Source organism: Nyctereutes procyonoides, unplaced genomic scaffold (genome assembly GCF_905146905.1).
Source record: "Nyctereutes procyonoides isolate TBG_1078 unplaced genomic scaffold, NYPRO_anot_genome, whole genome shotgun sequence".
NCBI classification, from domain to species: Eukaryota; Metazoa; Chordata; class Mammalia; order Carnivora; family Canidae; genus Nyctereutes; species Nyctereutes procyonoides.
This window is the reverse complement of record NW_026575121.1, coordinates 58,198,181-58,269,828: the sequence shown is the minus strand read 5'-3', so window position 1 is coordinate 58,269,828 and position 71,648 is coordinate 58,198,181. Positions and strand designations below refer to the sequence as shown.

The 71,648-nt window shown below is 47.2% G+C and overlaps 1 protein-coding gene across 4 annotated transcripts; it reads left to right on the top strand.

Annotated features, from left to right (window-relative positions):
* The first annotated feature begins 30,968 nt into the window (after positions 1 to 30,968).
* Positions 30,969 to 60,233, top strand: IRS2 (insulin receptor substrate 2). 4 transcript variants are annotated; one of them, XM_055335928.1, is made up of 2 exons: positions 30,969 to 35,114; positions 59,437 to 60,233. In XM_055335928.1, exons 1-2 carry the CDS (start codon positions 30,998 to 31,000, stop codon positions 59,439 to 59,441), a joined length of 4,122 nt encoding a protein of 1,373 aa, XP_055191903.1. In that variant the 5' UTR covers positions 30,969 to 30,997; the 3' UTR covers positions 59,442 to 60,233. The 4 variants fall into 4 exon arrangements, with proteins under 4 accessions (XP_055191903.1, XP_055191901.1, XP_055191902.1 ...); XM_055335926.1 differs by lacking the exon at positions 59,437 to 60,233 and adding an exon at positions 57,629 to 59,421; XM_055335927.1 differs by lacking the exon at positions 59,437 to 60,233 and adding an exon at positions 37,291 to 39,135.
* Positions 60,234 to 71,648: the final 11,415 nt, after the last annotated feature.

Sequence of the window (71,648 nt, the reverse complement as noted above, 5' to 3'; positions counted from 1 at the left end):
TGTTCAATCAGATTCAGTTTTGACTCCTTTGGAAAGACCACAGGTAGCATCATGCTCTATCATCAGGTGGCCCTTCCTGTCTGTTTTTTTGCTCCTTTTCAACAAAAACAGCTTCTGGTGCCCAGTTCCTTGATCCATAGAGTTTTGGGGAATTGGAAAATACTTATCTTCTTCCATCATTAGTTTTTCATCTATCAGCTGGAATAAATCTCTGAGAAGGCCTCTCCCCTCATCTCACCTGTAGGTGTGTAGAGTTGACCAGGATAAGCACAAGAAGTGCTTGACTCTTTCCTTTTATTTACTGAGGTTCCAGGATAATGGGTGCATTAATCATCCTCCTCAAAGAGGGACCTATTTGGCTTTTAAAAATACCATTATAATCACAAAAAGGTATGTCTACTTGATATATGTCAATCTTTACCATTTCTACTCATTGAGACTCAAACTGTACCCTTCTGGCCGGTGGGAAATTTGTTGAGCTAGCTTCCTTAGTTCTTTTGAAATAAGTCTAAGTAGTCTTTTACTGCTTCTAAATTTTCTGGCATTACAAAATGTTTTAAGCTAATTGCATTAGTTTCCTAAGGCTTCTACAACAAAGTGCCATAAACGGATGGTCCAGAGCAACAGACATTTATTCTCTGAGTTCTGGAGTCCAGAAGTCTAAAGTCAGGGGTCGGCAGAGCTCCGCTCTCTCTGGGAGACTCTACAGGACCATCTGTTGCATGCTGTTTTCTTAGCTTCTGGCATGGCTGACAATCACTCCAACCTCTGCATCACTGTCCTGTGGTGTCTCCCTGTGTCTTCACATCACCTGCCTTCTGTGAATGTCTGTCTGCGTCTCTTCTCTTCTGTAGGGACATATATCATGTTGCATTAGCCCACCTCTATATATCTTATTCTATAGTATATTGCACTACCTAGGTTGTGGTATAGAAGGAAGATACGTGTCTCCATCCATCTGCTCTCACCCTCCCATGTGGCATGTGGTGATTCCCACATGCCACATGGTATGCTAACTCCCTTGAATGTCCAGGTAGCACAAGCATGAGTGTTGAGAAGACACTTCCTTGTGTCTTCAGTATCAGGAAAGCCCATGGAGAAAGCAAGAGATAAGTGGTATGTGTTTGAGTTATGGTACTGTCAGCCTGAGACAAGCTACAGCCTCACTGAGCTGTCAGCCACCACCATGGCTGGAGATGAGGCTGGGAGGCTGGGAGGCATTGCAAAAACACTCCAAAAACAGGCCTGAGATGGCCTCCATATCAATTCAGAAGTAGCTGCTATGGAACCAGGAGGGCAGCTCTGCCATCTTCACAAATCTTCACAAATCTTTCACCTCCAAGTCCAAAGAGGTTCTACTGGGTACAAATGTCAGGGAGTACATGCCCATTCCCTGGAAGGGCATGTCCTGAAAGTGGCATCTGTCACATTCCATCAGCTGGAACTCAGTGACTCACATGCAGATTGGAAAGTCCTTAGGGTGCTCAGCCAGCTGGTCCTGAGCTTCCCCCAGCCTCCACGTAGGGAGGAAGGATAGAGCATGGTTATTGGTGGACAGCGGTGTCGGGACCTGTGGTGGAGGCAAGGTGGGGAGGAGCCATGGTTGCAAACAGGCTCTCGGAGGACCTGAGGAGGACCAGTGACAGTGGAGGTGGAGGAGTGCTGGCTGCCGGCTTAAGGGAGTGTGGTGTTTCAACCCTGATGGAAACTTCTTCTCATTTGCTAATGTGGGTTCAACATAGAGGAGTTGGTAGTCTTTCTTTTCAATACTCAGACCTATCTTCTGCCCAGAGAAGCCCCCTCCCTCTTGGCCAGTACTCCTGTGGAGCTGCTCCAGGACCTGTAGTAACGCTCTCCTGTTTCAGCAAATGGTCAGAGGCCAAGTATATGGCAACTGCTCCCAAACTTTACAGACAAAGAACAAGAGCTTGAAGACAGCTCTACCTGGTCAATTTTTCAAATAAATTTGCAGCCAGGTACTTCCAAGAACCCACTTATCTTCATCAAACTGGCAGGCACCACACCAAACCCAGCACTCAGCTCCAGGGCACATTCGATGATATACTGAGGGTCATTCAATCTCATGTTTACAATCAGATTCGAGACACAGGACAGGCTTCCCCAGCGCGCCTCTCACCAGGAGCCCAGTGGAAGCAGCCAAGCAACAAGCAACCTCCTGTGGATTGGAGGGGCACACTACGGTCTGGGGTCCCCTGGGGATTCTGGGTGTCTCTCGGCTGGCAGAAGAGTATATAGGTCATTCTCTGAAACCAGGAGCCCTCTTCCAACCAAACCAGTTCTTCAAGAATTTTAGGGTTCAAAGTAGCCTCAGGCTGGCCAGTAAGCAGGCCTTCCCAGGAGTCTCCCAGTGAGGTCTTCCTCATTCAGAGCTTCTCCACCGGGAGGGGGCACAGGTGCAAACCCAGGATGCTAACCTGAGTTCCTGGCACACAATAAAGGCTTAGTTAAGGTAGCCATTCCTATTCTGTCTGTTTCCTATCCAATTTATTATAAGATTCCTCAGGGCAGAACCCATGTGGCATGCTTCGTTGCCTCCCTGCTCCTGGCTGGTGGCACAATGCGTTGTACATGGTGGCCCCACAAGGTCCTTTTTGCTTAGCTAGTAACGGGAATGTAGAGAAGCATATCACTGGCAATATTGCTAGTCAGCTGGCCTCACATGTCCGAACCTACCCTGTGACTGCACGCATCACAGCATCAGGAGGGTGCCATGTGACGGAAAGTTACCTCTCTGTGGCTTAGTGTGAGTTCTACATATGCAGGATATAGGACAATCCCTAGTGTACCTTCTATTTTCCTTACTCAGTCTTATGTCCCTGAGGGAAGGGGCACATTTCTCTCTGGGTTCTTGGTAGCCAGTGCTCCTGCGTGTAGGAGAAATTGAACAAATGCTCAGTGACTTGAACAGAGCTCGTTGTCAGAGATGAGCTTCTCTGCACCTACTGATCCCGTAGCATCTTAGGAACACTAGTTATTGGGGCTGCGGTCGACGGGGGTGCTCACTGGTGTCTGGCTCCTCTTTCCTTCTGCACACAGAAGTCTGTGCTTCCCAGACACGCAGAGGTTGGCGGGGCCGGGTACCACGTGCCAGAACACAGGCAGCGAGCGGGAGTGGTGTGGGAAGTACTTGCGGGTGCCAGCCTTCCGGTACTTCTGCTGGCAGGGAGCAGCGGACCACGTTTTACTCGGCAGAGCCCCTGCCAGCCTCTCCACACAGGATTCTCCAGAGCTGAGGCCACACCAGCCTGCGAGGACACTCACTAGGAAACACAGCCTTGCTGTGGCATTCAGTCATCATGACTTAGTCACAACCATAGTGTCACCTGGCCCAGTCTGACTGCTACACCTGGAATGGAACATGCATGTTTGTTCAAGTGTATGCACACACACATGTGCACACACACATACACAAATGCACACGTGTGTCTCACACACATATATGCACAAATATAAGTGCACATATGTACGCACACATGTCTACACATAAACACATATAAGCACACATATATTCACATGCACACACATATATACATGCACAAATACAAGTGCACACGTGTATGCACACACATGTACATACATGCATATATACACATGCATGCATGCACACACATACACACAGATATACACACATACAATTTATAGACAAGGCAATTAAAATTGAGAAGTGACCTTGATTACCCAAGATGAGTAAGGACCCAGATTCTCTCCATCCCCATCCAGGGAGCTCTCTGCCTCCCTACCCTGGGGCTGCCTCCATCAGGTGGGCCTCTTTGCATAGCTCCCCTCAATGTGTGGTGCTCTCTCCTGTCTGAGATTTGCACAACTTGCTCCTTCTGCCCGGAGTGCGGTTCCTCACTCGCCTCGCTTACGTGCATTCAGGCTCTGACATATTTGTCCACTTCTCTACATAGATAGAACATTTAGCCCCCTAGATCCTGGTGAGGGGCTCCTCCAATGCTCCCCCTCAGCTATCCATAGCCCTCTCCTCAAACAGAGGAGCCCACACTAATGTGTATTTATGCATTAACTTCTCTATAATTTCAAATGAGGCAGAGGCTTCGCCTGCCTCCTCTGGCCTCCTCCATGGCAGATGTCCCATGGATGTTTGCAGAATGAATATATGACATATTATAGCTACCATTTAGTAAGTGCTTATCAGGGGCCAACTTCTGTGCCTGCCTCTTCTCATAAAGGACTCCAGATTTTAAGACGTGTGGGGTAGATAGTATCATTCATATTTCAAGATCAGGAGAACTCTTCAAGTCTAGAGTGATTTAAGATCAAAGATTTAAGATTTAAAATTTAAAAACATCTTTAATCCAGAGAGACTACAAATTTACCTGAAGTCCCCCAGTCAAGGAGTAGTGGAGATGGGACAAAGAACTTGGTCTCAGGCCACCAGCTACCACTGCCTAGCAAGAATGCAGGGAGCTGGCAGAGACGCCACTGGGGAGGCACCTGGACGGCCCACAGTCCAACTGAGGTTCCCCAAACATTGCCACGGATATGAAGAAGGCACGGACTCAGATCCTATTTCTCCGTGAGGCCCTTCTGGCCCACCACAAAGGACACGGGCCTTTCTCTTTGTGGGTACTCATAACTTCCCTTCCCCGACTCACGGTTGTGCCATGTTATTTCCTGTGCGGGCTCAGTGCACGCCCATTTCTGAAGCACAGAGCACAGTGGCCTCCTTGGCCCTGTGACTTGGGTGCCGGGACACTGGCGGGGACTGCGTGCTGGGGGCGCAGGGCCAGGTGCGCAGCGGGCAGCCAGGTGGGCCTCCCAGCTTTCTCTCAGGACAGCCTGACATTGCAGCTAAATGCTTCCATCAGAAAAACACAAGCAAACGATTTGTTTGCCATCTTCAGACCACAGAATGCACCTTGGGACCAAGTAAGGGATCCCCGAAGAGAAAGAAGTGGACACCAGAAAAGAGCTGATGCCCTTGGACTCATTGAATTTCAGATAAGGAGGAGCAGCAGGTGCCCCCCTCTTCCTTTGAGGGAACAGCCGGTCAGGGCCATCTCAGGACGCTAGCACCCATGGCTGTCACCCTTGCCATCCCGCGCGAGACATGCAGGCCACAGCTGCCCGCGGTGCCCCCAGTTCCCTGCTGGAATCCCAGGGAATCCGTGCGCACTGCACTCAACAACATACTGTCACCTGGAGGGCGCCAGGCATGCCTGCCGCCATGGCTTCTGAATGACCTTGTGAGGTCAGACACAGGATTCCGAAGATTCCAACTGTCGTGTGTTCTATTCAACACATATGTGTGCACTGCTAAGCAGCCAGAGGCACCTTCCCAGGGTGGATGCTTCCACTACCCACCCACCCAGCCGTCAGCTCCTGGGCTGTGGTCCACCTTGGAGGCAGTGGTCCCCTAGCCCACAGCTTGGGGGTCCACACCCATGGGGTGGGAGGAGCGGGGCCCCCTTCACGCCCATGTGCTGGCACCTTCCAGCACTTAGTTAGGGGTTCCCCATCGGTTCTACATACCAGGATGCAGTAAAGGGCCGGGGAGTCAGTACTCTGGGCTTTGTGGACGGTATGGTTTCTGCCATAGCCATGGACAGGTGGGCAGGAGCCAGGAGTTGAACTTAGTTTATCTGAATTCAAAGCCCTGAGCTTTTTGACTCTCATTACCACCCCCCAAAAGTGATTGGTTACACTTATATGCTGATACATGCCAGACCTTGTTTCCACGCTCTTCACAACTAGCACGTGTGATCCTCACGTATCAAGAATGTAACTTACTTACCTTTACCCCTGAGAGAGGAGTCCCTTTTACCTCCATCTTAGAAATGGAGAAACAGAAGCACAGAGAGTACTAGTGACTTGTCTAGGGTCACACAGCGGTCTGCGGTGGTGCTGGGATATGAACCCAGGCAGGCGTCCTAACCGCTATGCTAAAACGCAGGTGAACCAAATGTCTGTGATCAGGATATTGTATGATTCAGTGTTATGTTGGATGAAAAGGACCCAAGTGGCCACAGAGCTTATAGGAAAGTCCGTGATGAATGGAGTTGTCCAAGCAGTAGTCCTGAGTGAGGGGGCAGGTGGGGGGGGGGCGGAAGGGCCAGTTGGGGGAGCAGTGTTCTGGGGGCAACAGGGGACAGCCCCAGGCTCCACGGAATGGAGTTATTTGCTCCTTATCCAGACACCTTCTGCCTCCCCATAACCAAAATTTATCGAGCACTTACAATGTGACTTACCTCGTTAAGCCCTTTCACTGTCCTAAAAGACGAATTAATCTGCTTTACTACATAGATAATCAGAGAATATGAAAACTCAGCATGGCTTTAAGAACCATCTAGAGAGTTCCAGCTGCCCTCCTGAAGGAAAGACTGGCTCGGTACCTCGAGGGAAGCCTGACTTATGGCCTCACATGCAGCACTGTTGTTTTCTGGGAGGCTTCTCGGGTAGACCCTTCCTCGTTCAGGTGGCAGAGAATCCAATTCAAAGTGGCTCAGACCAGTAAAGGAGAGTTTACTGACCACATACTGAAAGGTCCAGAGTCACTCCTCAAAGCAAAGTCCACCGTCCCCATGGGCCGGGCACAGACACTGATGTCCCAGCTTGGGTGTGTCCACCCTACACAAAGCTCCTAGGCTGGTGCCTCATCCTTCATCTCTGCCCCAGATGCTCTAAAAGCTGGAGGCAGTTAGTGCAGACTCTCTAAAGTGAGTGGTTCTTTTATCCCTCATCTGAACTCTCTGTGATTCCTGCCCCTGCCACCCAAACCTGCAGACCTGGCCCAGCACTTCGGGAGGGTCTCTCCATCAAGAGACAGCCCCTTGGGGTGAAGAAGTCTATTCCTGAGACCTACACTATTTCCCTTTTATTAAAGATTTTATTCATTTATTTGAGAAAGAGAGAAAGAGGGAGGGAGAGAGGGAGAGAGAGTGAGCATGAGCAGAGGAGGGGCAGAGGGAGAGGGAGATGCGAACTCCCCACTGAGCAGGGAGCCTGATGGGATTTGATCTTGGGACTCTGGGATCATGATTTGAGCTAAAGGCAGTTGCTTAACCAACTGAGTCACCTAGGCAACCACCACTCTTCTTTGAAAATGTGTTCCAAAGCCCCTGGACTTGGCTGCAGAGGTGGGGCAAGGGGGAGGGGCCAAGGCGCCTGTGCACAGGGCTGTCTAGAGCCGCTTGTGTGTTCACGAGACCCTCCAAGTGCAAGACAAAAGCCCCGTTGCGAGACACCGGGAGGCAGACGGCAGGCTGGGCACAGGGAACCACGTCTCCAGCAGGGCTGACATGCAACCTGAGAGGTCTAAGAATTTGAACCTGGACCTGTAGCCCCTTATAAAGGCACATTTGCTAAGAGCAAGGAGACAAAAGTGATTGTAGTTGACCGTTTTTTGGCTTGGTTTATCCATATGGAGTTTGAGGCCCAATCTGTGCTCTTCCATGAATGCAGGTAAACACTTTTTTCTTGTGAAACATGGAGAAAGGATGTGAAGTGCAGAGAGAGCAGGTGTACAAGATGCAGACCTGAATCTTGAGAGAATGAGAGACATTGGTAGAGAAGGAGCAGGGAGGGAAAAGAGGAAGGAGGAAAGAGGCGGCTCATGTGGATGAGGGACTAGGGGAGGCAGAGACAGAGGGGCCGGCGGTACCCCTCACTGCTGGAGGGGCGGTGCTCAACTGTTTCTAATGTCCTTTGAGAAATGCAAAGAAACTTAACAATCACTTTGAATCTCCTTTGGTAATACACTGTTTTGTCTGAAGGCTAGTCCAATGTTTTTCAAGCTGTGGATTGCTGCCCATTCATATGTATGGACAGAAAATAAGTGCTGTTTCCAATAAACAAGATAGATTGGCAAAAGCATAGACAATAGCCTGTAGGAAGTATTGCTTCAAAGAAACATTTCTGTCGAGAGTGAGTACATATGTACAGGGTCATGATGTAAAATGTTTTTCTTACTTTGGGCTGTTATCAGAAAGTTTCAGAGTTCCTGTGCTCTCCTGTGTGACATACTCATATTTGTGTTACATGAACATTAAGTGAAATAAGATGCGTAGAATTCTAGCGTAATGCCTGGCATACAGGGGCATTCATCACTCTCATGCCAACCTATACGGTGTGCGAACGCTATCCTGGAGGTTAATTCTCAAGGCCAAGACAAGCAGAGATGAGCCTGGAATCCAGATGTCTGTTCTCAGCCCCAGAGCTTTGCTGAAGTTCTATACCCCTTATTAGAGAGGTCTGACCAGCTAAGAAGCTGTCAGTACTTGTCCGTACTTCCTTTGTGATTTTAAAGGTTTGCCTCAATACCTAACACACAGAAAAAAAGAAATGTTAACTCTAAATGATTCCATCTAGGAAGACTTTTCACTTTTTTATTGAGGTATAAAGTACAAACATGGTAAGCATATAGCTTGATGAATCTCTGCTTTTATAGACTGCTGTGCAAACACCACCCAGATCAATCAAATCTCCCAGAAGGATCTCGGATGCCCCTTCCAGTTAATGCGCTTTATTACCAGAGATCAGACTTGCCCATTTGTAGCTTTATACACATGGGATCGTACAGTATGAACTTTTTCACTCAACATTTTGTTGATGGGTTTCATTTTGCTATGACCTTATGCAGTGGTTCCTTCTGTCTCATTGTTGTCTAGTGTTCCATTTTATAAATACAACCTTATTTGTGATCCATTATAACCTTGGTGGATATCTAGTTTGTTTCTAGTCTTTGCTACTATTTATCCGTTCATTGTTATTAAAAGAGCTGCCAGGAGTGTTCTTGTACCTGTGTTTTGGTAGAATTAAGTATCCACTTATATTGGGTATTTACACATGTCTTATAGAATAATTTAATAATTACAACTTTGTATAAAACAGATACAAAATAGTATTTTCAATAGAAAAAGAAAGAAACAACAGAAATCAACAAGGAATAGATAGACCATTAAAAATGTAGTCTTGGGGGGTGCCTGAATGGCTCAGTCATTTCAGTATCTGACTTCAGCTCAGGTCATGATCCCAGGGCCCTGGGATCGAGTCCTGCATCAGGCTTCTTCCTCCCCCACGAGCCTTGCTTGTGTGCACTTGCGTGCTCTCTCTCTGTCAAATAAATAAATAAAATCCTTTAAAAATGTAGTCTTGGGAATGAGTACTTATGTATGGGTAAATGCCAGTTTTTATTTTTATTCACACCATTTACCAAAATGAAAGCATCAAATAAATAAATGAAACCATAATTGAATATAAGAAAACATAAGCAATACTTATGTCTGGGCAAAGAAAGAATTCCTAAAAAATGAACGTTTGTTAAATAAACCACAATGGAAAATAAAGATGTTTGGACACATAGCAATTTTAAACCTCCAAGGATCCAGGCACATCATGAACTAAATTACAACTCATATACTATTTCAGAATAATATTAAGAGGTACATCATAAAGGGTTAATAACCTTAGTATAAATAGGGTTCACATAAAATTTGGTGAGAAAATCGTTAGTGACCCAAGAATTAGCTAAACTGTAGGAATGGATTTATAAAAGATAAGATACATGTGTTTAATGAACATGAAAACATTCCAACCTTAATGGTAATCAAAAAAGAGCAAATGAAAACATGGGCACATCACTTTTCCCACATCACAAGGTACGAAGGAATATTTAGCCATCCTAACACCAAGAGCGGGAGAGAAGGCAGAGAGAGCCCTTCTGCTAAAGTGTTGGGAGGGCTTCTCCAGGAAGCAGCTCAGTACTATTTGTACAAAACTTTGAAACATTTAGTCCCCTTGAACTTGTATTTCAGGATTCCATTGTTTGGGGATAATGCAAAATAGAAACAAAAATGTGTTTGTCTGCAACTAATTGTTTGGAATGCATAACACATTCATCAGAAGATTATCATTGCAAAATATAAGGGGAAAAGTGATACTTGTCAATCAGAAGAAGAGAAAAAAGGACCATCTGATGTCATGGTGCCAAGAAGGAGGATGAGGCAGGCATTAAATGATGCTTTCGTGCAGAGCAGGGGCAACCAGCTCAGTGGCACATCCACTGCGCCCTTGGGACCATCGTGAGCAGCCTCACTGGGCAGGACAGAGCGGGGACAGCAGGTACTCTGCGGGCCCTGTTGTCTGTCCATCACTTCCCGGCAGGAGCAGCGGTCTGGCCCGTGTGGGTGGTGGCTGCAGAGCCTTTAAATCACAGAACCGGAGAAGGACCACTGTGGTGTCCTCAGAAGCCTGGATGATCCCAGGGTGGTGCTGAGGGTGGAGGTGGTCCAGGCAGCAGTGGGCGGTGGTCGTGCCACCTGCACTTGACACAGGGAAGCCTCTTGCTGCTTCCCAGGCTATGAAGCTTGCTGTGGGTTCATCAAGCTGAGTTAGTATGTGGTGCTTGCAGGTCACACCTGTTAGGTGGCCGGAAGGTCTGGACATATAGTAAATACCAACAGATAAGTGAAGGTTCTTAAGAGACAAAAAAATAAAAATAAAAATGTTAGACCAAACACAGCAAAGGGCCAAACGTTGATCTTTGGCTGGTGGGAGAATGGGAAGCCCAGTTTGGGGTAGGTTCTGTTCCTGTGGTCCTGTCTTTAATTTCTTGTTGCGTTGAGCTAGGAAATTTTCCTGGTACCCAGGAGAGAGAGCATGGAAGAATAGGGCTTCCTAACTCGCTGTAAGATTAAAAGGGAACAGCAGGAAACGAGGGCTACTCTGCTTCTCTGCTGACGCCCTTGGCTTGAACCAGGCCATTCGCAGGACTTGCTTACATCACTTGAAGTTGTTAACAGAGTTGAGTCAGCAACAAAAATCTGGCAGACTCTGTAGCCGTTTTGTAGGTTCTCTCAAAGACGTGCGCAGAGGTAGGGATACCATTTGTAGAGTCGTTTCATGTGGGTTACCCTCTTTATCCAGCACATCAGGATTCTCATTTCATCGGCAAGTAACTAATGCCTGGGAATGTCCTCCACACAAGACCAGAGCCACCGCTCTGCCCAAATCCAGGGACCACTATTCAGAAAGTACAATGGCCCTAGGCTGTGTGTGGCTCTCCGTGATGGCCCCCACTCAGCAGAAATCACTGGTAAACAGAGATGCTCAAAACTAGGTTCTTGGCTCATTCCAGGGTATCGCCTCACTTAAATCTGTAAGGGAAGGAAGATTTCTGTTCTACCCTTTATCTTCCCATACTACAAAATATAATTTATGTTGCAAGTTAGTTTCCATTCATATACAAAATACTCAAGAAATAAGTCATCCTTTTAGGGTTCAATATCTTTAAACTGTCAAGTAACTTTGTCCAAATGTATCTTATTTAGTATTGCTAAATGTGACACATTAGTCACATCTCTTGGTGTGATACAGTGGTCACATCAAATGCCATTGAAAGAATATGTACACAAATAGTTATAAGTTATTTTAAGTGTAAAACAAAAAGATAAACCACAAGAAAGTTCTCTAGATTGAGTTAAAAAATTTGAAAGCCTCCGCTTTTCCCTTTGGGGCAAACTTATAGATTTGATATCTTGAAAACTTTCTGCTTTAAAATATCCAGAAGTTTTCAAATAAAAAACATATCACCTTTAAAATTTTTATTTATTTATTCAGGAGAGACAGAGAGAGAGAGAGAGAGAAGCAGAGACATTGGCAGAGCGAGAAACAGGCTCCCTGTGGAGAATTCCATGCAGGACTTGATCCAAGGACCCCAGGATCATGATCTGAGCTGAAGGCAGACACTCAACCACTGAGCCAAACTGGCGCCCTAAATGCACATCTTTTTAAGTTCATAACAAGTTTGCAAGATATTAAGTGAAATCCTCGGGAGACCAAACAAAATGAGGCAGGAATATTGTGGCAAGCCAGTGATGAATAATGGCTCGCTGGAGGCAAATGCCCGTGTGCCCCCCAAGTCCAAAAAGACACAGAAGAAAATAACAAGGGTTCCTGGAAGGCTAGAGTCTGGCTGGACCTTCTCCTGCAGCCAGAAACTCCAAGAGCCATGCTTAGCAAGAGGATGAATACAAGAAACCATCTGCCTTTCAAAGAGACAGAAGGTCACTTAAACATCCAGACACAGAGATTGACAGCAGACAGATAGGCGATGATTCGGACACACACAGACACAAAATCAGATGCTGGGACTCTCAGACACAGAGACCGTATGTCAAAGTCTGTTTTTAGGAGAACCCAAAGTAAAAGAATGACAAGATTAAATTTATTCCAGAAACACAAATTTGGTCTAACATTTGAGAATCAACAAATGCAGTTCACTATTTGTAGAAATTAAACCAGAAAACCCAAAGATCACGGCAGTAGGTGCTGAAAAATATTTGATAAATGTTCACATCCCTTCAGCTTAAAACCATGAGCATATTGAGATTCAAGAGAACTTCTTTAAACTGGGAAAATGGAATCTACCAAATTATTTGAAAAAAAATGATACCAACTGGTAGAATTTAAAATGTTCCCTTTCAAAAATCATTAAGACAAGGTTATCCTTGGGGCACCAGGTGGCTCAGCGGTTGAGCATCTGCCTTCGGCTCAGGTCATGATCCCAGGGTTCCAGGATCGAGTCCCGCATCGGGCTCCCTGTGGGGAGCCTACTTCTGTCTCTATGTCTCTGCCTCTCTCTCTCTCTCTCTCTCTCTCTCTCTGTCTCTCATGAATAAATAAATAAAACCTTTAAAAGAAAACAAAAGACAAGGTTGTGTTTACACCACATACCTGGTTCTAAAGAGTTCAGGAAGGGGAGAAAAAACAAAGGGAATGAGAATTTGAAAGGAAAACACAAAAATTCCATGACTTGTACAGTATTTGCAAAGTATCCCCCCATACTTCTCCAAGTTATTCAGTCTAATAAGGTTTAACACAATTGCTAGATATAACTGATTAAAAATCAATTTGATTTCTATACCAAAGCAGCAAAGAGAAAAATGGATTTTTTTATATATACAGAGGCTATTTACAATAGCAACAAAATACACAAGGTGCTAGGAATAAATCTAACCAAATATGTTTAAGATCTCGGGGAGGGAGCACCTGGGTGGCTCAGTTGGTTGAGTGTCTGCCTTCAGCTCAGGTCATGATCCTGGGGTCCTGGGATCGAGCCCCACATCAGGTTCCCTGCTCAATGGGGAGTCTGCTTCTCCCTCTGCCTCTGCTCGTGTATTCTCTCTCTCTCACTCTCTTTCTCAAATAAACAAACAAACAAACAAACAAATCTTTGTGGGGAAAAGATCTCTAGAGAGAAAATTAAAAACATCTTGAAATCCCCTGAATAGGTTGGGAAACATGCCATATTCATGGATGGAAGAACCAGTATCTTAAAGATGTCCAATCTTCCCAAACTTACCTAAATTTTAACAGACTGGTTCATTAAATTTGTCAAGCTGATTCTGAAACATGTGAGGAGTAGGGTCACGGGTATTCACATGTTTCTGTAGCAGAAGGTGAAGTAAATGTCTCATCAGTGAGATGTGTTAACTGAATAGAATACTCAAGTGGTGTGACACTGACCTGGCAAAGAGAACAGCGGAAAAGAAGCAGCACATTTATCCATGTATCAAGGAGATTTGCTCTATCAGAGAAGTCTCATTCAGACCCAGAGGGGGAAAGTCAAAAATTCAGAACATGCTTCCAGAAGAACAAGAAAAAATGGAAGTGAGCCTCTATCCCATGCCATATGTAAGTGCGTGAAAAAAATGTCAAAATGAAAAAGGAAAAGAAAGAAGGAAGGAAAGAGGAGATATAGGAATAAATGCTTGTGACTTAAAAGTAGGGTAGGAAAAAAATAAATAAAAGTAGGGTAGGGTAGGGATTTTTTTTTTTTTTACAATGAAACAAAGCACAAACCTCAAAAGGAAGTTTGATAAATGTGACTCCATTAAAATTTAGAATTTCTGTTCATTCAAAAGACAACATAAAGAAAAAGAGGAAACAACAACAAATCAGGAAAATGCATTTTTATAAAGGATCCTTTACAGTAGGTAAAGGACTGCTACAAACCAAGGAGCAAGGATCAACCATCCAGGGGAGAAACGAGCAGGAGCTTGATTTACATTTTACAGAGGAAGAGCTGCAAATGGCCAGCGGCTCTCCAAGAGCCCTTCCACCTCCACAGCAACCACAGGACACACACGATGAAGTCATGAGATGCTAGTTTGCACCCCCGCATGCAGGAGAAATGAAAGCCAATGAGACCCTCCTAGTGGAATTCTTAATCTGTATACATAGTTGGAAAAAAAATTTAAATATGCATTACAATTAAGGCAGGGCAGATTTAAGAATAGAAATCCCATTCCTATGTCCAGATCCCTGTGTGTAAGAATATGCACACATGTGCGAATGATTTATCAACAGTGCTTTAATTGCTAAGAATCACTTAGTTGTTAAACTTCCATTGTTTAAAGCAAATAGTTTTAAAACAAAAAAATTTTTTTTAAATTACAAATAGTCAAAATTTCCACTGGCAGAAGTGAAAAGTTATTATACGTGTATTACAGTTACAACAAATGACCTATGGCTTCTCTGGTCAAAGTAGATGACTCCTTAGGACGTATTGCTGAACAGAGACAGGATTATTGGTGGCTGGGGATGAAAAAGGGGGTGTCAGGGGTGACTCTCCGTGGGTACAAGGTTTTCTTTAAGATCATGAAAATGTTCCAGGCTTAGATAGTGGTGATGGTTACACAACTTTGTGATTATGCTAAAAATCCCTGAATTGTACATTTTATGTAGTTTGAATTATATCTCAGTTAAGATAATGTGTAAAAAAAAAAAGCAAGTTGTAGAAGAGTACAATAGTATGATAATGTTTCTATAATGCTTAAATATAAGCATAATGTAGAAATTTATTATTTAGGTTTACACACACATGTGGTAAAATCATAGATAATCAAAGAATAATTAAACACAATTTAGGACGGTGGTAAGCCCAGTTGATGGATTTCAAAATATTGGTAACATTCTCTTTATTAAGTTTGGTGCTGAGTATACCAATTTCAAGCTATTTTTAATTGGCATATATGTTAAATATCCTTTTGTATGTGTGTATTATGTTTCATAATGTAAAAAAAACTTTATTAAGATAAAACAAAATCGCATCAAAAATGTGCAAGAAAAAAAAGTGCAAGAAAAGTTGGAAGAGGAGAAACAGGATCTGTGTGACAAGGAAGAGATAACAAGTGCCTAGCATATTACACAACCCCTCAGGAACTCAGAAAATCAAGACCAAAGTATCCACACAGGAGTGGGTGGTGGCAGAAAAAAAGTAATAGGTCTGCAGGATATTTTGGATGTAAGTCTATGGGCCATGGTCATGGACTGGGGCTGAGAGCGAGCCACAGCAAAAATGCTTGCAGGTCTCCAGTGTGCCTAACTGGACATGTGGCAACCAACTTGCCAAGATAAAGCACAACACGAAATTGTGTTTAGTCACCACAGTTCAATGTTTAACAGTAAGAGATTAGAAGCAACAAAAACAGGCAAGTTTAAGACAGTAGTTGAATGAATCATGGTGCCATTGCACAGAGGAATGGCATGCACAAAAATTCATAGTTCAAGAAACTGACGGCATTTCAAATTTTAAAACAATGTCTGCATAGGCTATGGTTTCCACTTTGCACAATTATATGTACATGATTTGTATAGTTCTATATATGTATACTTTTGTATGTATATTTTTATATACATACACTTAACGATGGCCTAATGTCCTACAATGTTAGCAATAGTCCCTAGGTGGTACAACTGTACTAATTTAAATTTTCTTCTATTCATTTTCCTGGAATCTAAAAATTTTTCTACAATAAGCAATGATTACTTCGATAATCAGAACATATATGTGCCCTTTTACATGGCAACTAGAATCGCTGCCAGGCTCTTCAAGTGTTTGTGAAGACAGCAAAGCGACACAGCGGCTGCAGAGCCGCTCAGGAAGCCGCGCGTGTGCTGCGAGCTACTGTGGGAGATCAGCGGGGATGAGAAATGTATGTTTGTTATGAAATAATTATCGGTGGTTGGGGGTTAAAAGCCTCTGTAGGCAATCCAATTCCAACTTTCACTCAGACACTTTGAATGCCTGATCATAACACCTTTTTTTCAAAGTGCATCCCAGGGTGATGCAAAGTGAGTGCTCCACACAGCACCTTCCAGAACAAAACCATCTTCAGACAGAAGGTGTCTCAATGTTTCAGAGACAATTTCTTTTCACCTGGTGGGATTACAGGCACACTGCGGTTCTTCTCTCCTCCTTCACTCTGGAATGTCAGAGTTTGGCACATTCGTCTTGTTTTGCCTTTTTGCCTTCATGTTCTCTATCCCTCTCTTCTGCTCTCCTACTTCTCTGCTTTTGGGAATAAGAACATATTTTGGGATAAATACATGTTGGGGTGTCTTGTACTGTAGGTTCACTTCGTGGGGCTGCTTGAGGCCTCTCTGCAGATGTGAAATGCTTCAATCACGGCAGATTTTATCAAGTAAAATTCACAGAACACAGAATAATGATGTTAAAATATGCAATTTGGTGACATTTCATACTACCTCATGGTAGATTTTTTTTTAGAGAATATCTTGAGGCTCAATTGTTTTAGAGCAGTTTTAGGATTACAAAAACGCTGAACGGAAGGTGTGGACATCTGCCCCCACCGCCTACCCCAACGCCACAATGCACAGCCTTCCCCAGTGTTACCATCACTCACCTAGATTGGCACAAGTTTTACCAAGGATGCATCTAGGAGAGTAGACTTCAAAATATGATAAGTATGTTTGCATAGATTTCTCTTGAACTCTAAAACATATACATGCTTTCACTCACTGGACTGTAAACAAAAACTTAAAAACAATATACATACTTCATCGTGATAGGTTTCTGGAATTGAGAATTAGAATAAACAGATCCTAGATGACCATAATAGCACATGGGAAGTAGACTAAATATTTTATATATTAATCCTCTTTCCTGTAAAATTACATTTTTCCCCCTAGAAACCTTCAACTTTTTGTCATTGGCTTTACTCATTTTTTTCCTTCTAGCAATGTTTAGAAAATAGGTCATTACTTTTCTAGAACTAAATATGGAAATAATTTACTAGATATCTACTAATATATACTTCATAGGTATAATCCACTTCATAGGTATTCTTCCAGAATGCACAATATGGCACAAGAAATAGTTTTTAGTTACAAACCTTGTTGGACACCCCCCACAGAGGACTCAGATTTCCCTACCTCACCAAGTCCCTTCACTAGGCGGCGCTAGGATGGATTCTTCCAGAAACCTTGAGGCCGGTGAATTCCTCTATGGCTCAGAGCTCTGTAACTCATGGTCATGTTCACAACGTTGGTTTCTTGGGTCTTGTTTCCCCTCCACACGCTACCGTCTCCCCGCACCCAATACCCACGGCTTCCCTTCCTTCCTGGTCATTTGTTGTACCCTCTGGAATTCCTAAATTTCTGTACCTAAAGAAACCAGCCTCTGTCTATCCTCTGTCTATCCTCCCTGAACAGAAGGTGATAAGGTTTGTGATCCACAGGTGGTAGGATACAGAACACAAAGTACTCTTAACAAACATTTATTGACTGTGTGATGTGCCGGCCCTTTATTCAAAGGGCTTAATACATCAATTTATTTGAGTTTTTCTATAATTACAGAAACGTCCAATTAGAGGAAACAGCATACAAGTATAATCCAAAAAGGTAGAAGAACAATCCCGACAAGAACGTATTGAGCATCCATCTACTATGTGGTAGGTCCCTTAAGAAAGTGAGTCAAAGGGCAACCCGGGTGGCTCAGCGGTTTAGCGCTGCCTTCAGCCCAGGCCATGATCCAGGAGACCCGGGATCGAGTCCCAAGCTCCCTGCATGGAGCTTGCTTCTCCCTCTGCCTGTGTCTCTGACTCTCTGTCTCTCTCCTCTCTGTGTATTCTAATGAATAAATACATAAAATCTTTAAAAAAGAAAGAAAGAAAGTGAGTAAGTCAAGGGACGTCTAGGTGGCTCAGTGGTTGAGTGTCTGCCTTTGGCTCAGGGCATGATCCCGGGGTCCTGGGATCAAGTCCCATATCAGGCTCCCTGCGGGGAGCCTGCTTCTCCCTCTGCCTGTGTCTCTGCCTCTCTCTCTGTCTCTCTGTCTCTCATGAATAAATAAATAAAATCTTTAAAAAAGAAAAGAAAGAAAGAAAGAAAGAAAGAAAGAAAGAAAGAAAGAAAGAAAGAAAGAAAGAAAGAAAGAAAGTCAACAGTAAAGTGTGAACCAACAAATGCCCAGGGCAGGCTCGAGAGCTGCCATGGAGGGAAGCTCTCTGAGGATGTGTAAGGAAAGCCTGCCAGCCTGTGGTACCAAGGACAGGAGGTGAGATCGGGCATCGGTTTCCATGTCTGTTCCAGAATGACATCAACATTCGTCCCACATGGCTGGTGGCATCTGACAGTCGGCTAATGGGACAGCATCTGGAAATTCCTGACCCGAGCCTTCACGGGGAGCTGCTGGTATAAACAAGTTGCATCCACCCCAGGTATTATGTGAACAAGTTCTAACAGGCTACCAGCCTGAGAATCAAGGAAACAAATTCTACCCTTGTTCCAAAAATGCCAAAGCTGAAGAGAGATAGTATGATGATACTTATGTTGGAGGAGAGTTGGTAATGGGGATTCTATGATTTATGACAAAATGGAACCCTGAGATTGAGAGGGACAATGGAGAACCCCTGCCCAGACAGGACAGAGGTCCCCAACAGCTCCGTGCCAGGGACTCATCCAGAACAGTCAGGGGCACACACAGATCTCTCCCTGCCCCACACTGAGGACCCCCTGGCTGGAGCCTCTCTGGTCACCCATAATAGCTGTCAGCCGTAGGCACCGTGGATGCCAATACAAGCACAACCGAGAGGAGGGGTCTTGGGTGCCCTTGCTTTGTGAGGCTGGGCTGCACTCGGGGAGCACCTCCACAACCTGCCACACGCAAAGGCTCCCGCCCACAGCAAAACCCGTCCTGCCATGAACCTGATCCCATGGGGCTGAGCTAAGTGCTCCACGCCTTTCAACCAGCCTCATGCCCCTCCTTTGTGCCCTAAATGCTTCTAGTACATTCTTAGATGTGTCATCACACTGCAAACCCGAGTCTGTCCTCTGGGAACCCTGTTCCACCCTGCGCACACTGCTGCATTTGCCCCTAGGACCGGCTCCATCTCCATCTCGGCTCACTGGCACCTGTTGACCCCCTGGGCGTCGCCAGCACATGAAGGGAAGTGCTGCGTCCGTGGCACTTCCTCCTCCTCTGGGGCCCTGGCCCATCTTCCCTGCAACTCTGGGCTGCGTCCCCACCAACTCATCTCCACAGTGCTCCCGCCGTGGAGATCAGAGCCACCTCTCCAGGTGACTCCCCATGGTTGCCCATGGCCATGCGGGCGCCACCTTGTCCTCTGCTCAGTTCCCTGACTCCTCACCTGCCTGGTGACTTCCTGCCTCAAAGACTGCCCCTTCCCCTTCCCTGGGCCCTCTGCGGGCTCCTTGCCAATGGCTTCTGAGCACCAGCTGTGCCCTCCTCTCGTGCACCCCCCGGCTCAGTTCTAGCGGTTCTGATCTCCTGTCCACACCCGTCTAACAGTCTGCTGGCATCTTCCCTGGGGCAGGTCCCTGTCACCCTGCAAGATTTTCCAGGAGTCAATTCTGATTCTCCCCATCTTTCCGCCCACCCAAACCATCACCAAGGTCTACCGAGCCACTCGTTAAAGCAAAAATTAATTCTTTTCACACCTTTGACTACTTAATAGACTCTTGTGTTACAAAAGTCATAAAACCCAAAAAAGTAACTGGGTAAACTGGGAATCCTCTCCCTATTTCTCCCCCCGGCAACCTAGGTCTGCACTGTTGCCAGCTCTGTGAGCATGCTTCTAGAACATCTATGCATATACATACACATTTCCTTTTTATAAAAATAGCAGCATTCTATTAAACACACTGTTCTGTGACTTAAGTTCCCACCTTACAGTGTATCCTCAAACATGATTGCAGGTCAGTGTAGCTAGAGCTGCCATGTTCCCGTTCCTGTTGCATAGCATGCTGGTATGCATTCATACTACACTTACCCCTGCTAGGTTTTTTTTTTTTTTTAAGATTTTATTTATTTGTTCATGAGAGACACAGAGAGAGAGAGGCAGAGACATAGGCAGAGGGAGAAGCAGGGTCCCTGCAGGGAGGCCAATGCAGGACTGAATCCCAGGACCCCGGGATCATGCCCTGAGCCAAAGGCAGACACTCAACCACTGAACCACCCAGGTGCCCCACACCTGCTAGGTTTTACATGGATGTGCCCTGTTTAAGAAATGGGCACTTGGTTATTATCATTAAAATGTTTTAATTATGATTATGTTTGTAATTGCAACCCAGTCTTGATTAGGGACACCACCTACATATTTCCTTATAAGCTAAGATAGATAGATAGATAGATAGATAGATAGATAGATAGATAGATAGACAGTTTGATCAGTCCTAAATTGTTGGCATTCAACTTGCTTCCAAATTTCTGGTATTCTAGGCAAGGCTGAGATGAAGACACAATATACATGGTTTCACATATGAGTACTTGTTTCTAGTCCAATCATTAATGCGATAAATACCCTTGAAAAGAAATCACTTCATGTGTGCACAAGTAATTCCTAGAAGTTAAAGTATAGGTCAAGGCACGTGGGTATTTGCCATCCTGACAGATACAGTCAAACTGCTTGGCGAACGTGCTTCAGTGGGTACTCCCGCAGCCCAGAGTGGAAACCTTTCCCGACCTCCTGGCAAACACACTGTGTTATCAAACTTCCCAATCTGAGCCAATCTGATAGGTGAATGACTGTACCACTTTGTGGTTTTAATTTGCATTTATCTTATTTTAGGACAGGTTAAGCAGACTTTGGTATGTTTAAGACTTTCTGGCACTTATTTATATTATTGTGACATTTGTGTTCAAATATCTCACCCATTTTTGAATTCTTTGTTATTATCTTACAGGAGTCCCTAAGGTATCAAATAAAGACAGAATTAGCACTTTATCTGCAGTACTGGCTGTGATTACTTCCCCCTCCCCCCAGAATTCTGTTTTAGAAAGTCGAATTGTGCATCAATATTTCTTTCATTTTCTCCTAAATTTTATGGTTTCATGTTGTAGTATTTAAATCTTGATTCAACTGACATTTCAGTGAAAGGAGACAGGTATTCCAACTTAACATGTCTTCAGATCTATTTTCTGGGTATGCCAACCCCATTTATTGCTAACCTGTCTTCTTCCCCAATGAAGTAAAATGCCCACTTGGTAATGCACTATTTCCCCCTGTGTGGTTGGTCTATTTCTGTGCTTAGCACGATTGGCCCTCTGATTTAGCCATTTGCCTGTAGAGTCTCCTCTCCCCACTAGACCATGAGCTTCCTGAGGGCACTGTCAAGGTCTGAAATTTCATTCTTTCTCAGAATGAACTAACTAACTGGGTAGCCTGCCTTGTGACATGCATGCTAGCCGAGGATGTGAGCTTCTCGGGTCATAGACTCATGGCACAGAAGATGGTATGATTGTTTCTGCTCCAACCTGAGCACCATAGAGGGTAGCCTGGAGGGGCTCAGAGCAGGCTACCTCTGCAGGGAGTTGTTCACAGCTGACTCACAGGGGTTTGGATAATCTACCTCTTTTGTAGCAGGAAATAAGCAAGCCTGCCGTTTGTCCTGGAAGGAGTCATTGCTTTTTCTCTTAGGGTGATTGTCTGCAAACCCACCCCTAGAATTGGCTTGAGTTAAGAGTGTCCACTGTGCATTGTTCACTCAACCAGCAAGAGGTATGGCAGCCGGTGAGACCCTGGGAAGACCGTCTCTCCCAGCAGGCACCACTGGGTGGCTGTTGTAGGTTTGCATTTTTGTGTCCATGGGACTACACGCAGTGTCTAGCACAAAGTAAATACTTGAACTATATTGACAAATTTGCTAGAATCAAATATTTCATAGGGTTAGAATGAATTTATCACCAGACAACATAAACAGAAACTCGGTATTCTGTATGATTCCATACTATGCAAATAGCTCCTTAGCCTGTAGACTAGGCAGGATCAGAACACTGGCTTTTTAAAAATTAACCTAACACTGGACTAAATAGAATTACTAATGTTTGACTAATTAAAACTAATTTCCACGGAACAAAATTTGGAGACTGTATTTACTAGTTTCATTCCCTGGGAAGTGTTCAGCCAATAACTTGGAAAGCATGTGCTGGGTTTAAGTGCCCTTAATCTATTTTAAATGGATGTGCCTTATTTATAAAATGGGCACTTGGTTATTACCACTAATATGTTTTAATTATGCATTTTCATGTTTGAAATTGTAATCCAATCATGATTAGGAACACCACTGGGTAAGCAGCGCCGGGGAGACAAAAAAAGGGTTTGCCCTCCTCTGGAATTAGCTACAGATGGCAAACACCATTTGGAAGGCAGGGAACAGGACCTGGATTAAGAATGTTAAGGGAAGAGAACCAGCGGGAACAAGGGAGATGCGCAACAGCAAATCACTTCATTGTACTTGAGGAGCAGTTTGAACTGGATTACAGGGACTTCCATACCATGACTATGGAGCTGTGGCTTTCTACCTGAGCGATGAACCTGAATGGAGGAACAGCAGAAACGCTTCTCTGGGAGTGAGGGGGACCCCTGATGGCACAGGTGTATGTGTCAGAGGCTTCCCCGGAACCCCAGTCCCGACCAATACACTCAGGGTCACAGGTAACACAATTTCCATGTTAACTGCTCAACATCTAACATCAATCAAATCAAACCAAAAGGCATTTTAAAGTTGTACCTTTTACTTGTTCTCATGTATTCCCTGTCTTCTAAGTGCAAACAGAATTATAATCAGAGGATAGTTCTGCTTAGCAAGGTGAAGTTCAGTTCTTGTTTGTTTGTTTTGATTTTCATACCACCTTGTCCCTGCAGTTTTTCTGAACATGTAATTTGATGTGATGTGAGATGGTTTGTATAACTTTCATGTTCAGAGATGAAAATCACTTTCTCTGATATTTGTTATTGGCCAGAAGAGGCTAAAGCAGCAGCATTAGGAATTAATATAAACCATTACAAGAATTAAGGACACGCCAGATGATGATCATAATAACATATAATAATTTTTGTTTCCAAATTATGAGACAATATTGAATAAAAGGTACAAGAAAAAAATAAGCCTCTTAAACATTAATCATTTAAGGAGACAGTACCTTAAAAAAAAAAAAAAGGAGACAGTACCTTATTATTTAGATAGAAAAGCAAAAGGGCGAGGCACCTGGGTGGCTCACTGGTTGAGCATCTGCCTTCAGTTGCAGGATGGAGTCCCACATCGGGCTCCCCACAAGGAGCCTGCTTCTCCTTCTGCCTAGGTCTCTGTCTCTCATGAATAAATAAATAAAATCTTAAAAAGAAAAGAAAGAAAAGAAAAGAAAAGAAAAGAAAAGAAAAGAAAAAGGGCAAAAAGAAAAAGAAAAGAACTTACATTCTACATAATTCCTAAAAGATGTTCGATGCTTAACAAATACCAAACAAATGTTTACTGATTTTTATATTTTGGATTGAGGAAGATACAAATTCACCTGAGTAGTAAAGGGTACTCCTCCTTTTCTATTATTCTAGAATTAAAAAACACTGTGATTCTTAACCAATGGGACCAAATGGCTACATGCATATAACTTCCTTTTTAATTCATACTGTAAGGGATATGGGTGCCATGCTGAAATTGTAATGAACTCTTCTTATGTAGAAATTTTACAATCGGGTACAAGTTTACAAAAATAAAAACAGAAAAACATCAACTCTCAAGATAGCAATATATTTCATTTTCTATTTGTTTTCCAGTAATAGTAGTAAACATGGCTTTTTAATTCTTGCTCTTTACTACCCCAAAAGGCATTCCTGCAATATAAAATCTAATGTTAAGAAAATTTTTATATAGCATTCTTAGTTTTCCCTTTTGTAGCAAGACTATAGGCTGACATCTTAATAAAGACCTAGCCAAGGTGAAATACTGGCTGGTGTTTACACTCACAGTGGTCATTCTTAGAACCAGCTTATCTGAACTGACATCTCCCCTTCACACTTAACAGCTGGCAGGAAGTGGCAGTAAGTTCATCTTTATTATTTTCTTGTGAACTTCACTAATATTTCCTCAAGCTAATTCAGTCAATATCATTTGTTCTAAGTGTCCTTGACAAGGCAAAAAGTATAGTAAATATGCAAGTGCTTGATCGCTCTTAAAATTATATGTGGAGCGCATAGCACAGGTGAGTGGGAATGAAAGATTGAGGTTGTATTCCTACTTGCGCTGAAATCATATATTTATGGTATGAGTAGTATGGGCGAATTATATATATTTTACTTGTCCCATAGGCTGGTAAGAATCAAATGCCTTAATACACATGCATATACTGATATACTACCCTTATCAGTTATTATTATTGCTTTTTTTTTTTTAACATTTCAGTATTTTTTTTTCACCCACAGTAAAGGTACCTGAAGGGCATGCTTGGTAGCAAAGAAATCAAGTCTTCTGATCTCTTCACTCTACTTAGATAACTTACCTAAGTGCCGTTACTAATGAGTGTCTCAATTATTTGTATTTCCTGAGGACAGACTAAAACAATAAAAAAGAAAATGCAATTTATACATTTAAAGTTGATAAATAAGTCATGAGTATATAAGTGCAAATTATTTCAATTAAAAAATAGCCACATTTGACATTTATTAACTGCCATTTATTATTTATAGTTTAAACATGTTTTTGCTATTCTTCACTTTTAATTTTTTTTTAATTTTTATTTACTTATGATAGTCACAGAGAGAGAGAGGCAGAGACACAGGCAGAGGGAGAAGCAGGCTCCATGCACCGGGAGCCCGACGTGGGATTCGATCCCGGGTCTCCAGGATCGCGCCCTGGGCCAAAGGCAGGCGCCAAACCGCTGCGCCACCCAGGGATCCCCTATTCTTCACTTTTAAAGTATATTTTCTTTACTATCTGTACTTTTTCAAATTTTGCTTTTCAATATCCCTCAAAGTGACTGGCTTATTCTAAAAAAAAAATTGAGACTGACAGGTCAGTTTAGTGAAGAAATATGATAAAAAGTTTGCTTGCAAGACAAACAAATATTGATTGTAATTCATGTTTACTCCAAAATAATCCTGAGTTAGAGCCTTGTATTTTTTTTTTTAACTTTGTTGGTTAGGTAGCTTTCTAAAATCTTAAATGAAGATTGATACTCATTTTTTGACATAATAACTGTTCTTGGTAAATAAATATGCGAATTGGGATATAAAATATATTTTAATATTTGACTGTATTAGCTTGATACTTCCCAAATCATATAAAAAGTTTTTAGACTGAATGTATCCATTTGTTTGTCACCTGATAATGCCTGAGTTGCTCATTGTCGATATTTCTTTGTTTTATCTCAAATGGTTTCTATCAACTTATTTAAAGATTCATGCAAAGCAAACGTATGCTTAGGTTGTAACCAACTTTCTGCTACTACTCTGGCTGCAACGTCTTGCGAAAAAGCCTGTTCTGTCTTAGGAAGAAGCATTGCCAGTTGGTGGCACCATTCACAAGAACGGGTCACATTTCGCTGTTATCTTTAGGTTGGGTTTCAAAACAACTCTAGAAAACAGACTCAAAGGCAAGCCTAGAAACAGCACGTGAACTGCAGAAAAGTGGAAGGTTTCTAACTACAATCCAGTTCCACAAAACGCCAGAGCATCTGGCAAAAAGCAAGGTGGCTCGCGTCCTACTTAGCTCCTGAATGGTTTACAAACAGGGTGAAAGCTCGCTCCTAGAGCAAACAGTAGGATCAATGAACAGGGGCTGATCTTTCCTTCCTAACATTTGTTCTGTTCAAGGACACACAGCTCTCCTCACTGCTCATTCCCCCTCCCTCCTGGAAAATATAGCTGTGTCATTTTAGAGACTCTTTTTTTTTTTTTAATGTCATCTGCTCATGATCCACAGATTGAGAAGCAGACAATTTTGTTCTGCTCTGACAGAAAAGCCACAATAACAACAAACAAACAACTTTTTAACCCAGCAGCTAGAACACTGACAGCCAGCACTACCCAGGGCACCAATCTGGTCCAGCAAAACGTGAGTGTATTATGTTACAGGGCCGAGCATTCCAAGAGGGATATTCTAAGAAGGAACTCTTGTGTTTTTACGGTTCAGTAATGTTATACAGTCATTAATGTAAAATTTTTATTCCTATCATGGAAAGTCTATGGGAAAAAAGGGGTTTGCTTTTTTTTAAAAAAAAAGCTAGAAATACTTTCTCAAACACAACAAAATCTAGAGGTGAGTTAATAAAAATTTTAAGTCACTAACTATAGTCACTTTGTAATTGATTGTTTATACGTTTAAGTTTCTTCAGCATAATTATATTTAAAATAAAAATGTTTTGAGTATTGGGTGAGCTGTACTTGTTCCTACTACATAAATGAGTATTGTTCTAAAGAGTATTAATTCAGTGTATACATTTTTCAGAAGAATTCTTATTGTTAAAGTTACAGTAGTTTGCTCCATCATATATGCACACAAAATAGTCATTTATTTTAGAAAATCCCCCCTCCCTAACGAATATTTAAGAAAGAGAAGATTTAAAATACGTAAGTATTTGTAATAAACAAAATAAACACTAAGGTGGAAAGCTTTACAATTTCCAAGGAACCAATATGATCTATTACCAAATCCTGATTCTTCGGACATTTGGAATGCCTGCATAGATAGTAAACTATCCAAACAGTGGTTACATTCTCTCATGTCAATCATTCTGTTGCACACAATTAGCATGTTACAAAATTCTTGTGAAATTTCAGTTGAAACATATTAGCAAATATATTGGTGGGGGGGAAAAAAAAACAGCTACCAAAGTCCAGGAAGTCCTCTTATGAATTCTAAATGAGGAAAAGTCTATCTTTGCTTGGTTCATTCACCAGAGAAAGAGAAATGTATTAAATGAATTACTGAAATTCAACATTTAATAAAGCAAAATGTGATGAAATTCTGTCACTTTTTTAAAAGACTGAATAGGTCCTCTGACAAAAGCCTCTGAGGTTAAAATCTAGACCTCCTAAAGCATATTTTATTTCTATTTTTTTTCCTCCTAAAGCACATTTTAAATTGAAGCTATTCTAACTGGTTGTATAGTGTTCCACTATCTCCCTGCTCAGTCTGGTTTTAGATACAGTTCATCTAGATAGGAAATACTATCAAACAGATACAGGGTTAAGGATTAAAAAGAAAAAAAAAAAAAACTCACAAGCCCTAAAATGTTATCTACTTTTGTCCTCCTATGTTGTGCCTTTCTTACATGAAACAGAGAATTAATGATACTTACTATTATTTGTATTGTGGATTTGTGATGCATTCTTAATGACTACATTTTTATGAAATTGACTACTTTATGAAAGGTAATCAAATTATTCCAGAAAGGACCTTTCGTTTTAAGAAAAGAATCATTGCATATGATCCTATGTAAACGAAACAAAACAAACAGAAGACGCTCCTTGCTAAAAGATATGGCCATTTCGTTATCCATGATACCAAAGAGAACTTCCTAGGAAAGGTCTTGGACCATGAGAAAAAAATTCCATCCAGGCTGCTGGCTGGCAACAGGCCATGCGAGCAGCACCCGGCCCTGCGTGGAGAGCAGGTTGGCAGATGTTATTAGCTGACTTTTGCTGGAAAAGTATGGGAGAACAGTTGGAAAATCACAAGGTGTCGGACAAGCTTTAAATAAATTAAATAGCTTATTTGGCAGTAGAAAGAGAGAAAGACAATGAGCTCCTTCGCTGAGGAAGAAGACGGGGATACTTCTAATTACAGAGTTCCTTACTGTTGGTTTCACGGGCTGACTTCTTAATGAGAATGGAAACTGTATCTCCCACACTCGTATTTAGAGGTTCTAGGACTTCAGAATGACAACTAGTTTATAGTTTTGCTCCAGGAGATTTGTGATCTTTCTGGTATGAGAATGCCACTGATGTAGGTGAGAGTTCTTCAGCCTTCTCTCCTGGTGACTGAGGCAGCACGTGGGGAAAGTGCCACCTGCTAACTTAGAGCTTCTAACACCTTCGCTTGGAGATGGCATAACACTGGAATAGCCCTAAGGAGAAAAACAAACCTTCCAAAGATGACACTTGTTAACATCTGAGGGGCACCCCAAGCAAGCATTGGTGAGTATAGGAAAATCTAATTTCATATGAAAAGGCAGGGTCAAAAAGAAAAGAATGAAACAATTGAAAAAGATGCTTTCTCAGAGGAGATCATTACTATCCGGTGAGGCTGAGAAGAGGTTATCCCACCATGGATCACTGCTGGCTACTTAGGGCCGCCGAACATCTAGGCAGGCCCCGTTCAGATCCCCCACGGAGTGAGATGGAAATCGTCACAAAGCTGACAAAATTGGGCCACATTTTCTGCAAACTCCAAGAATCCCTTCATCTCCCCTTTCTGAGTAAACATATTGCTAGGCAACATTTGCCAACATAGAAAGGACAAGATCTAAGAAGAACAGAAAACCAAAGCACCATGTCCATGAAGGTGCCCCGGACACACATACAACCTCACACGTGCATACACCCACGCACCCTTAAGATGACATTCCGGGAGGTATTATTTCTTGGAGCTAGACTTAAAATGGAAGATCGACTTTAAATATGCCTCCTTGAGGCAAACTCTACTATGACTGACGCCTCGCTGACCCTTCTTCCCCAATTCATGCCACTCAACAATAACTGTAAACTGTATACAGGCCAACAGCGCTGTTATCTTCGTGCAAGTAGGGTTCTTTAGGCACATAATAGTAACTGGCAGGATCCTGGAGTCACATGCTCACAAATACGTGAAAATATTCGTTGCCCTGTCAAAAAATCACGATCTTGTTATCCTTCGACGTGAGATTTCATTACATTCAAAAATAAAGACCTTTATAAACTATAGAGGACACTCAAAGGCAAACTTCCAGGGCTTAGTAGAAAATAACCAACATCATTGTTTCAAATTATGTCATGAAGATACACAAATTAAAGGAAGAAAACAGACAAGGGCTTGTTTTGTTAAGGCTTCTCAGTCTCCGCAAGACTCGGAGCCTGCTAGGAGGGTCTCCAGTCGGGGACACATACCCTCCCCCGCCGCCCCCACTGTGACACTTGGGAGGTGCGCTGCAAGGGCACTTATTCGTCACCGACTCTGAAAGTCGCAAAAGCCATCACAAAAGCCGCGTAGATGCAACCCTCGGGGGCACTTCTTCAAGGGCATTTCCGACGGAGCCGGGGCTGGCGGCGCCGGGCGCGCAGGTCCGGGGCCGCCCCCTCTGGCGTGCGGGGCCGCGGGGGCCGGAGGGGACCCGGGCTCGGGGCTGCGTCCTCGCCGGAGCCCGCCCTCTTTCCGGCGCTATGGAAACCGCATTTTTCTACGCCTGCTCGTCCTCCTTCTCTTTCTCCTGTTACATCCCAAACACGCGACTTCAACTTCCCGAGAGCCTGACAAGTGAATGGCGCTGACGACGCCCCGGAAGAGCCCACGACCCGGGCGCGGGGGAAGGGCGCCCCCGGGCGTGTGGGACCCCGGTAGCAGCCGGGGCGCGCGCGGGCCGGGATCGGGGGGCGGGGGGGCGCCGCGCCCCTCCCTCCCTCCCTCCCTCCCTCCCGGAAAGGGCGCCGAGCCGCCTCGGTCCAGCGCTCCCCGCGGACAACCGGGATGCTCGTCCACGGGGCGCGGGCCAGGCCCCCGGGAACCACCCAGGCGCGCGCCCACCCCGGCCTGGGGCTCCGGAGCGGCGCGCCCGCGTGCCTGCCGGGAGGGGGTGACGAGCGGGCAGCCAAGTTCACCGCCCCCGGGCCCCCAACGGCCAGGCCGGCCGGCCCCGCCCCCTGCGGAGTCCCCTCCCCCGCACCCGCCCCGCACCCGGCCCCCGCACCCGGCCCCCGCACGCGGCCCCCGCACGCGGCCCCCTCCCCGGCGGAAGCTCCGAGCCCAATTAATTGAGTCCGAGGCGGGAGGGAACAAGGGCCCTCCGCGCCCCGCCCCGCCCCGCCCGCCCGCCCGCGCGCCCCTTTTCCCGCCCTGGGTGGCATCTCCTCCGCCGGCACCCACAACGAGCCTCTGATTAATGAGGCTCGGGCCGGCCCCCACCCCGCCCGGGCCCGGGCCTCCGCGGGAGGGGGGAGGGGACGGCGGGAAACGCGGCCGGGGAGAAAGGGGGGCGGGGCGGGGGCGCGCGGCCCGCCCCCCCGCGGCGCGCTCCCATTGGCCGCGCGGGCCGTCCGTCGGGGGGCGCGGCGCCAATGCGCGCGGCGGGGCGGGGCGGCCGCGCCGTGTGTGCCTGCGTAACGCCGAGTCACATGTTGTTTTGCTCCTGTTACTTCAGTCACTCGGTGCGCGATGTGTTACTCACTGTGCGGCGGGGACCGCGACGAGCCCGGGTCGCCGTTGGCAGCAGCAGCAGCAGCCGCCGCCGCCGCCGCCGCCGCCACCGCCGCCGCCCCGGTGGCGGCGCGGACCCCGAGTGCCCGGGCGCACCCCGGCACCCCCGAGCGCGGCGCAGCGGCCGGAGCGGTGCGGCCGCGCGCGCCTTAGGCTCGGCCCCGCGGCTCGGGGACCCCGACTCTCGGCCCAGCCAGCGAGTCCCCAGGCGCCGCCCGAGAGCCCGGGAGGCGGCGGCTGCGGGCCGGCGGGCCAGGGGGCATCCTCCGGGGCGCGGGGGCGCGGAGGGCGCTGCGCCACCGCGCGGGGCCGGCCCCCCGCGGGCCTCCCCCGGCCTCCGCCACCTCCCGGGCCCGAGGGACGAGGGCTCGCGCGGGCGAGCGAGCAGGGGCGGGGGAGGGAGCCGCCCCCGCCCGCGCCCGCGCCCCCGCCCGCGCCCGCGCCCGCGCCCGCGCCCCCTCCGCTGCCCCCGGCGGCTCGGCTCGGCGCGGCTCGGCGCGGCTCGGCGCGGCCTGAAACGCCGGCGATGGCGAGCCCGCCGCTGCCGGGGCCGCCGGGGCCCCCGGGGCCGGCGGGCGGCGACGGCCCCAACCTCAACAACAACAACAACAACAACCACAGCGTGCGCAAGTGCGGCTACCTGCGCAAGCAGAAGCACGGCCACAAGCGCTTCTTCGTGCTGCGCGGGCCCGGCGACGAGGCGGCGGCGGCGGCGGCGGCGGCGGCGGGGGGCGGGGGCCCGGCGCCGCCGCCGCAGCCGCCGCGGCTCGAGTACTACGAGAGCGAGAAGAAGTGGCGGAGCAAGGCGGGCGCCCCGAAGCGGGTCATCGCGCTCGACTGCTGCCTCAACATCAACAAGCGCGCCGACGCCAAGCACAAGTACCTGATCGCGCTCTACACCAAGGACGAGTACTTCGCGGTGGCGGCCGAGAACGAGCAGGAGCAGGAGGGCTGGTACCGCGCGCTCACCGACCTGGTCAGCGAGGGCCGCGCGGCCGACGCGCCCCCCGCCGCCGCCGCCGCCGCCGCCCCCGCCGCCGCGTCCTGCAGCGCCTCGCTGCCCGGCGCCCTGGGCGGCTCGGCCGGCGCCAACGCGGCCGACGACAGCTACGGGCTGGTGGCGCCCGCCGCGGCCGCCTACCGCGAGGTGTGGCAGGTGAACCTGAAGCCCAAGGGCCTGGGCCAGAGCAAGAACCTGACGGGCGTGTACCGCCTGTGCCTGTCGGCGCGCACCATCGGCTTCGTGAAGCTCAACTGCGAGCAGCCGTCGGTGACGCTGCAGCTCATGAACATCCGCCGCTGCGGCCACTCGGACAGCTTCTTCTTCATCGAGGTGGGCCGTTCGGCGGTCACGGGCCCCGGGGAGCTGTGGATGCAGGCCGACGACTCGGTGGTGGCGCAGAACATCCACGAGACCATCCTGGAGGCCATGAAGGCGCTCAAGGAGCTCTTCGAGTTCCGGCCGCGCAGCAAGAGCCAGTCGTCGGGCTCGTCCTCCACGCACCCCATCAGCGTCCCCGGCGCGCGCCGCCACCACCACCTGGTCAACCTGCCCCCCAGCCAGACGGGCCTGGTGCGCCGCTCGCGCACCGACAGCCTGGCCGCCACCCCGCCGGCCGCCAAGTGCAGCTCGTGCCGGGTGCGCACGGCCAGCGAGGGCGACGGCGGCGCGGGGGCGGCGGGGGCGGGGGCGGCGGCGGGCGCGGGCGCGGGCGCGGCGGCGGGCGGCAGGCCGGTGTCCGTGGCCGGGAGCCCCCTGAGCCCCGGGCCGGTGCGCGCGCCCCTGAGCCGCTCGCACACCCTGAGCGGCGGCTGCGGCGGGCGCGCGAGCAAGGGGGCGCCGGCGCCGGCGCCGGCAGGGGGCGCCCTGCAGCACAGCCGCTCCATGTCCATGCCCGTGGCGCGCTCGCCCCCGGCCGCCACCAGCCCCGGCAGCCTGTCGTCCAGCAGCGGGCACGGCTCCGGCTCCTACCCGCCGCCCCCGGGCCCGCACCCGCCCCTGCAGCACCCCCTGCACCACCCCGCGGGCCAGCGCCCGTCCAGCGGCAGCGCGTCGGCCTCGGGCTCCCCCAGCGACCCCGGCTTCATGTCGCTGGACGAGTATGGCTCCAGCCCCGGCGACCTGAGAGCCTTCTGCAGCCACAGGAGCAACACGCCCGAGTCCATCGCCGAGACGCCGCCGGCCAGGGACGGCAGCGGGGGCGAGCTGTACGGGTACATGACTATGGACCGGCCCCTGAGCCACTGTGGCCGCCCCTACCGCAGAGTGTCTGGGGATGGCGCCCAGGACCTGGACCGGGGGCTGAGGAAGAGGACTTACTCCCTGACCGCGCCTGCCCGGCAGCGGCCGGTGCCCCAGCCCTCCTCCGCGTCCCTGGATGAGTATACCCTGATGCGGGCCACCTTCTCCGGCAGCGCTGGCCGCCTCTGCCCGTCCTGCCCCGCGTCCTCTCCCAAAGTGGCCTACAACCCGTATCCCGAGGATTACGGCGACGTCGAGATCGGGTCCCACAGGAGCTCCAGCAGCAACCTCGGCGCCGACGACGGGTACATGCCCATGACCCCCGGCGTGGCCCTCGTGGGCGGGGGCAGTGGCAGTGGCAGCTGTAAGAGCGATGACTACATGCCCATGAGCCCCACCAGCGTGTCTGCCCCCAAGCAGATCCTGCGACCGCGGGCCAGCGCCGCCGCCCTGCCCCCCACGGGAGCCGCAGTGCCAGCGCCCACCCCGTCGGCCGGCAGGGCCTTCCCGGCCAGTGCGGTGAGCTACAAGGCGAGCTCCCCAGCCGAGAGCTCCCCCGAGGACAGCGGGTACATGCGTATGTGGTGTGGTTCCAAGCTGTCCGTCGAGAGCGCCGACAGCAAGCTGCTGCCCAACGGGGACTACCTCAATATGTCCCCCAGCGACGCGGGTACCTCGGGGACTCCCCCAGACTTCTTTTCGGCCGCCTTGCACGGCAGTGGGGAGGTGCTCAGGGGAGTGCCTGGCTACTGCTACAGCTCCCTGCCGCGCTCCTACAAGGCGCCCTACACGTGCAACGGGGACAACCACGACCAGTACGTGCTCATGAGCTCCCCCGTGGGGCGCATCCTGGAGGAGGAGAGGCTGGAGCCGCCGGCCAGCCCGGGGCCCACGGCCAGCGGCGCCTTCGCAGGGGCGGGCGGCCACACCCAGCCCCCTCACCCAGCAGTGCCTTCGCCTGGCAGGCCGAGTAGCAGCAGCGCTGGCCGCCCCGACGGCTTCCTGACCCAGCGCTGCCGGGCAGTGCGGCCCACACGCCTGTCCCTGGAGGGGCTGCAGACCCTGCCCAGCATGCACGAGTACCCTCTGCCGCCGGAGCCCAAGAGCCCCGGCGAGTACATCAACATTGACTTCGGCGAGGCCGGGGCCCGCCTCTCTCCGCCCGCGCCCCCGCTGCTGGCCTCGGCGGCCTCGTCGTCCTCGCTGCTGTCCGCCAGCAGCCCGGCCTCCTCCCTGGGCTCGGGCACCCCGGGCACCAGCAGCGATAGCAGGCAGCGCTCCCCGCTCTCCGACTACATGAACCTCGACTTCAGCTCGCCCAAGTCGCCCAAGCCCGGCGCGCAGAGCAGGGACCCCGTGGGCTCCCTGGACGCCCTCCTGTCCCCCGAGGCCTCCTCGCCCTACCCGCCGCTGCCCCCTCGCCCCGCCGCCGCCCCCGCGGCCTCCCTGCAGCTGCAGCCGCCCCCGCCGCCGCCCCCGGGGGAGCTGTACCGCCTACCCCCGGCCGCCCCTTCGCAGGGCCCCAGCGCGGCCTCCTCCTCCTCCTCCTCCTCCTCCTCCTCCTCCTCCTCGGAGCCCGGGGACAATGGTGACTACACCGAGATGGCCTTCGGCGTGGCTGCCACCCCGCCACAACCCATCGCGGCGCCCCCGAAGCCAGAGGGCGCCCGCGTGACCAGCCCCACGTCCGGGGTGAAGAGGCTGAGCCTCATGGACCAGGTGTCGGGAGTCGAGGCCTTCCTGCAGGCCAGCCAGCCCCCGGACCCGCACCGGGGCGCCAAGGTCATCCGCGCCGACCCGCAGGGGGGCCGGCGCCGCCACAGCTCTGAGACTTTTGCCTCGACCACCACTGTGACCCCCGTGTCCCCCTCCTTCGCCCACAACCCGAAGCGCCACAACTCGGCCTCTGTGGAAAACGTGTCTCTCAGGAAAAGCAGCGAAGGGGGCAGCAGCAGCGGCGTCCTGGGCGCCGGTGACGACCGCCCCACGTCCCCCCGCCAGCTGCAGCCGCCGCACCCCCAGCAGGCGCGCCCCTGGGGCCCAGGTCAGCCCGGGGGCTTGGTCGGCTGCCCTGGGGGCAGTGGCGCCCCAATGCGCAGGGAGACCTCTGCCGGCTTCCAGAATGGCCTCAACTACATCGCCATCGACGTGAGGGACGAGCCTGGGCTGTCACCCGCCCCGCAGCAGCATCCGCATCCGCATCCGCATCTGCATCCGCAGTCCGGAGACAAGAGCGCCTGGGGCCGGACCCGCAGTCTCGGGGGTCTGATCACCGCCGTGGGGAGCAGCGGCGGCGGTGGGGTGTGTGGGGGGCCCAGCCCCGGCGCCTTGCCCCCCGCCAACACCTATGCCAGCATTGACTTCCTGTCCCATCACCTGAAGGAGGCCACCATCGTGAAAGGTGAGGCCCTCGGACCTTGTGAAGGGTGGGAGGACCGGTGGGAGGATGGCTGGAAGGTCCGGTGAGAGACCCGCTGGGAGAGCGGGGAGCTGCTGTTCTTTGGTACCTGGACCTGAGTGACAAAATATCGGGGCAGCCTTCCTGCCCCCTCGGCTTCCTTCTTCTCCAAACACCAAGAGCCGTCCAGTGGTCTTCAGTGATATCTCTGAGTTGGATGTGAAGCTTCCCACTCAGGAGCTGTGGACTTGTTGTTTGGACCCCACCCCGTCCTCCCTCTGTCCCCAGGGCACGGGTCTTCCCACGTCAGCCACCCCAGAGTGCCAGGGGTTGGTTCTTGACCTGAAGTTCTGACAGCTCCCTCACCCTTTCTCTTTGTTTTCCTGGAAGCAGGTCCCACCTGATTTTTGCTGAGCCTTAAAGTTTTTAAAAACAGGCCTGCAAGTCATTTAGAAAATGAGCATCCATTTTGGTGGCTGCAACAGGGAACAGTTATAACCGGTGGTTCAGTTTTACGCAGAAACTGTAGGGGCTTTTCCGTAAGAGGCATCGTTTTTCTCCCAAGGGTCTGACAGGGTGGCAGTGCCTACTCGTGGGGTAGACGCAGTAGTTCTCTGACTCGAGCATACCTGGGGGGGTCACCTGGTCAGAGATGGCTGAAGCCTGGATGGCTGGGTTGTGCAGAGCCCCAGAGACTGTGATGCGGGAGGTGTAGGGTGTGGCCTGGAAGGTGCCTTTCTCGGGAGTTCCCAGGTTGTGTTGCTGCTGCCGGTTGGGGAACATCCTCTGAGAACCCTGTCCCAGGTTAGGCTCACCTGAGGAAGTTTGAGAAAGCCCCTTTGGGGCCTCGCTCCAGGCAGATTTTGAAGCGAAGCCTCCGGTGGGCAGAGCACAGGCACCAGTGTTGTTCACAGTTTGCCTGGGTGATGACGTGCAGCCGGGATTTAGAATCAGTGCTTTAGAGAAAACAAGTGGAAGACAGCCACGTGGTGTTTTCAAGAACAGTTGGACAGGATGGTGCCCCGTATCCTTCACGTTCTTATCAAATATCCATGAGCAGAGGTGTGCTTGCTTTGCAGCTGGTGGTGCATTCTGAGGATCTCAAACTTTGAATGACTGGGTGGTAGGGGGTGTGAATGTTCAATTCACAAGTTCCTAATTTTTCTTTGGTGATGTGTGTGTTTGGGGAGGGTTCTAGTAAGGTAGAGGCTCTGGAGGAACCACAAAATATAAAGCAGCAAATAGTGTTATGTGAAGTCAGAAGTCTGCAAAGGGTCCGAAGTTACGATCTCCACAGCTTTTGGGGATCCGTGCGCTTTTTGTTCCTAAACAGAGTAGCTGAAAGCTGTCCTAAGTCCAACATACAGTTGATAGTATGCCTGGGACTGCTAGTCCATGGGATGTAAAAGTACAGCTGTAGGGTAAATAGCCTGTTGTTCTACTATAAGAGAGGAAGAGCTCTCTACTTTTTTATTAAAACCATAGAATAAAAGATGAAAAGAGTCCTAGAGAATCATCAGGAGTATGGTGCTCTAGCACCATCTAATTAAATCAATTGGAACTTGTCAGAGTGTATCCCATAAACGATGACTTGCCTCTGAAGGTCACTTTGCTTGCAGTTAAGTTAAACACTACAGATACTTCTGAAAAATTGTTTGTGTGTCAGGGAGTTGAAGGATTAGCTGCAGTCTAGGACACAGACCATAGAAACACACAGGCATGACTGGAATTGAGGGGAGGGGGGAGAAATGCATGCATACAAACATTTTCCTCGCATGCCCAGATGATACGGTATATGGGGGATATGCCATAGTAAACATGAAAGTACATTTTGCTGAAATCTGATTCTAATCAGAAAAGCAGCCTGAGAACATAACACCTTTTTACCCCTTTTGGTGAAACGGGAAGCAAAACCCTGGCCTGGATTAGAAAAGGCCCCAGGAGTGGGTTCCTGCAGGAGCAGGAGGAGTGAGCTGGGGTTTGCCTCTACCAGCCTGAAAGGATTCAAGGCCTTCCTGATAAGGGAGATACATTAAGAAACGTGATTCATGTTATGATATAATGCCCTTTTCAGACTCGGGGAAAATGTTAAAACTGCGAGAGATAAGTTTAGTTAGAGACCTGATTTAGCTTGTTCTGTTTGTTTTCCCACCAGTATAAAATTCCTTTCAACCTATAGGACTCAGGACTCCTGAAACCAAAACAGCAGTTCGTAGGCTCGGTGGTGGCTGAACAAAGATGAGATTGAATTTGCTTGCCGTTTTTCCAAAGACTCTGTGAGCATTATGGTAAACACCTTTTTAAGAAGAGAAAGGACTATTTTTAAGCAAAATCGAGAACTGCAATTGATCCATTGTGCCAGAACCACAGTTTTTTAAGAGGGCTACATGCGAAATGGATTTCTAGTGAACTGATTTGACACAAGAACAGTAGAACAGGAAAGACAAGGATGTCATCTTAATGAATGTGGAACCTGCGCTGTGGTCTGTGGAGCCAGAAAGGAACTCAAAATGAACGTCCACTTTTATTTAACTCACGTGTGCATGTAGAAATTTGTCTGTGGTGCTCATAAATAAAGAGTTCACGGGAGATAAGCGTCCTTTGGGAGGATGATTTATAGGGAGGAAGACTTGGAAAGCATTTCTTTGAAGATGAAATAGGAGAAAAAACTTCCTGGGTCATTGTGTGCATGGCCTGGCGCTCAGAAGTGGCATAGGCTTCTGTTCACACTGAGCTCCTCCGTCTCCACGTGGGGAAATGTCATTAATTATGCTGAAGCAGAATGATTTGGGGTCCTGCAGTAGGGTTTGGCATTTGCATAAGTGGTAACAAAGACACAAGATTTCTGCAACAACATTTGATAGTTGTTTACAGTAGAGTTGGGGGATGGTGGGATTTCGGTGCCAGAAGCAAGTCAGTGCACTTTAGGGGTGTGTGTGTGTGTGTGTGTGTGTGTGTGTGCATGCTCTGGATTAATATATGATAATAATCTGTATAACACAATAGTTATGGATTAGTCCAGAGCAAATAAAATTTGAACTGTAAATTATCCATCTTATTTGGGAGCAAAGGAAGGCCCTTTCTGCGTGCTTTGCGGGTGCGTACGTAGGAACATTGAACCAATCTGTCAGAACGTTGTTGTTTTGGAACTGAAAATACAGTGTGGAATTTACTATGCTTTAAAACAGCATTTAAAAATTAACTGTATACATGTTTGTGCTACGACTGTAGGTTGGTGTTTATCATAAAAGGTGCTATCTAGCTGTTCTTCTTTGGTGGGATTTTTGTTCTAAAATTGGTTTTTATGTATGTATAAGGCAGATTAGATACGAGTTACCACTGAAAGGATCTCTGTTTAAATTCTGATTGATAAGAGGACTATTTGTTCATATCCTATGGTCAGAGAATTTGGGGACAGCAGGAACGTCTCCAAAGGAACAAGATAATCACGATTTATGTTTAAAAGGATTGCCCATTGGAAGTCTGAAAGCAAAGAACCTGAATATTTTTAGAACTCCAATGAGATTGCTTGACAAACCACATGCCCTTTATTTTTCTGCTTTGCGTGCTCTCCTGCTTTGGTTGGCCAGCTCTGGTCGTAATAAGATAATAATGAACACTGCTCCTGCCCTGTTCCCGGGAACAGACAACCAAGGTGCTAATGAAAACACACAGGCTTTCGTGAATGAAAGTCACGTGACTTGTTCTACTTCCTTTATTGAAAGAGAAGCCTTTACAAAAATAGTACTTCGTAGAAGGAAGCATAGTATGTGGAACATTAAACCAGGAATCAGGAAACCAGGTTTCTGGTTGCTGATCTTAATGAGTCATTGTGTGACAGAGGAGAACCATTTAACCCCACTTTCTCACTTTCTCTGTCTGTAAAATGGGGTAATTATAACCCTCTCACTCCTGTGGCCCCGGCCATTGGGAGGTCCAGCAGATCATAAAAATCAAGAACAGTTAAAATGCTCTCCTGAAGGATCCTGCTAATAAACTCACTGACACTATTGATACTTATTGCCTTGAAACTATGAGGGTTTATAGGAAAGTCACTTTTGTCAATGAGTGTTCTTAAAAAGAAACAACTCACGGTCGTCTAAAAATGGAGCTAACGGGGATCCCTGGGTGGCGCAGCGGTTTGGCGCCTGCCTTTGGCCCAGGGCGCAATCCTGGAGACCCGGGATCAAATCCCACGTCGGGCTCCCGGTGCATGGAGCCTGCTTCTCCCTCTCCCTCTGCCTGTGTCTCTGCCTCTCTCTCTCTCTCTCTCTCTCTCTGACTATCATAAAAAAAAAAAAACATATGGAGCTAACGCCTTTTTTAAGAGATGCATGTCTTTTCTTCTTCATTGCTAATTCCACTCCAGTCTCCAAGAACCATGTTTTCCCCCCATCTTTACCCAACTTGAGATTTTGTTCATATAATTATCAATTGCAATGAAGTAGTGTTTTAAATTACGTAGTAAAATGACATAATCAAGGAAAACAGCGTCCTAAAGCTGAAACTATATTAAGACCGTACTTTTGATTACCTTTTATGATTTATTTGTATGTCCAGAGGTACTGTCAATATGAAAATTAATAATTACGATATACATTTTTTTTAGCTGATAGTTTTGGCTTTTAACGTGGGCTGTATTGAGAGAAAAACAGAACCCTTAAGCTTTCAGCTGCTGAACCTAGTGTTGGGCTTGGGGGTTCTCCTTTAGGGTTGATTTAACTGGGGTAGCCCCTCCTGCTCCATTTTGATTTTTTTTGGTTGTCAGACATGGTAGGAAAACCTCCAGTGTTTGTTTGATTCATTTGCTCTTGCACAGGCCCACTCCCCCACAAAAGGAATTTTAATAGATAATTAATTATAATTATTTTCTTTGGAATTATGTGTATTAAACGAATCTCTCTGTTTTTCTGGAGAGGAGGAGGACTCGCAGCACTTTTATTTACTACCAGCATGGGTATAATGGGTTTTCTGTTAAAATTCCCACTAATGCATTTTCTGTAGAAGCATAGTTCCAAGAGCTAGTTAACTTTTGGTATCAGATTTGGCAAGTTGAGAGGGTTTTTTGTTTTGTTTTGTTTTTTGGGTAGCACAGAATCAAGTGTTCCCATTTCACCTTAGAAACTTAAGGGAAAATGTAACTTTACTCTTTTTATCTGCACTGCCAAGTAGAGTGAGGAAAAACTCAGAGGGAAGTGAAGCCCCGCCCAAAGCCGGGTCTTCACGGACTCCACTAATAGTAGGAGAATTTGCTGCAGATTTTCTCTACTACAGACATGAGGAGAATGTCTTTCTATTCAAGATGAGCAAGACATTTTAATAAACAAATGAAAACCAAATTTTCTGAGCCTCCAATGTGATCAGTTGTAACCATGTTACTGATCAAGTAGAAACGTACTATCTAAATATAAATGGGGAGACTGTGTTGATTTTATCTATTTGAATGTGTTCTTCAAGATCACGGTGGTTTTTTGAATCATTCAAGGTAGATCGTTGCAGACTGAGTTCATTGGTAGGTTTTTTTTTCCTGAGGAGGACAAGTGGAGTCATCATTCAAGATGGGGCAAATGCTGAGGCTGAGAACTGCTAGTGATGATTCGATTTCTTTCTAGATAGCCACAGAGACTTGAGTTAACGGCACACGAAAATAAAAGGCACAGAAGGAAGTTTGAATAGAGGGACTTGAAATACACGTTGTACACTACCATTTTGCTCAGTGGATGTGAATAATACAAGATCCTTCTGTGCATGGTACTCTTGCTGCTTAATTGAATTCATTGCATGGGAACGCTGGGATAGAATTGGGTTAAAATTTAAAGGCTGCTCGTTTACAAGCGGTAAAATAGTCAAGTTAGCGGTTCTGATTTCTCAGCGATTACACTAGAAAAATATTAAATTTGCATAAAGTCACTTTTACATGTTCAGAGACATTGTAAACCTTGAGCAGACAAATGTGTCTTCAGATTTGGCCCCATTTTCTTATGCCATACATAATATTTACACCCACAAACAAGATTTATAAAATACTCCTTGCCTATTGTGCTTTTAGTGAAATTTGGAATATTTGGTTAAATATGGTGGTACGTAATATGCCTTAAGATAAATGACCATAGGGATCCCTGGGTGGCGCAGCGGTTTGGCGCCTGCCTTTGGCCCAGGGCGCGATCCTGAAGACCCGGGATCGAATCCCACGTCGGGCTCCCGGTGCATGGAGCCTGCTTTTCCCTCTGCCTATGTCTCTACCTCTCTCTCTCTCTTTGTGTGTGACTATCATAAATAAATAAAAATTAAAAAAAAATCTTTAAAAAAAAAAGATAAATGACCATATGCACAGCACCTTGTCAATACTGGTTGTTTTTTTGTTTTGTTTTGTTTTTAGTTTTTATTTTATTTTATTTATTGGTTTTTAAGATTTTACTAATTTATTTTAGAGAGAGGAGTGAGGTAGGAGCAGAGGGGAGAGGGACAAGCCGACTCTGTGCTGAGTGTGGAGCCCTAAGCCAGACTCAGTCTCATGACCCTAAGGTCATGACCTGAACCAAAATCAAGATCTGACGCTCAACTGGCTGAGCCACCCAGGTGTCCTTTAGTATTGATTTTAAACAGTATCAAATTTTCCAGAAATAAATATTTTGTGTGTGTGTGTGTGTGTGTGTGTGTGTGTGGAGGGGAGGTGGCTCCATGTCTCATCTAATCATGCCCCAAGAGGCTTGGTGGGAATTTTGTCTTTGTGAAACTCAAATACTGAATAATGACGTGTTCTCTAATCACGTTAAAACTTTACAACCTTAAGTATAATTATAGTCTTACTGGTGCTTTAATCTATCCATAGGGTGTTGGTATAAATCGTTGGGTGACTGATTGTAGTCTAGTATTAAATTGCAATTTTTTCAGTGTGTAAAAATAGGGATTATGATAGATTTCATTATATTATGTGATTTTAATAATTACCTTAAAATCCGTATGTTTATCCTAAGAAGGATTTATGCTTTTACATAGTATTAATGCCTGATCTCTAGCATTTATGAGTGTGACGTAGTGCTTCCTCTGTCCAAATGTAAAAGTAGTTACTTAGGGGAGGGGGCCCATCATTTACCTCTGAATTAGGTGCTACTAAGAATCCCAGAACCTGATGCGCAGTGAAAGAAGGCAGCTGGAGCTGGTGCTGGTGAAATTGTAACGATTATGCTGATCAGTATTGGAAGAGTATTGTGTTGCCCTATCTCCTTTAGGTCAAAAGAATTGTTTAAAATCCAGGCACTGTTTTTTTCCTCACTTCATGGCATCGAGACATTTTCTTCCCTGTAGTATCACATTATACTCCCAAACCCAGTGACATTAGGCAGGGCCACTCCTTGGGAATGAGGAATCTGCAGCCGAGAGAGGCCCCGGGACTTGGCCAGGTTCCGAGAGCTGAGAGGCATACTGTTGGGTGAGCCTCAGAAGGTGCCCATTGACCATCCTTGTCCTGCCTTGTCCTGCGGTCCTGCCTCCTCAGGTCTGACTCGGCAGCCTGTGCTCTTACATCCCATCATACTGTCTCCGAGTGCTACAAACTGTCTGCTGGGGAAGCTCAGAGCCAACAGTTACATTAGGATTTTAGCCTAGACCCGTCTCAGGCAACTTTCCAGGTAGCTGTTTTGTTTTCTATTTCGCTTGGCTGATACTTACTGAATTTCCCTCTTTTTTCTTCCATGTGTTTATTGATTCTGAGTAAAATGTGGGCAGTTAAGCAGGAAGTAGGACATGGAAGGGAAGCCCCCTAATTTTTTTAAACCCGTTTTACGCCTGGCAGTATGCAGAGCTCAGGATCTGATAGGACTTTCACAGCCGTCACTATGTTGGTGGCTTCAGAGTGGTGGTTCCAGGTTGTTGGCTGGTCATCTGTTCTGGGGCTTTCCAGTCTCACTTCCTGGGGTCCCAGTGGTCTGCAACACTGAAAGCTCCTATTCCTCTAGCTGCTTTTTGTTTCAACAAAGCTGACTATATATTATCCTTGAGAAGATGCCTCTCCGCCCTCCCACCACCAAATACATGAAAATTCCGTCCACACAGTGTGGTGAGGATCAGGAGAGAATGCAAGGTCATTTCAAGGGAGAGGAGTTGGGAACGGTTGGTATAATAAAACTCATTTAAGCCTGCGTACACAGAGGCCCAGGGAGGTCAGACCTCTTTTCCAAGGTCACCGTTTAATTCGTTGGTAGAAATGTTTGTAAATATTATCAAGAAAGAATAGAGTATGCCCTGTCTCTATGGGTCTTTTGTGTACCACTGAATAACTTCCTCCCAGGGCTGTCGTATTCGCTCCAGAACAACTCAGCGTTTGTACAAGTGGTATCTGTCCTTTTTTTTTTTTTTTTTTTTTGACTTTGGAACATTTTGCTTCATGCGTAGACCAGCAGATCTGCTGGCCGACAGAAGCAGAGGATGCAGAGGCACCTAGGTAAGGAAGCGTGCTGTGAATCAGGGAGACACGCCTGCTCATGATCATGTGGGCAGTGTGTACTGGGGAAGCAGAAGAGCGAAGGTTTGGCAAACATTCAAGATCATGTGCTTACTTGTTAAAAAAAAAAAAGAAAAGAAAGAAGAAGAAAATTCTTGGCATGATTCCAATGGAAAAGCCTCTGTTACCTGGGAAAAACGTATGTCCTTGCCATTTGTGATGGGTTCAAGCTAGATGCTTGATCTGGTTATGGCGTGAGGTGTCTTTGTGATAGATTTATTCCATAAGTGAAATACATATTCTCCTCCTTATGAATAAGTCCATTAACAGTTTCCTAAGAAATGAGTCATTAACCTACTTAATGATGAGTGTATTCGAAAACTAACCAATTTAGAATTTGCCTAAGGACCAATAAGTTAACTAATCAGTTGTTGCTAGGTGGTAATCTTCTGGGGACCAGATTATTTCACGAGTGCCTCTCTTATTTTCAAGATTTTTTTTTCTGAAAAAAAGAAATCATTTAACTGAATTTTTGAATGAAGAGAAATGGTTTTTCTACCTTCCTAATGATGTGACTGTGACCCCACTTTCAAAGGCAGAAGGGAAGATGTAAACAAACCAAAATTCATAGGCTGTCCATATTTTTAAAAAATGCAATGGGGATCTACGGGCTGAGTTGGTTTTGTTTACATTAGCTGCCAGTCTCTCCAGCATCCTCCGAGAGAGGACTTCCTTCCTAGCAGATGGCAGCCTGGGGCCACACGCCTCCCTGGTAAGCATCGCGCACCAGTAATCTACCCAGCCCCTCGGGAAGGAGGCTGCCACCGCCCACTGGGGTCAACAAACCAGGGCGATGCAGCTCCCTCTCCTGCCCTTCCCATCAGTGCACTGCAAAAACAGCCTTTCAGGGTGAGGGTTGGGGAGAGCAGAGTTCAGAGCGCCCTGTCTCTGGGTGCTGGGTCTGGAGAGTACTCACCAGGTGAAATGCAAAAACTGCCGAATAAAGATGCTGCTGTGCTCGCGCTGTTGGGAGTCTTCATAAATAAATGCAGCAGTGTTTCCCAGGGCGAGGTTTGGATCCCCTCCTTAGAGAACCCCTGAACTGGCGTGGCCGCACTGCCAGGTGCTGGCGGTGGGAAGCCAGGGAGTAGGGACTGGGGTGGGTGAGGCTGAGAGTTCCCAGCCTGTAGTAGAAGCCACGCCCATGCTCCCCCCCCCCCCAGGGGACTTGGCCCCACACCACAGCCTGCAAGTGCCTCCTTCCCTGTCCCAGGTGCAGGGTCCCAGGCACCCGCTGGGCCAATGGCAGCGGCGAGGGGTGCAGAAGCATGAAGAGAAGTTTTGGAAATAGGCCAGGACATTCTTAATAAGTTTAAAAACTATGCAAATCGTGCTTTAGAAACTCTGAGCAATAAGCAGTATTAAACAAGGCACCAATTAGTGTGCATAGAGCAGCTTGATTTTGTTTGAGGGTGAGAGGGAGGTAGGAGTAGTACTCTGGGACCCTGTCAACATTCTGGAGCTCCTGAACTACTCAGAGGACAGAAGTTGCTAGAAAGGGACACTCAGGCGGTCAGTTTCTTTGGCCGAAGCCTGGATGCATTTTTTGGAAGATAAATTGCTCAAGTGATGGGTGGGTGGCAACGCATACCTCTGTTTTATTCTTACATGATAGCAGGGTTTTCAAAAATAGTTTTCTGGCATAAAAGTGACCTAAAACAGCACTTTGTGTATACAGATGAAACAAACAAATGCATTTGCTACTCATTCCGTCTTCCAGTTATATTTATCAAATAAGTCTGATGACATTTCTGCAAAGAACTTTCATTAGTTTGCTAAGTAGACTTCTTATAAACGTACAGTTCAATTGAAAATATTTAGGTACTATTTAGCCAAATACACGAGTTGCAAAACTGCAAAATCTGTATTTCTTCCTTCTTTAGGATGTTATAAATCCAGGAGCGTACATTTATTTTATAGTCAGCTACAGAAAATTAACTTTTCAGCTGGTTCGGTAAAAAGTGGAAACTTGAATAACATGTGGTGTGGAAATATTAAATATGAAAGCCTGACAAACTTACAAACAATGAATTTTAAAGCATCCTTTAGCCTTTACTTATTTTGAAATTTTAAAATGAGCATTTTCTCTGAAAATTTACGTAGCTTCTAAGCATAATGACATTTTGGTGTTTATGGACGTATCAGAATTTTAAAGATGCAGTAGAAGAACTCACCTTAATTCCATTTTACTTCTTATCATTATTTGCAGTTTAGCTTATCTGTAGGGCTGGTTTATTAGTAGCCTTCGTTCCAAATGAAATAACCACAGCAGTAAAATACCCAAGTTTCTCTGGCATGGAGCATTTAATTAAGTTCCTAGAATAACTCTGGGTGATAAGCATTCATCTCCACGACTCTGGAGTCTGTCCTGTTCAGCTGGAATGTTCAGAATTCTTCGTGTCTTGAGGCATTTCCTAGAGTTGACAGTTTAGCCAGTTACTCGATGGAGATTCAGTGTGTATGAACACCTGAGTAGTCACGGGGGGCCACTCGGTGCTCCCCACGTAGGCTGTTTCCTGGGCAGTGGCATGGAGCGTTCCAGGAGTCGTCCGTCCGCCCTTCTCAGTGGGGTGGCCTCGCTGGAAGGTTCTGATGGAGCCACTCCGTGCTCAGTCCTGTCTCCATACTCTTGGGGTTCCTCCGATGATGCTGGGTCAGTTTTCTTCTCAGAAACTATGGGTTCAGTTTGCCAGGGTCCTGGCTGCTGGGTATAGCTCACTCTAGCCTCTGCCCCGTAACTGTCCCAGGATTTCTCCTTGTACCCCATCTTTGCTGTCAGTGGAAGTATTCCAGAAATTTCCCAGCACTGGGATATTGGCCTCCTTTTCCAGAGCCTTCTGATTTTTTGCAGCTCCCCCACCACCCACTGCTGCTTAACGGATGTCCTCTCTTTTGTTTGCGTGGTGTGAGTTCTTTCTGTGAACTCATCCTTAATTCTGCAACACCAAGCGTTCATGGCCACACACGTGGAATGCTCACATGTAAAATGCTTACTGCTGCTGCTCGCGCCCCACTGTGGCCTTCCATAAATGGTGAACATGTAGATTTTAGTCACTATCCTAATAATTTCCAAATCGGACTGACACATCTTTAACGCACCTTCAGTGGCATGCAGATGTATCTGAAGCCCTTGAAAGCGGACGTCCTTTTTATAGACCCAATAATCTGGCCAGGAAAGCCCGTCCCCCTCCTGCACAAGGGAGGCCCCCCTGGCTACCAGCGCTCCCTCTGCTCTGAGACCTGCCGCTGCCAGACCCATCTCTGCCTTGGCATCCACTGTGGAGAGGAGAGGGCCATCCATCGGCCAGGCAGTTGTATCTCCAACCCATCAGGCTGATGTGGGAGCTGGTTTCCTGTCCTTTTACATTTTCCCACCTTTAAGTGCTCATTTGGGGCAGGGAGTGGTGGTGGTGGGGGGACACTGATAGGAATGTCACTTAATGCTGCTTGGGAGGGTAGAAAGATGGGCTGTGGGCAGGAGGGACAGAGGCAGAAAGGTTAGATCTCCCTTCAACTTTCAGAGTTAATCAAATTGCTAAATTTTTTTTCATGACAAAGATGCCAGTTGTTACTTGTTGAATACTTTTAAACTGTTTCACTCATTTGAAAAATATTAAAGTGTATGAGAGAAAGAAACAGGTTTGGTTCCCAAGCTAAAAAGAAAAACAAAAGGTACTCAGTGTTCAAGCCTATATTTGAAACCTAGGAAATAAATTTAATTTTGTAATGTGTTCAGATGATGAAGTATTATAGGTAGTAATAGATGCTCCAGAAAATAAAGTGGTGGAAGGGAAGGAGGGGAGAGGTGACAGCTTGAAGGTGATGAAGAAGCAGGTCTTCTAGATCTTTAGGGGAAGAATCCATATAGGCAAAGGAATACCTGTGCAAAGGCCCTGGGGCAGAAGATTGCTGGTATGTTCCGCAATGAGAAGTGGATCAGTGTGACTGACGAAGGAGAAAGGCAGAGCATATTAGGTGAAGTGAGGGGGTGACAAGAGACCGTGATCTGTAGAGCTCGGTCAGCCGTTGTAAAGATGTCAGTTCATATTTTAATAATGTAAAGGAGCATAGAATCATCTAATTCTGCCATCTTGTGTGTGGGGGTTTTTTGGTTTTTTGTTTTTTTATTTTTTTGTTTTGTTTTGTTTTGTTTTTGCCTCGTGAGGGATATGGCAGCTCTTGAATTTCCTTTTCCAAACTAGCATAGAAGCTGGGAGAAACCCTGAAAATGGGTTGAGGCACTGAGTTGTGAGGGGGTGGGCGCTGGAAGATGATAAACAAGATTAACAGCCAAGCACCTGCCTCCTGGTGGAATTATGTACGTGATTATGCAAACATCTGTAAAGCGCCTTATAATTTATAAAACTTTTTTTTTTAAGGATTTTATTTATTTATTCATGAGAGACACAGAGAATGAGAGAGAGAGAGAGAATGAGGCAGAGACACAGGCAGAGGGAGAAGCAGGCTCCAGGCAGGGAGCCTGACGTGGGACTCGATCCCCGGTCTCCAGGATCATGCCCTAGGCCGAAGGCGGCACTAAACTGCTGGGCCACCCGGGCTGCCCTATAAAACATTTCTAACTGTTGTCGAGTCCTCAGGACCTCCTTAGAGGGAGGTTCTTGTTATTCTTATGTTTTAAAGGAAAAACCTGGGGCTGGAGAGACTCTTCGGGCCTGGGAGGTGTGATGCTGCCTGCTTCTGGGTCTTCCAGGTGACATGCTGGCTCCTTTGGGGGGGAGAAAGGACACTCACTCATCCTGACCAGCCAAACCGTGGGTGGGTCTGGCGCTGGGTTAGTGCCGCGTGCGGCCGCCTGCCATTAGTTGGGCAGGCTCTGCTCTTGCTCAGGAGTGCCAGGTTCGAGCTGCACACTGGATTGGTTTCATCGTCCAGGGATGGAGCTCGGATTCCTCCGTGTGTTTCACAGAGAGAAACCGGCAGGACGGTGCTAATACTAGGAGTGAGCCAGGATCCAAGGCTGCCAGGAGGACCCACCCGCCCTCAGTCTGTGTGTGAGCAAAATGGATGTTTTGCGAGTGGATTTGTGTGCAGTTATTTGTAGCTTGTATCGTTTGAAGACTTGACGTAGCATGTAGGTCTGTCTTCAGGATTTAGGTTTTGTCTCACTTAATTTTTGTGAAATACGTACATCATATGGTAGCATACATGCAAGGTGTTAAAGAAGCTCCTCCGTTGGAAGAAGGCTGGTGGTCTGCTCCTGGCGGTTTGCTTACCTGCATTAGCAGTTACAACTTCCACTTGGGTTGCCCTTGCCTCTTCCAGGCCAGAATCATGAAATTTCCATGTTGACGCTCACGTGCAATGTTTTAGAAAATCCGTCTGTGCTTGTGGGTCTCCTTGGTGTCTCTGCTTCTTAGACTCTGGAGAAGCTCTTAGATGAGGCTCTGCGACAACAAGAGGCGAGAGTGGGAGGCAAGTAGCCGCGAGTGGGCTACTTGCCCCACATCCAGGGCCTTTGCAGGGACTTGAGGCTGTGGCTGTGGCCGTGGCGCCCACCCTGTGACCCACAGCCCAGGGCTGGTGCGGATTCCCACTCCCCAGCTCCTGTGTGACTGGCTGCCGCCCTGTTACCCTCTGTTCAGGCTGCTCGGGAGCCCGTTCATGTTCCGTTCAGTACAATAGGTAGAAATGACAAAATGTAATTTGCTGTGTTGCCTTTTGTCATTTGGGCTCCCAAGGACGTGGTTAGGAACACACGTGACTTTTCAGTCCGTCCTGAAAAGTCGCAGAGGCTTCTGCTCAGCTTGAAGGAACTGGAAATGGGACCAGGCCAGTCTACGCAGACAGGCTAGCCTTCTTCCTGTGGAAGGAGTGATGTCTTCACCCTGAGTTGACTTTGGGAAGCTGGATCTTGCTGTGCTTGGCTGTGTTGTTCCCTCACTGGGCTTTCTTCTCACTAGAGAAGGGGCAAGAGTGGGGGACGTGCGTGATCACACGTGCAGCTGCGGGGGCCAAAACTGGGGCCCCTCCATCCTCCCAGCCCAGGGGCAGCATCAGGTGCTCTTCCTGGCTGTGTGTGTAACCGTTGTGGGTCTGGCCTCCAGGAGGACTGGGGGGCCAGGGTGTCCATGTGTCCATCCTGCCTGCTCTTTCGAATCCCTCCGAGGCCTTGAGAGATGCCAGGCTGGACCCCTGGCTCAGGTGTCCTGGGGTCCAGAGCCTCCCATGTGGGAGGTCCCTCCTGACAAATAAGTGTGTAAGATGCCTACCGGGTCCAGCCACTGAGTTCTCCCAAGGCTGGAGAAGCGAGTCTCCAGAGCCCTTTCTCTGCAGAGACTTCAGTGTGAGTGACTGGAGACACTACACTTTGGCACTCTTTGGCCCAGAGGGCATGTGTAGTAGCCTAACCTGCCCCAGGGGCTGTCGGGTTGTGAAGTGGGGGAGGGGGCTGGGGGGTCACCTGCAGGTCCAGGTGGGGCCGGTGGGGGAACCGCCGTTTTCCTGGCCCACTGGGGGGCCCAGTTTTGGTCCCCGCAGCTGCACGCGTGATCACGCATGTCCCCCACTCTTGCCCCTTCTCTAGTGAGAGGAAAGCCCAGTGAGGGAAAGGCCAGGAAGGCCTGGCCATCCATGGCTGCTGATTTTATTTTTCAGTAAATGAACTCGGTAAAGACAGTTTGTAACTTAGCACTTCACATTTTTCGTTACTGAAAGTTTAATAAATAGTACTTGGTTTGAATGTAAATCTCTCTGTGTGCAGCAGAGTCTGAATGCTGATGTTGACCTACAGTTTGCCACACTTTGGAGCATAAACCCGAGAGAACAGAAACTCGTGCCCATGGCCCCACTCGCCAGAGCGCAGCTAGCTGATGGGCACCGTGCTGCGGGGCGCGGGGGCGCGTTGGACGTGGAGAGGCGTCCGGGCGGTCCCTGATGGCGCAGCTGCCTGCTCTGGGGCACATGCGACCCCTGTCCGCACGCACGTTCTGTCCTGCCCACAGGACGTGGGGCGAGCAGCCAAGCAAGGCGATCAGGGCAGCATTTGAGAACTATTAGCTTTAAATGGCCTGGAGTTACCCTCAGAAAAACAATTCTACTTCTGTTCTGCTTCTATCCAATTAAAACAAGTTTATTCATTTCATTCCGGGAGCTATTTGCCATTGTTTTTGTGCATTCATGAGTTGTTTATTTGCTGCTTGAAGTTCCAGTTGTTCGTGATGTCATTCATGGGTAGAATTTTGAATGAAGGAAAATGCTGTGGTGGCAAACGTGCTCAGAGATAGCACTGTTGTGGCCGCACAGATTAGCCAAGAGAGCAGGGTGGGAGGAGCCAGGCTTTCTGTGGCCGCCTAGGGCTGCCGGGTCTCATTAAGTCTTTATAGTTCACAAGGAACGTGTGGCTACGCGTATACATCATTTAGAGGAACTTGAAGAAAGCAGAGGGACCCACCTGCAAGGTGCCACTAATGCTAGTGGCATGTACTCCTCTGCACATGGAAAGTCAAGAGTATCTCTACATTGTGTTTGACTTACATGCTTGTAGCCTTCATATGTAAAATTTGGTAGTTCCAAAAAGGCCCAGGAAGGAACTCAGGGCAGGAGAATGATGGCCCTGTTTTCAGAAGGAAGAACAGAATGGTAAATGCTGGATCCTGGGCCCCAGGACTCCCTGTGGGACCAGTGACTGTCCACACCCACGTCGCGTTGAGCCATTGGAATGGCATGCAGTTTGCAGGGGTGGGGACGGCTTGACCTGAGTCATTCCTAAGCTCCCAGAATGCTTTTGAGATGAGTGATGGTGAGAATGAGCCAGGACACCTGAGGGTTGGCTGCCCATTCACACAAGAGCCTTTAAATGAGATCCATTCTGAGCCCCCAGGAGATGGGAGAGGATGCCGACATCTGCATCCTGTGGACCTTAATAGACAGGGAGGGAATGAGCCTGCAGGTTAGAGGCGGAGGCCACTCAGGCCACCCAGGTGCATTTGCACAGTGGAAGCTCGCACCTAGGAGGGAGATAGCTGGGCAGGGGCTGGGGGCAATGGATTCCAGAATTGCCCTCTGTTTCTTTCTTTCTTTTTTTTTTTTTAAAGATCTCATTTATTTAACATTTATTTCTTTCTTTTTTCCTGTAATGAAAGACAAGCACTTTAGTGCTTATTATGATCTATTTTTAATACGTTTCCAAGTTACTGTATTATTGTTAAATGTGAAAACTAGAGTATATATCTTAGAATCCTAGGCCGTACCTTTTAACTATACTCATAAGTCTGTTTCCTATTCAGTGATATTATAGAGGGGATTTGAGGTGCGTTTGTCATAATTTCAGACTTCAAAAAATGCTTATTTCGGTTTCAATAATAAAAACAAGGAATGAAATCATAAAACTAAAATAACCCCAGTAGCAACTCTTACATACCTATATATTTGAAGGAAAGAAAGGTGCATTTGAAATGATATATAACAACAGGGTATTTGGGGTGGATATATTTTGAATAAATTGTTATTGTACATTTCTTAATTTTGTAGGAAAAACATAATAGGTCTGAGAACTTCAGATATAAACAGAAAAACATTTTTGTAGTGTCCATAAAATACATCTTCTTTACATCGGCATAAGCTCATGAGCATAATAATGTGTTAAATCTGAGGAAAGAATTACAGTGTTCATAGGATATTTGCAATTTTAGTGCACATTATATCATTTAGCTCAATTATTCTTACTGTTTCATAGGGAGAAACATAACGCTTATATTCATGCTCTTAAATGACCCGAGAAAGAGAAAAGATTTGGACCCTTCTAGAATTGAAGGTCTACCTTACTATAACTTCACCTCTGTTAAAGTTGAAAGAACGATACTGTAGGATGTATCTTGTGTATGAAAACCGTACTTTCGTATTGTGTATGAAAAACGAACTAGAAGAGCCATAGGTAGCGGAAATTAATCCCCAAAGTGTGCTGGCTTCATAAATGATTGCATGACTTGCTTCCTCGTTTTCAGCAGGGCCTGTAACAAGATAGCGTGTTTTTTAGTCGAGGGTATTACATTTCTGAAGGACATAAGCTGGCAGCTTATATCCAAAGGGGGAATCAGGCTGTCTCCAGGTGTAACACAGATGGAAATGTATGGTGTTAGTTTGACTCCCCCACCCTACTTTCTCCTCTGATGCCTTCCTCTCGTCTCGGGGCAGACGGTCTCTGCACAACCACTAGCTCTCCTGCTGAAGTGCAGAAGCTGCCCTGTGCAAACGAACGAGCATGGCTGTGTTCCAATAAAACTTTATTTACAGAAACAGACGACAGTCAGATTTAGCCGTACTTTGCTGACCTCTGCCTTGGAATGCCACTCTCTCTCATGAGGTGAAGAGGGTTTTCTTTTCTTTTGGGCCTCAGACCGTTCTAGGGTTTCATTCTCCTTTAGAAGTTTTGTTTGTTTGTTTAGCTTTTCTTCCTGTGAGAAATGGCATAAACCACACGGGTTTTTATTTCAACTTCACTGAAGCTAAAGAAAGGGCCTAATAAGCATTGTGCCAGATGCTGGGGACAGGAAGGGTTTGAGTCCCCAATTCCCAGGGGAGACAGGAGCAGGCGGCAGGAACCTGTGTAGTATTTTGTGTCCCTGGGGAGAGTTTTGTGATGGGCTAATGGTGCTTACTGTGCAAAAGTGTAAACTCCGAGGCGGACCTCCTCTCCCTCTCCCCAGTCCCACCCACTCCTATAATTTGTAGAAATGCTCCCAGTGGAGCAGAGAGGAGAGCCCTGGGGGAAGTAAAGGAGCATCCTTTACTTCTGACCAGTCTCAGGTGCTCCCTTACCTGGTTTTTCACCTAGAAAGGCCTGACATTTCATGATGTAAGAGCAAGGCCCCCAGCAATCCGGAAGAGGGTATTTTGCCCCTCTGGTGTCTATGCTGAATATGAATAATCAGTCATATTCCCGCTCTGGACACTGTTGGACTCTGCTGCCCTGGCATGGTGCACACTCTTGCTGCAGGTGATTGGCTGGTAGGGCACAAGCACAGAAAAGAAACAAATAGTTGAGATGTAAGTGTGCTGAGGTCGTGGTTCAGGGAGGAAGGGGTGGTGCAGTAGCTCCAGGCTGGGACCCCAAGGGCAAGGGCTCTTGCTCTTGGTGAAAAGGTCAATGGGAGGTAGAGGTGGAGAAGCCACCTTTCAGGGTCCCCAGCCTCCTACCAGGCTAGACCTTCTAGTCCCTGTCTGTGCCATGTCCTTTCCTTCGTGTACAGCTCAGTGCCAGGACATTTCTCCAACAAGCATTCATGATGAGATGATTTTACCTGTCAGTGGAAACAGTGATCTCATATAGAAGACAGTTTTAAATCTTGCACAATTGGTAAAGTCATTTACTGCCCCCTCTCCGTCTGTCCTGAGGAACTTCGTCTCCCCGAGTTTCCTTACAAGTTATTATTTTTTTCTGATTTAAATGAAAAGTTCGAGTAACCGTTTTTCTTAGAATCTCTTGTTATCACACTTAACCTTACTTTTTTTTTTTTCCTGGTATATTCAAGAGTGTTTTGCTTTTCTTCAAGTAAGGAGATACTGTATTATCAGGTTTATTTTTCTAGGAATTTCTCCTGTAACTGAAAAAGTTTATTTTCTCTTGTAATTCTCTGTTTTCACATCAAAGGTTTAAATGGGCCAAAGGACATGTCTGGGCTTATTGCAAGTTTCTTTCTTCCTAATCATAGTTGCCACTGGAAATGTAGGGTTTTGTTAAGTACGTTGTTTTGTTTGTCACGCAAGTCAGTATTTGCGCAGTCTTAATGCAGAGGTGCCTGGTTTAAGTCATTGTTACCTACTAAGTGCAGATGCCCCCCTCCCCCCCTCCCCTTTTCCAGTGCCCTTGCTCCCTGCACCTGAGCCTGACCCCCCGCCCCTACCTGTGGAGTTCTGGGTTGCGCCCCACAGGGTGGCTCACACACAGCCCTGCAGGAGACCATCTCCACCCAGGCCTCCCTAAGGCTCTGCGTGTGACCCTGGGTGGGACCCACGGGGCCCTCTGCAGAGAGAACCAGGGCCTCCGGGGGCTGACTTGCAACCATTCAGGTCTGTGTACCAAATTCTGGGCACTGAAATATTGACTGTGAAGCCAAACACATGCAGACCCACATACTGTTGAGAAATCAAAGCGAAAATGTCATAAGTCAGAATGTGTATGAAAAATGCTGCTTGAATTTATTTGCTGGTGCAGATTTCCCCAGCTTACCTCTGGAACACCCTAGAACATTCTAGACCTAATGATGCTCACTGTACTTTCCACTAACGTATTGGGAATTGTGGAATCCAGCTTGCCATTGGCAGGACATGTCAGTGTTTTGACATTTGTGCTGTCCATGGCAAAGAAACCTTCCCACTTGTTTTCTATTTCTTTCTGATTTGTGTGTGTGTGTGTGTGTGTGTGTGTGTGTGTGTGTGTGTGTAAAATAGAGCAGATTGAAGGTGGGGTCTTTAATGACATTGTCCTTGCTCATTTGCATTGTGATTGCTCTTAAATGAAAGAGAAAAGGCAAGGAATGATCCCTCCTCCTCAGAAATTACGATACCTGGCACATGGAAACCTATTCTTCATGTGGCGTCATTTGTCACATGTGACAGAGCAAAAACAAGACGGGAAAGTAACTGGCCGGTGTGACAGATGCTTTGGAACAGCTTCTATCTTTTTAATGCAAGATTGTTTTTTTTTTTTTTTAACCAACTACTTTAGACCAATGCTTCTGTGAATGGGTTTCTTTACAAAGCAATGTCCAAGCTACAGAACAGTACTGTGTGATTATAGGACAAATTCAATGAATGCCAATAAGTTTAAATTATTTTTAGACGCATTACCTTCAGGATACAATCCAGATACCTTGGTAATTGCATTCATGAACAATGCTTCTTGATATGTTTATTTTTTATTTTGCCTCCACATCTAATGAGTTCCAGGAATGTCTCCCATCTTAATGAATATTCAGTGTGGAATGATCATAAAATTAATAATTTGTACTTTTCTTCTACTAGAATTAACATAGATAACAAAGTACAAAAAATTTTGTTGGGATCACCATCAGAAGTCATAAATATTTAAAGGTGAGGATGTCAAGTTTGTGGCATTTCCTAGTCTGGATGAAGCAGATTAATTTTCAGGAAGAGAGATCACTTAACTTACTTTAAAAGTCAGTAAACAGGGATCCCTGGGTGGCTCAGTGGTTTAGCGTCTGCCTTTGGCTCAGGACATGATCCTGGAGTCCCGGGATGAAGTCCCACATCAGGCTCCCTGCATGGAGTCTGCTTCTCCCTCCGCCTATGTCTCTGCCTCTCTCTCTCTCTATGTCTCTCATGAATAAATAAATAAAATCTTAAAATAAATAAATAAAAGTCAGTAAACAAACGAAAAAGGCAAGTATGCTCATGCTCCCAGGGCCAGCTCCTGCCACTCTCCTCTTCCTCTGGGGATGGGGGAACAGGGGGTTCCTGCTGCCTCTGCATCCTCTGAGCCCTGGCCCAGTTCCTGAGCGGTCGCCAGGCCACCTTTTCCTCTGGCCGCTCCTCTTCTCCACTTCTCCACCAGGTTCAGGGCCCCAGCCAGCATGTGCCACAGCCTTGGGCTGGAAGGGCAGCTGGGGACCCTGTTGGGCCTTCTTTCTATAACAAATTAAAAACTATAGTTAGGTTTCTAAAACTGATCCCTTCTTCCCTGTGTGTGTTCTTGTTGAGTATTTACCTCTGGTGGATTCTGTCCAGATTCTTTTCATCATCATGTCATGGTCCTTGTGACCTGATTTGGGGTGCTCCAGCCTTCCTTTCTTTTGCATCCAAACAAGGATGCTTGCTGAAGGCACGCTGTTTGTTGCACGTGAGACCACCACCAGCTCCCTGAACCGCAGCGCGTCGGGGAGGACCCTGGGCGCACACATGGTGAGCCACGCACGGGTGGGGTGTCGTGGGGCAGCTGCCGGGTGTGGCAGGTGGTCTGGACCCCAGGTCCTTGTGCCCAGGACCCCCCGTCTTAACCCTCCCACTGCCACACCGAGAAGCACTGTGGAAAGCAGCTGCTTTAATCTCATAGGAGACAGGTTGCTTGTATTCACTCTCGTATTCATTTGTGTGTTTTCTACATGTAGGGAACACAGCACACGTCATGCTGGGACCTCTGTCTCAGAGCTGGTGGGCATCCTCTTCCTGCCATGCCCAGCTTCAGCTGGTGTTCTTCCCATGGCCAGGAGCAGGTGCCTCCTGCTGTGACAGTGCGGACGCATGTGTGTGGTCACCTCCCCAGGTGTGTGTGTGTGTGTGCGTGGTCATCCCCTCCAACGTCCCCAGTCCTCAGGATCTCTCCCTGTCCACCCTTTCCATAGTGTCCCGGGGTTGTGTGGGCAGCCCCAGGGTCTCAGAGACCAAGGGAACTGTGTTCCTTACTGTCCCCACCCTGCGCATGGCATCACTGGTGTGCCCCCAGCCCAATCCTCTGGCGCCTGTGGTGCACCTGTCTCTGTGCTGGTTACTGTGGCCTGGCCATCCTTCAGCGCCAGGCGTGGGCTGGGAGCCGTGCCTCCACTGGGGGCGGGAAGCTGGCAGTCGGGGTCCCTGAGGGCTTCCCCTTGCCCATCAGCCCTGTGAAAGTCACCCTGTGCACAAATGTATGAATGAAAGATGATCCCGCCTGTCTCAGCGCTACTCCCACCATGCTAAAGCGCAGAAATTAAGGTTGTGTGCTGTAGTGCGCAAAGGGAAAATCTCGTGTTCACCTCGATGAGAGCCCACGAAGATCTGATGATTGGAGCTGTGTCACTGCTGTGAAGCCTTCCTTCCATACGGCGTGAGCGGGCTGTGGCCCCCAAATTTTGCCAGTGTGAATGGAAAATGCATTTCTCAGGAGCAGCCAACCCACATATCTAGGACCATTCTTAAGTTTGGGAAATTGAGGAATTTACTTGCTTAGCTGTTTTCACAATAATGGATTGAGGGTTAACAGGAGACAATTCAGCTACATTTAGCTAAGCTTCAGAGTAAAAAGAAAACAAACTCTGACCCAAAATCTTTATGTCAGCAGATCCACTGTGTCTTGACCACCTGCTCTGGAGTGGCCAGGAATTCATCTCCTGCTCAGGACCTCAGGGAGAAAACGCAAGCTCTTATTTTGGGGAGACTTGGAAGTCGGAGGTGGATTTTAGCAAACACCTGCTATCTAAGGAACGTGGGCATTTGGGTTTGGGCTCTCACACGCGCTCTCACTGGGACAGTGTTGAAATATCCAGGGCACATCTCTTCCCGGGACAAAATCTGGCCCCTGTTTCTGCTTTGGGGGAACTCTTCACCTATTAAAGCTGTTAAAGGACATAAAGTTTTTTTGTTTTTTTTGTTTTTTTTTTTTAAGATTTTGTTTATTCATGAGAGACACACAGAGAGAGACAGAGACAGAAGCAGGCTCCCTGCAATGAGCCTGATATGGGACTCGATCCCAGGAGCCTGGATCATGACCCGAGTCAAAGGCAGACGCTCAACCATTGAGGCACCCAGGTGCCCCAACATAAAGCTTTTTAAAAATAATAAATGATGGCAATACCACATTGTAGGGGACTTATGAGAAAACAGGAAAAGGTATGATGTTTACGGTGTATGTTGGCAGTTGACAGAAGCTCGTGTGTCCAGGCCTTTTGTTTTTCTGGCCCCACATGGGATGCAGCCCTCGGAGTCAGTACCAGGGCACGGCCTGGCATGCGAAGCCATCAGGGCTCTCAGGCGCTCATTCTGGGCTGCATGGTGCTCTGGAAATTCTCTCTTGCTGGGAGCAGCCCCCTGAACTCAAGGTGAACAGAAAAGAATTAGCTTCACAACAAAGTAAAACAGGTAGTGGGGTGAGGGTTGGGGGCGAGTTGTAATGATTCTGGAGCAGTGTTGGGAAGTGCAGGTCCTGTGAGTACAACAGCCAGGGAAGAGCACCTGCCTGTGTAGGGCAGGGCGTGGCCAGCAGCGCCCGCAGGTGTCCCATCGGCTGCCATCACGGGGATGAGCATGCAAAAGAACCACCTGGCATTTTGATTAAAAAGCCAAAAGCTTAAAAAGGAAGGCAATTTGCTGTGAGATGCTGGAATTTCTCAACTTGGTTGGTCTGTCCGCCAAAGAAGGAACACAGGGAGTAAAAACATGTGGAAATGATGAAAATCGGGAACAGGTTAAGGAAGTTTGATCCTTGGGCTTGGAAGGGAGGAGGGAATTAGAGCAGGCTGGGGTCCTAAGGCCTTGTCACCACCAGGCTGGTGGGAGTAAGTGACCTAACCCTGCCCCAGGCAGCCGCCACGCAGCTGAGGAGGGTGTGGGATGACAAGCATGTCGCTGCAGGTACTTGCATCATCCTGGTCATTCGGGGGATGGGATCCACGATCCAGTGGGAGGGCTTCCGAGGCAGGGTGTGGACTCACCACGTGTCCCGTGTTCCCGCTAACCCCCAATGGCACAGTTTCCGGGATGCGCTTCCGGCCCTTGGTGCCAACCCGTGGTCTTCGTGAGCTCCCCCGGCTCCTCGCCAGCAGCCCCCACCCGGAGCCGAGGGCCCGAGGCACAAGGTGTGCAGGCTGCCTCCTGCCAGTTCCCCCGGGCCTCACGGAGCGCACCGCCCCTCACAACTCACGTCACCCGCCAGAGCCAGAGCCGCATCCAGGGACTCCGAGTGGGGACTACCCTTCCAGGTTGTTTCTGGCAAACAGAATGAGTGAATGGTGGCTTCCCAAAGTGCATCGCATTTGGAAGTGTTCACGCCTTCACAGGCCGTGAAGGTGGCTCCAGGGGGTTCCTTCCTCTAAGTCAGGATCGCTCTGTCCCTGTGACAGTCACCACTGACTTCTTTCCTTTCTTTTCCAGAGTGAGGATCTGTCTGGCTTTGTCACCGTGACATCTCACATCAGAAAATGACAGTGAAAGAAGATGCTCAGCGGTGGTGGTGGTTTGCGTTCTTTTTGTTTAGTTTAGTTTTGTTTTGTTTTGTTAATCTGAAGCTGCTTACAATTTTCTTTTTGGATCTGAGCAATGACTAGGATTTGGAACATCTGCCACCGTATTAGACTCTAAACCCACAAGGCAAGGACACCTGCCCCTCTGCCTGGTTCCCGCGGGGGGCATTCATCATTCTGCTGTTTGTGCTGTGTTCTGTTCGTTTGACAAAATTCGCCGAAGGAGTTGTAATCAAGAAAATTGGATGTTCCCATTGGCCTTTTAAATTGTGGCCAGTGTCTTTATTTCTTCTTACTTTCATTTTGGCAAAGCAGATTTATCCCTCAGCATGCTAGGAGATTCCACCAATACCCACGAGAGTGGTAAAATCTGGCATTTACTGGCATGCACTCAAAACTACCACAGTCCTACCTCAGTTCTAGGGGAAGCCGGATTTGCGTGGCCGGGGGCCGGCAGGACCTCCCGTGTGCATCTCTGCTGAGCGTGTCTCGAGCGCGGCCTTTCAGCCTTAGTAACTGGTCCCAGGATGCAGCTGCTCCGTGGACTCCAATCCAGGTACCTGCGTGTTTACTCAGAGCCCAGTGTGGGACTGACATTTCTCAATGGAAATGCCATTTGGGATTGGACTTCAAAGATGGATTCAGAAATAATAATAATTATGTGTAACTGAAGCAACCTTCTTTTGAAAATCATCAACTCTCTTGGGTAGTGGGGGCGGTGGGGGGGGGCTTGGGGCAGGGGGTGAATATCTCTTTTTACCTTTAACAGACTTGTTAAATCTTCTCTATGTAGATGTTTATGTAGGTACTACAAATTGCAAAAAGCCTTTGATCCTATTTACAAGCTCAAATGTCTCTGCTATCCTTAATCTTGAGCTTGCACTTCTTTAACCAAAAATTCACCTAGGCATGCTAGCGATCCAAGGGTGGTCACGGCTTTGGCAGATTAAAAAAAAATGTATTATCTTTACTCAACGCTATCATGTCGGCTAGTGAGGCTGCCCTGAGCAACAATAAAAAAACGCAAAAACTCAGAAAAAGAAAAGGGAAGGAAAGAACCTGGCATAAGAGCTATTCTGGCCCCTGTGTTGTTAAAGGAAGAAAAACAAGGAGACAAAAAAAAAACCTCACAGTACATCTGACTTGTCGAGAAAGTCCCTAACGAGACTACCCTCATTTTATGTTTCCAGTGTTCTGAAGATAACAGTGTTGTGGCCATTAGTACAGGTGTCACCCAAACCTGCTGACCTTGGCCAGCAGAATGTCATGTCACCTCGCTGCCCCCTTGACACGTGGCAGAGGGCTGAGGATCCCCCTCCCCCGGGCACGTCCACGGTGCCTCTCTGCTCGGATAGTCCTGTAGAGGTTACACTAATTCATTGGAGATGTGAGTTGTCTTTTTTTTTTTTTTTTTTTGGAGAAAAATATATATAAATATATAGATATATATCACTATAGAATGATGCATTAATAAAATGAGGCTTTTTTAGAGGAAGACCAAAAAATTCAATGTCTTAAAAATATATTTAATGGCAATGCAAAAGTCTTCCTGCTTCCATGCTGAACTTTTAGAACAGAGGATTGTATTGCAAGACAAAGTTGAATGTAAAGTGATCCCCCTGAACATTTTTTTAAGTTTTACTTTTCTAAAATTACACATTGTGACAGTGTATAGACCATACGATGTTCGTTTGGAGGTCAATTTCAGTGTATGATGCATATACTTTATGAAGATGTATAAAATGTCCTGACATTTGGATTTAGTTTTGGGACTCGGAATCGGAATTGATGGACGGTATTTGTATGGAATCCCCCCAGGACAGCGTGGACCCTGCTGGATACAGTGTATGGCGTATGTAAGTAGTGCTCTATACTTAGCGTAGTCATAGCACTATACTGCAGCTTACAACAAGCAAAACGAAAAGTTGATAATATTACTAAATTTTCCTCTATCCTGTACATTTCAAAAAAAAAAGGCATATGCAATATTTACATTTTTAATTTAGTTTACAGAATGGAACCAAAATGTATAAATGTTATGTTTGCTAAAACTTCACAATGTATATTGGGTCTTTGTACATTTTGCCTGACTTACCTTAAATTTAAAATATTTTTTGCTATATAAACTTTAACAGTTATTAAACAGTGTTTTCTTTTTGGGTACGTATTGTTTCTGGATATCAAGATGTTAAATATATTTCTTGCTATTGTGATATGACAAAAGACTTACCTTATCTTGCTCTGTCTTCCACTGTACACGCTGTATATAAGGGTCAATGTGACGCTGCTGGAGACGACAATAAATGGATCTAGAATAGTGCATTGTATTTAGTCTGTATTGATCATGGATGCTCTCCTTAACAGCCATATGCAATAAAATAAAATACATTATTTATGAAATGAATAAAGCCTCAAGGATATCTTTTTCTGTGTGGATGATTCTGAGTTCAACATAAAACCACTCTACTCCAGGTGTTTGAGAGTAAAAAAGTAAATAGGAAGCTCTTAAAATACTTTGATGCCTCTTAATTTAAATGTTTTAATCCTGGAAACCCAATAATATTCCCCAAATGACAGAATTTATGAAAAGTAAGTGTATTAAGAAAACAAAGATGTTACTTATTTCACAAAACACAGATTGTGTAACTGTGCTGGCTGGACACAGTTCTAAGTGCTGTACGAACATTCACTCCTTTGTAGTTTATAACAACCTCAGGTGGTAAGACACACCATCCCCATTTTACAGATGTCCAGCTGGAGCACCAGAGGGCAATGTCCCTCCTGGGGGTATGTAGCTCTGAGCGGCGGGAGCCGGAGTTGAAGCCCATCTGCAGGCTTGTTCTGTCCAACCCCACCTTCTCCGACGGATGCGGTTGGGGGATGGCTGAACCAATGCATTCAAGAGAGTCATCAGGGCCAGGAGGTACAATTTAGGAGGCAAAAAACATAAAAATGATGACTATTGATTTTTATCAAGAACAACTTTACCTCCTTGTTGGAAATAATTTTTCTGCACCTCCATTTACCCTGAAATTACAGGAGTGCAATAACATGGGTATCCCCTCTTTTGAGCTAATAGAACCAGAGCAGTTTGGCAGACAATTTTAAAGGCTGGCTTTTAAGTCACAAGACTGGTGGACACTGTGTGTGGTGCTCAGGGACTTGGTGCAGCCCGTTCGTGTCTGGCTGGATTACGTGTGGTCTCATTAGACATACAGGAGGAGGATGGCCTGCCCAGGTTTGATGCCCTGAAATCTATTTTAACGAGCAGGTCATAGCTGCCATTCTAGGAGAGTCGTATAGGAATCGGCAAATATATTTACCCAAAAGAGCTGATTATAAATGAAGTGGGGAGTAGTTGCAAAGATGCACAAACACCGGAGGAGTTTGCCTGAAACTGATTTAGAAACCTTGAGGAGAAGGCTAAGTTTTGTAGGACAGAATGATGTGAAGGTTGGAGATCCCACTCTGGATTTAGGAAGAGTTGGATTCTGAGCCCTAGGTGGTCTCAGTAGTGAATTTGGAAGATGCATCTCTGTTCCCAGTCTTTTGACCTGTCTTTGCAAGAGTCCAGTATCTGAGCTAACCTGCAGGACCCCAGGTCCCAGGCCACACCTTACAGAACAAGTTTCCAGGCTGGCCTGGGCAAATTGTTCATTTGTTTGTGCACAGAGGTCTGAAGTGACCATGTGCTATCATTTCGGTGAAGCAAGCATGATTTAATGTATCAGAGCAACACTTTGATGCTCCTGGGTGAAGTATGTTGGGGAGATAATCGCCCCTTTGAAAGGTGCAGTGTGTCTTTTCCATCACTGCCCTCCTGCGGCTGACCCATGTTTCTCTGATTCATACAACACGGTGCACTAGGAAGTTTGCAATTCTTGCTTTGGCAGGAATCCACGGGACAGGGCAGTGTGGCCTCGCAGTGCTTGACAGCTGGGCAACACTAAACATCCCTCCAGGATCTGGCCAGGTTTTCACTCTTACAGCCCCGTCTGTCTCAGTTCTGTTCTTCAGCTTGTTTTCGCTTCTCCTAAGGACACTGTTTAGCAGTTGGGTGGTTTCGTGCCTGCTTGTCCTTAGCACTTCCTTGATTTCGTGCTAAAACAATTACTTGAATCCACCTCAGCCCTCCAGTGACTCATGGCCTTTGCCACTACATGTAAAGAAAGTTCTGGGCTCTTTTGGGCATTGGCTTTTCTGATCTGAAGCTGCACCTCCTGGGTTTTCTCTTCTTTTTTTTTTCAGAGTCCACTCCTTTCACCCAGGATGGGAACTCTAAAAGCTCTAAATTTTCTCAAAATTCCTTACACCTCGAGAAACCTACCTGGGATGCCCCAGCCCCCTCCCTCCAGCTTTCCCATCTGAGACCTTACAAATTCCTGGGTGACCCCATGTAAAACAAAAACATCAAATGATTGCATTTCCCAGAAAAGATGTGTAAAATACCATACAAGTGTTCATGAGGATAGAGTTCACCGCAGATAATAGAAAACCCAAGCAATGGCTTACTCCGGTGGTTCTTCAGCACACAGGCTGATCAGGATCACTTGGAATGCTTGTTAGACCAGATCTCGGGATGATCAGTCCCCAGACTTTCTTTTTATTGATCTGGGTAGTAGGACTCAAGGATTTACATTTCTAGCTACATCCCAGGGGATGCTGAGGCTGCCAGTCGGAGACCACAGTTTGAGAACCACTTAACGGTAAAGGGATTTATTATCTCCTGTAACAGGGGTTCAGGGCTGGGTTAATTAGGCAGCTCCATGGCATTATCAGGGGGCCAGGACCTTCTCACCTTCTACTCAGCCACCCTCAGTATCTTTGTTTTTTATTCTCAGGCCTGTCCCCTCATGTTTATAACATGGTTGTAGTGGCCCCATAAGGCATATCCTCCCATAATAATACCCAGTAAAGACAGTCTCTGTTCCATGGGTACTTTTCAAAGAGATGCAAATGGTCCCAGAGCCACCTACTCCCAGCCAGCCAGGCCTCACTCCCACGGACCACAGCCAGGTCCCTGCCCGTTGTGGTCTTGGTTACTAGGGAGAGACACTCTGGTTGCTTTGCACTGAATGAGGCTCACCCTCTGGGCCTGGGAGCAGTCAGCATCCCCAGAAGTGCCAGTCAACTGGGTAGCAAACAGTCGGCTGCTGGTGACAAACTCTTGAGAATGGGTGGTGTCTCGCAGAGCCAGGCTGGCAGTGGCTGTGCCAGCAGCAGAAAATGAACCTGTGATTGGAACTCTTTCAAATGCAAGAGGCCATCTGTGTTCACGGTGCATACACTCCCAATCTCCGGGGACTTTGAGAAGGGGTTCCTAATAATGTACAAGTGGACCAAAGTGAAAAGTCTAGCACGATCAAAAATCATAATAGTGATACTGGCCTCTATTTACAGAATTGCTGTTTTCAAGACCCTGAACATAATTCCCACCACCGTGTTCTTTATGTATGTTTGCTCTTGTTATTCTGCACAACATTGGAAGCTATTTTATGAAAGATCAAGATACAAAGGATGGAAAATTGGACTTTTGCAGGAGTATTAAAAGCAAAGACTGTTTAAGTTGGAAGAGAGAAAGCCACAGTGATTTATCCCCCTTGCTGATGTTAGAAACTAAGAAGAGAGACTGGTTACCGACCTTCTTTTGAAAGAAGATTTAACTAGCAAAAGGGATGAAAGGCAGTGGGAAAAACATGTTCATTTTCCACAAGGAATAACTTGATAATAATGAGGATTATTGAATGCCAATACTGACGTCGAAAGAACTTTATATTCTGTGCAAGTCTGAAAAAATAAGACTTTCTCTGAAAGGGAGATGGCAGGTGGTCCTTGCAAAGTCAACTGGCCCTTCTTGCCTCTCTCAGCTCTGGAATCAGGGCCAGCTTTCCTGCCCCTACCACCAGCACAGTCTGGAAGCCCATGGAGCCCCCTTCTGTTTCTCGTCCTGGCATATCTGAAAACTAGGACACTACTTAGCGTTGGGTTTGAGCAGGAGCAAGAGAATTATTAAGCCTGGTTGACTTTGTAATGAAAGTATGTTGCCAAGTGCTTAACAATCTGCAGTAAGGATCTAAAAACCTGGGGTGGTGGAGGGGGAACGATCAGGATCTTAGGTCAATCCTGATCATCACCTACTTTATCAATCATGTTGATAGTGCACCTCCAATCATGCTGCTTCCAGAGATGATAAAACTTGGTGCAACCAAAGTGACAGAATGATCCTTACAAAATCCACGAGTGATCGAATCTCCATCTTGGTTAAAGGTCCTCTGCCCCTCCGCCAGCCCATTATCTTACAGGAAAAGTCAAACTTCCTCAGCCTGGTAGACACAGTGCTTCATGGTGTGGCTTTCTAGGACTTTGGTGGGCCCTTCACGGCCACCCCTTTGGCTCATCGGCACAAGAGTCTTCCCCACTGCACCCAACCTCGCACACAGATGGAGACAGAATGACGCTGAGAAGAATCGCTGGACTTGAAAACGTGTTGAAAACGTTCTTGTAGCATACCTTTGAAAAGTTCTTTTTTTGAAATTTATTGAGTTTTCTACTTTAGGGACGATTGTTGGATGGGCTTTATCTCTGACACATCTTCATATCCTATCATTAGCTTCCCTATAAACGTCTGAATACCGTTCTCCTGTTTTATCTGTCTGTATTCACTATGGTTTATTAGAGTTTTCTCCATGTCTGTAATTCCAGTTTTCAGCCAAGTCTAACCTACTTTGTATATGTCGGATGCAATAATGCTGCATCGATGTTGCTTGGTTCTAATTCATGGCTTTACGACTTTATTCCCCTTTTGAGCTTATTCTGATTTTTGTTTACAGATTCGCTTTTGAGTTCTTAATTTATTGACTCCAGAGATTCTGCCAAATGGTTTCTGCATTCGAGTCACTATTGGGGAATTGGCTTTGTGAAAGGTGCCTTTTACACTCTGCCCCCTGTCCACCCAACCAGACTCAGCTTACACCCTCCCAGTGCTGGTAACAGTTACCTGAACTCATTACCAACATGAATCCTTTAAAGACTCTGTTCCCTTTGACCTAGAGTGTGGAAGGCTCCTTCTTTACCTGGAAACTTGTACTCAGGCTTCAAGACAGATACCATCACCTGGACCAGTCAGGATAAGCTAGGTGATGCTGCAGTGATAGGCAAGCCCCAAATCTCAGAGGCTTATTTCTCATAATAACACATCCAATGTGAGTGGGTAAAGGGAGGAGCTAGACCTAGTTTACTGTGGTCATCAGAGACCAGAGCAGATGGAGGCACACTCCTTTCTCCCAGCATCACTGCACAGGAGGAAACAGTGAATTGTCCACTGTTTTCTTAAAATTTACAGTCAGAAATGATACATGTCTGTCTTTCCTGCTCATTTTTCATTGACCAAAGCACATGCTGTGGCCACGTCTTCAAAGGGGATGGGAAATTGCACCACCATGGATCAGAAGAAGTGAATCCAGAAATATCTGGTGAGCAGTCTTAATGACAACACAACCTATTTTCATTTCACCTAGGCAGAGCTGGTTACTCACTTCTCTGGATTCACAAATCCCTAAGGGCTAAGTATAATCCAGAGCACCAAAGCCCAGAGAGATTGCACAATTTGCTCAGGGTCACACAGCTAATACATAATGAGTCAGAACTCAAAACACTCAATCCAATTGGCAGGTCTTTCCCACTATGCTTGGTAGAGCGAACACAACATGTGATACATAGGAGGCTCAACAAATGTTTGCTGAATATTTTGAATGAATGCCTTTGCATTGTATACTACTTGAACAGCACCAGTCTAAGTGAGTTCATTGTTTTTGAATGATTATACTGTATTGTACACTTGCATTATTTCTCAATATTTACCTTGTTTATTGGCTTTATGAATGCATAACACTACTCAGGGAATTAAAATACATCTTCCGAATTATAATAAGTGACTGATATTCAATCCCAGTGATCGCTCGATACCTAGCATGTGCGGCATTACATGTACCTCCCTAGGACAAAAAGGTCAAAACAACAATGCTTCAAACAAAGAACTGTTTATGTGGACATTTCAAATTGGTATGGTATTTTCACAAAGTTTCCCAGGACCATGGCTCCTTCTGTCATGAAGCTCTGCTGTCACCTGTGAATGGCTTCTGTCTTCAGGTTTTCTTCGTGGTCCAATGTGGCTTCTGCAGCTCCAGGAATCACACATGCTTTTGCACATGTAAAAGCTGCAGGAGAAGGTGGGAAACGGACTTTGAACTGGGAGCATTACACCCTGAAATGTAACTGGGCTCTCGGTCTAAGGAAGAAGGGGAGACAAATCATGTGTATAGATCTGACTTCAGGGATGCCTGGGTGGCTCAGTGGTTGAGCATCCGCCTTTGGCTCAGGTCATGATCTTGGGATCTGAGATCGAGTCCCACATTGGGCACCCCACACGGAGCCTGCTTCTCCCTCTGCCTGTGTCTCTGCCTTTCTCTGTGTCTCTCACGAATAAATAAATAAACCTTAAAAAAAATAAAGATCTGACTTCAAAAACACCTGCTTCCTTTGCATTAATTTGATCGCGTGGTTTGATTTTTAAAATATATACCTTTTATTTGGCTTCTTTTTCTCTCAAGGAGTTTTAAAATCACATGACTCTGAACTGAATGAGGGACTTGGTCCAGAGGCTTGAGGTGCTCATGGACAAGAGCCGAAAGTGTCAGGCACCGCAGAGTCTTGGTTTACCTCGCACGTGTTTACTGTGACATGTGCAGTGCTGAAAGAGAGATACACACAGAGGTACATCATTAGCAGTTACGCGATCCATGAGGTGAGAAAACCTCCACCTTCTCAGGAGAACATGTACCCATTTACAATGACTAAGATTATACATGAACCTCGACTCTGGCAGGACGTCCTTAGCTCTGGTTCCTCACTCAGCTTCCTGGAGGCAATGGGGAAATTTGTTCGACAGTAATTCACAATGAGAGTCACAAGACCAGAAAATTAACTCCGGTTTCCCCACTCAGAAGACATAGAAAAGCAGGATTGTCCATGTCCAGCTGTGAACATGTTCACATCCAGGTAATTGAGAAGCCAAGTCACTACCTACACCTCCACATCTGAGACATGTCACTGAGAACCTTCCCTTTCAACACCACTAATTTCTTCAACAATGTTTATTGTGTGTCTCTTCTACGCCAGGCACTCTTATAGGCACTGGAGCCAGTGTGGGGAGGAAACCTGCGTCCTCGCACTCAACAAAACTTCGAGTGACAAACAAATCACTAAACATGAGATGAAGACAAGATAGGGAATAGTGTAGAGAGGCCTAGCTTGGGGGACAAGGGGAAGCAATGTCTTCTATCTTCTATGGTGGCTAGAAAGGGCCTCTCTTGGAAGGTGACCCTTGAGCAGAGCCCTGAGCTCTGTGCCCTGCCCCCCCACTGCTGTGTTCATTCAGAGGAAGAGTATTGAAGGCCTAGGGGCTAGCATGTGCAAAGGCCCTGGGGCTGAAATGAGAAGGAGGCCAAATCTCAGTTCCTGCTCTACCATTTCACATTTTCAGCTAACTACTTAACTATCTTGTTTAAATGTGAATCAGTTATGCAGATAATCTATCAAAATGTATCATAGTTGTTAAGAGTTTTGCTTTACTGCCTAATCCAGAGAATGGGTGGAATTGGAGGCAGAAAGCATTAAGCAAACAACAGAAACTTCCCTTGAAATTGGAGGGATATTCATTTGGGGTGAGTATATATTCCGTGAAAAGGGAAGGACACGGCAGGCCAGACATTAGCAGAAAGAGTATGTCTCCTAGTGGCAGGTGAGCCTGCGGTGGATGCACCAGGAAGGCTTGGAGCAAGGCATCGGGCAGCAGACCCCTGCTTGGGAGCCCTCTCCTCTCTGCTTTCTTGACAAGGCCGGTGGCTTCTGTGCACCCCAGAGCTGCCTTGGGAAGCACAGCTGATGGTGTGGTGACCCCCTCTTCATCACCCACATGACCACGTGCAGTGTGTGGGAGCCGAGGCCGTCGGGGCTGCTGAGCCTGCTCACGGCACTGGGCACGCGCTTATGAGCCGCCAGGCTGGTCTCCACGGCAGGACATCGCGTGTGCCAGGTCATTACCCGCCACTCACCCAGAGGGCTTCCTGCGAGGTTCACAGGTAAAGTGAGGCTGGCCCCCTGTCAGCAAGGGTCCTGATGGTGCTGAGCCCGTCACCCCACGTTTCAGAGGGTTATTGTCATGAGTCAGCATAACCAAAGATCACCAGGCTCTATGGTTTCTATACCCACTAATGCAATTACTGTTATCACATTATTGGGATCTTGAGTATCATCATTATCAGGGACATCTGTGAAAAACTACCGCGCTGTCCAAAGAAAGCAAAGCATAAAACATCATCACGGTCTCACCCGTCCTCACAGGGCAAGGAATACTCACTGACATGCTGAGGAACGGAGATTGGCGTGTCCTGCTAAAATAAGCGAAGATAAGGTTTTAAGAAAGTACCCTCTCTCTGGCTGTGTATTTTTCTTTACAAGGCATCTCTCTCCACCATCCAGCACTGCCAGAGGAAGCCCATAGTAACTTTGTAAGATTAGAGGTTTGGTTTTTAGCTGTGTCGTACTGGGTGTGGGTGAGCAGGTCCCCCCTAAAAAAACACCAGAGGCCGCCGGTTCATGCGCAATGGCGTGAGAGGACACACCCAGGCGTCCAGCTCTGCAAAGCTCTGCCGTCGGGCAGAGTGTTCACACAACTCTCAGAATCCTTGCAAAGGAGGAGGGAGGTGTGGGGCTGAGAGCAAGCCAGGCCGTCACTAAAGAATGTGAGAGGTAAGGGAACCCAGGCAAGAGGGAGCTTCTGGGTGCCCGGGGCACCTGCTGGCAGGAGCCTGGCACGGTGCTGTCAGGCCGGGTTCTTCCAGGCCTTGGCTCTCCTGTGGGGTTTCCCAGCCACATCCAGTTTACCCCAGCCCCAAACGCACTCTGGATGCGTCCTCCCATGGAGCACGAGGAGGGAAGGGATGCTTGCTGCCCGCTCATACCAGTCACCTGAGCTTTCGAGGACCTGCTGGAGATGTCAGTGCTCCTCCCTGGCAGGTAGCCCAGACTTGTTTACTGCTCCCAAAGCAACCTCGCACTCCTTCCTGCCGTCCGGTCCATTTTCTGAAAATACGACGTTCTTGGTTCAAAGTCGCTGCTTCCCACTTTCATCTGTTCGGCCTGTCCCAACGACTTCCAGCTGGCATCCAGAGCCAGCCCTCTGTGGGCAGCATTAGTGTCCCCACGGGTGCACAGAGGGACCCGGGCTCAGCCGTGGGCTCCTTTTGTTCATCACAATACCCCAGGAGTTACTCAAAGTCAGCGCACTCATGAAGACTCCCGTATAAAGGGCCGCGTGTCTAACTCAGGTCTCGGTGACATAAAATTAAAATAACACCTCTGCATCAAGTTCAGCCATGTCATACCCTGTTTCGGGTTCCACCAGCTTTGCCAGGTGGCATTCCTTGGGGGCTTTTTCCTCCAGGATCTCCTAAATCCAGGCTCTGGCAATGGAGCCTCCTTTCCAGCATCCTCTAGAAAGCTGCTTAAATAATAAAGCAGGAAGCCATCACGAGAGCCTCTTACCATGTCTGCCTCCTCTCCCCTCCACGCTCCTCCAATAGCAAGCAAAGCTGCTCCGTTCCAAAGAGTCATTATTTCCTTCTGCACACACATTCCGATTATTCAAAGGTATGTTATTTCCCTTCCGCTGAAAGTTTTCTCCTGATTACCTGGAGGCATCCAGGTGTGGCTCTGCTCAACCCCAGGAGTGAGTACCTACAGCAAAGAGCCGCGCAGGCCGAGCAAGGCAGCCTGTGCAGGGCGAGGATGCTCAGGGCAGCCCGCAGCTGCTTGTCTACCCGGTGACTCAGGCTGGTGCACAGGCCAGATGGACGGCATCTCGAACTTTCATCTGATTGCTTAAGAGCAGGTTCACTGGAAAGCGATCTCATGCCCTCACTCCGTCTGCAGTCCCTCGGTCCACTCCCCGGCTTTCTAAACTATCTCGAGGAAGAAAATAAAACTTTTCATTATGTCTCCTTTGCATTCAAGGTGTGGCTGGTGATTATTGATCAGCACCAAAGTGCACATGTAAGGAAATTT

Bases quoted from the DNA above. Each gene is read 5' to 3' on its own strand.
- IRS2 (XM_055335926.1), top strand. From the start codon at position 30,998: ATGGCGAGCCCGCCGCTGCCGGGGCCGCCGGGGCCCCCGGGGCCGGCG. The intron at 35,115-57,628 runs GTGAGGCCCTCG...TTATGTCAGCAG, and splicing joins GGAGGCCACCATCGTGAAAG to ATCCACTGTGTCTTGACCAC.